At 35.4% G+C, this 67,500-nt stretch overlaps 4 protein-coding genes across 4 annotated transcripts in view; 2 read left to right on the forward strand and 2 right to left on the reverse strand.

Moving 5' to 3' along the window:
- LOC144438714 (adhesion G protein-coupled receptor L3-like) overlaps window positions 1-9,001 on the reverse strand; it is a 30,730-nt gene extending 21,729 nt beyond the window's left edge. The window contains exons 1-3 of the mRNA XM_078127859.1: window positions 8,954-9,001; window positions 3,404-3,619; window positions 824-895 (exon numbers count right to left, since the gene is read on the reverse strand). Of these exons, the coding sequence (XP_077983985.1) occupies window positions 824-895; window positions 3,404-3,619; window positions 8,954-9,001 (336 nt within the window). The remainder of the gene's footprint in view (window positions 1-823; window positions 896-3,403; window positions 3,620-8,953) is intronic.
- Window positions 9,002-37,885: 28,884 nt separating this feature from the next.
- On the reverse strand, window positions 37,886-41,538 carry LOC144438715 (uncharacterized). The gene is made up of 4 exons (XM_078127861.1): window positions 41,249-41,538; window positions 40,493-40,729; window positions 39,947-40,088; window positions 37,886-38,659 (listed from the first exon to the last, which is right to left on the reverse strand). The coding sequence occupies exons 1-4, from the start codon at window positions 41,536-41,538 to the stop codon at window positions 37,886-37,888; spliced, it is 1,443 nt and encodes a 480-aa protein (XP_077983987.1).
- A 2,003-nt stretch (window positions 41,539-43,541) lies between these two features.
- Window positions 43,542-57,312, forward strand: LOC144438716 (monocarboxylate transporter 13-like). The gene is made up of 4 exons (XM_078127862.1): window positions 43,542-43,713; window positions 54,243-54,386; window positions 54,509-55,291; window positions 57,128-57,312. The coding sequence occupies exons 1-4, from the start codon at window positions 43,602-43,604 to the stop codon at window positions 57,310-57,312; spliced, it is 1,224 nt and encodes a 407-aa protein (XP_077983988.1). The 5' UTR covers window positions 43,542-43,601.
- Window positions 57,313-59,992: 2,680 nt separating this feature from the next.
- Window positions 59,993-67,500, forward strand: part of LOC144439069 (monocarboxylate transporter 13-like) — a 10,067-nt gene continuing 2,559 nt past the window's right edge. Inside the window, exons 1-3 of the mRNA XM_078128321.1 lie at window positions 59,993-60,339; window positions 64,304-64,614; window positions 65,697-65,840. Coding sequence (XP_077984447.1) covers window positions 64,371-64,614; window positions 65,697-65,840 — 388 coding nt within the window. The 5' untranslated portion in view covers window positions 59,993-60,339; window positions 64,304-64,370. The remainder of the gene's footprint in view (window positions 60,340-64,303; window positions 64,615-65,696; window positions 65,841-67,500) is intronic.

A 67,500-nucleotide genomic window follows, 5' to 3' on the forward strand; every position in this document is an offset into this window, starting at 1 on the left:
ATCTGATAGGAAGAAATAAATAACACAGAGACCATATGGAAAACAATGGGAACTAGACACTCACACATGAAGAAAAAATATAATAAAATAAAATAAAACATCTACCTACCCCACCTATTCTAAAATTGAGCATAATTGGAACCACGCAATTTTTTTTATTACGCTAAATTTACGTCTTTCTGGGTTGTCATCAGAATGCTTTGCTTTAAACGCAGGAGGGTTGTTGAGGGTTACCGTATCACATGCGCAGAGAGAATTATCTTTCACTCCAAGGATTCGAGATATTTGTTGAGCACGAAGACAGCAAGGGATACCCATCCATTTTTACGATCGGATTAGTAAAGGGATAACTGGGTTTAGGAACCGATTTTTAGTACTAGCTACATACATAGAGATAACCCATTTGACAACACATCGCCAATAATAATTGGCATGTGTTACAAGGATGTTTTGATGGTGTGTTGTCAGTAGGGTCATGGTTTTATAGTTAGTGTATTCAATAAGCTATATTACGTTGAATACGTATCCCCCTTTTCTATCGTCCAGCATTTTACTGTCATTACGTTGTACTATTCCTGTCTTTGGTCATGGTACTAGGTAGCCGCATACACATGTAAATACATATGTGATTGAGTGTTAGATTTTCACGAAAAGATTGATCTAAAACATATAGGAATTGTACAAGACAGTTTAATCGCTTTTGAAAATTGGACCTCACTGCATATCGCGTCAAATGACAGGGCTCAAAAATCTCTCAAAAACGCTATTATGAATTGAAAGATGTAAGGGGGGGGGGGGTTGTCTGTTATTTATTAGTCTTTACCTCACTATTAGTATTCTTCCACACACTATGTGTAGCAGGGTCCAAACAGTTGCTTACACTTTCAGCAAAGCCCTGAAAATAATAACACAATATACGAAACATGTCGTAATAATGTAACTAGAAATAATGACAATGTATGAGACGTATTGTAATAATGTAATTAGAAATAATGACAGTGTATTAGACGTATTGTAATAATGTAACTAGAAATAATGACAGTGTATTAGACGTATTGTAATAATGTAACTAGAAATAATGACAGTGTATTAGACGTATTGTAATAATGTAACTAGAAATAATGACAGTGTATTAGACGTATTGTAATAATGTAACTAGAAATAATGACAGTGTATTAGACGTATTGTAATATTGTAACTAGAAATAATGAGTGTATTAGACGTATTGTAATAATGTAGCTAGAAGTAATGACAATATATAAGATGTATTGTAATAATGTAACTAGAAATAATGACAATATATTAGATGTATTGTAATAATGTAACTAAAATAATGACACAATATATTAGACGTATTGTAATAATGTAACTAGAAATAATGACAATATATATTAGATTTATTGTAATAATGTAACTAAAAATAATGACAAATTAGGTAGTAATGTAACTAAAAAAATGACAATAAATTAGTTGTATTGTAATAATGTAACTAGAAATAATGACAATATATAAGATGTATTGTAATAATGTAACTTGAAATAATGACAGTGTATTAGACGTATTGTAATTATGTAACTAGAAATAATGACAATGTATAAGATGTATTGTAATAATGTAACTAGAAATAATGACAATAAATTAGACATATTGTAATAATGTAACTAAAAATAATGAAAATAAATTAGACATTGTAATAATGTAACTAGAAATAATGACAATAAATTAGACATATTGTAATAATGTAACTAAAAATAATGAAAATAAATTAGACATATTGTAATAATGTAACTAGAAATAATGACAATAAATTAGACATATTGTAATAATGTAACTAAAATAATGAAAATAAATTAGACATATTGTAATAATGTAACTAGAAATAATGATAGTGTATTAGACGTATTGTAATAATGCAACTAGAAGTAATGACAATATATAAGATGTATTGTAATAATGTAACTAGAAATAATGACAATATATTAGATGTATTGTAATAATGTAACTAAAATAATGACACAATAAATTAGATGTATTGTAATAATGTAACTAGAAATAATGACAATATATTAGATGTATTGTAATAATGTAACAAGAAATAATGACAATATATTAGACGTATTGTAATAATGTAATTAGAACTAATGACAATATATAAGATGTATTGTAATAATGTAACTTGAAATAATGAGTGTATTAGACGTATTGTAATAATGTAACTAGAAGTAATTACAATATATTATATGTATTGTAATAATGTAATTAGAAATAATGACAGTGTATTAGACGTATTGTAGTAATGTAACTAGAAATAATGACAATGTATTAGACGTATTGTAATAATGTAACTAGAAATAATGACAATATATTAGATGTATTGTAATAATGTAACTAGAAATAATGACAATATATTAGACGTATTGTAATAATGTAATTAGAACTAATGACAATATATAAGATGTATTGTAATAATGTAATTAGAAATAATGACAGTGTATTAGACGTATTGTAGTAATGTAACTAGAAATAATGACAATGTATTAGACGTATTGTAATAATGTAACAAGAAATAATGACAATGTATTAGACGTCTTGTAATAATGTAACTAGACATAATGACAGTGTATTAGACGTATTGTAATAATGTAACTAGAAATAATGACACAATATATTAGACATATTGTAATAATGTAACAAGAAATAATGACAATGTATTAGACGTATTGTAATAATGTAACAAGAAATAATGACAATGTATTAGACGTATTGTAATAATGTAACAAGAAATAATGACAATGTATTAGACGTCTTGTAATAATGTAACTAGACATAATGACAATATATTAGACGTATTGTAATAATGTAACTAGAAATAATGACACAATATATTAGACATATTGTAATAATGTAACTAGAAATAATGACAATGTATTAGACGTCTTGTAATAATGTAACTAGAAATATTGACATAATATATTAGATGTATTGTAATAATGTAACTAGAAATAATGACAATATATTTGACGTATTGTGTGCTGTCGACTAAACATTTTTAACCCTTTAATACAGAAACGTCAAGAAATTGTTTTTCTTCTGGACCTTTACGTATGTCTATTTTAGTGATGTCTGTACATCAGACTATCACAGAAGTGGTATTCTGACCGATATTTAGTTTGGGTCCAAACAATATTTTTTAAAAATGAATGAAAAGGTAAAAATAATTGAAATAAATAAAATAAAATAAAATTCTGACCTACCTACGTACCTACCTACCTACCTACCTACCCTATTTTCAGAGGCCATGTTACCGAAAACACATAATTTTGTTCGCCTTAAGTTCAATGGTTTCATATAACTATGCAATGTGTGTATGTCAATGAACTAGTATATGCAAGGAAATTCAAACCTTTGACAAAGAGTCCACATCCATGTTGTCGATCCCCATGGCAACGAACGATGCTATTCTTTCAATCACGTCAACCGAAACCATCAAATCGCCAGGGTAGAGATTCGCATCACTGTCACTGCTCCCTCTAGTGGTCGTATAAGTGATGTTGTTCAGGATGTTGACAACTTCTAACAAATCTTCTGCACTTGTATTAGTTTGTGAAAGCTGTGCAACCTGTACGAGAGACAGGAAAAATCAACTTAAAGGTCTGACGATCAATTTCCTATAAATGACCGAATATTTTTTGTTGTATATTTACAATTATTATAATGCCAATGAAAGGTATGGAGACGATCGCTTCCAATGCAATATAAACTTTACACTATAACTTCTGTCATAGTTCCAATTGTTTTTATTCGGCAGTGTTGTACATGTGGTTTGTGGAAAACATACACAATTCATTCAATTCCATATTATCCCAACTAAACTCGTCCTATTCTATTCCGGGACATTGCATTTAATTTTATTCCACGACAATTTGTAAACAATTTTTTAACGCAAGGCAAGGCAAGGCAAGGCAAGACAACACTGCATAACACAACACAACACAACACAACACAACACAACACAACACAACACAACACAACACAACACAACACAATACAACACAACACAACTGCATAACACAACACAACACAACACAACACTGCATAAGACTACACAACACAACACAACACAACACAACACAACACAACACAACACAGCACAACATAACATAACACAACACAACACTGCATAACACAACACAACACAACACTGCACAACACAACACAACACAACACAACACAACACAACACAACACAACACAGCACAGCACAGCACAGCTCAACACAACACAACACAACACAACACAACACAACACAACACAACACAACACAACACAACATTTTAAGATACCTGGTAGTACAGAAAATAGTTTGTTACTAAGGCCAACAAAAAAGAAGAATTGCTTCTGGTCAGCGCGCGCATCACTAAAATACCCTCGCGTCGGTCTTATTTTGTTTTTGCGGCCCATTCAGTCTGCAGATCCGTGTGGAAACACAAAATAACCTTCCCTACGTCAGTGAAGACGCCTGCAGAGCCAATCATGAACAAGCAAATAACATTGTTTACCTTGTCTCTCAACAAAGCGAATTTCGGACTAACACAGCTCGAAAGGTCAGGATTATTCCATTTTGCGATCGGGGGTGTCCAACTTACAAGCGTGCAGAACCTAGTTGCTTCACCTGGGTAAAGAAAATGAACATTATTAGTCTTCTAATCTCCATATTAGAAAATGTTGCTATTGTTATGACTTGTATTGTGAAGACGGGCTCGTTACATGCATATGCATTGTATGTATGTATGTATGTATGTATGTATGTATGTATGTATGTATGTATGTATGTATGTATGTATGTATGTATGTATGGAGGTAAGTAGGTAGGTAGGTAGGTAGGTAGGTAGGTGTGTGTGTGTATGTGTGTGTGTGTGTGTGTGTGCGTGCGTGCGTGCGTGTGTGCGTGCGTGCGTGTGTGTGTGTGTGCGTGCGTGTGTGCGTGCGGTCTAACAACCCTTTAAACATATATATGTGTGGTCTAACATCCCATTTTCCGTTGGTTAGACTGTGTGTAGGAGCTTGTTTAGAATTCAAATCAGAAAATCGGCAAAACGTTCCATCGTCAATATGTCGCTGGTATTTAATGTGTAAAACGGGACCATTTGACGTACACTCATTCTTCGGAAAAGGGATAATCCCAAGGAAATCGCTCCTATTGAATCAGGAACTTGAATGAAAATTGACACAAGTACATTTTATTTTGAGATAGTGCTTCTCATAGATATTTCCATAAACTTGATTTCTAATATTAGTCTTTTTTAGCCCTATAAACTATCATCACAAACCCGCTGTAACAAAAGTGCACAGTCGGCAATCTTCTACGTTGTGGAGACTAACATGAAATCAACGTCGGTAATATCATAGTTGGTGGAGGGTCTATGGCAATATCATAGTTGGTGGAGGGTCTATGGTAATATCATAGTTGGTGGAGGGTCTATGGTAATATCATATATAGATGGTGGAGGGTCTATGGTAATATCATAGTTGGTGGAGGGTCTATGGTTATATCATAGTTGTTGGAGGGTCTAAGGTAATCATATAGTTGGTGGAGGGTCTATGGTAATATCATAGTTAGTGGAGGGTCTATGGTAATATCATAGTTGGTGGAGGGTCTATGGTAATATCATAGTTGGTGGAGGGTCTATGGTAATATCATAGTTGGTGGAGGGTCTATGGTAATATCATATATAGATGGTGGAGGGTCTATGGTAATATCATAGTTGGTGGAGGGTCTATGGTTATATCATAGTTGTTGGAGGGTCTATGGTAATCATATAGTTGGTGGAGGGTCTATGGTAATACCATAGTTGGCGGAGGGTCTATGGTAATATCATAGTTGGTGGAGGGTCTATGGTAATATCATAGTTGGTGGAGGGTCTATGGTAATATCATAGTTGGTGGAGGGTCTATGGTAATATCATATATAGATGGTGGAGGGTCTATGGTAATATCATAGTTGTTGGAGGGTCTATGGTAATCATATAGTTGGTGGAGGGTCTATGGTAATATCATAGTTGGTGGAGGGTCTATGGTAATATCATAGTTGGTGGAGGGTCTATGGTAATATCATAGTTGGTGGAGGGTCTATGGTAATATCATAGTTGGTGGAGGGTCTATGGTAATATCATAGTTGGTGGAGGGTCTATGGTAATATCATAGTTGGTGGAGGGTCTATGGTAATATCATAGTTGGTGGAGGGTCTATGGTAATATCATAGTTGGTGGAGGGTCTATGGTAATATCATATATAGATGGTGGAGGGTCTATGATAATATCATAGTTGGTGGAGGGTCTATGGTAATATCATAGTTGGTGGAGGGTCTATGGTAATATCATAGTTGGTGGAGGGTCTATGGTAATATCATAGTTGGTGGAGGGTCTATGGTAATATCATAGTTGGTGGAGGGTCTATGGTAATATCATAGTTGGTGGAGGGTCTATGGTAATATCATAGTTGGTGGAGGGTCTATGGTAATATCGTAGTTGGTGGAGGGTCTATGGTAATATCATAGTTGGTGGAGGGTCTATGGTAATCATATAGTTGGTGGAGGGTCTATGGTAATATCGTAGTTGGTGGAGGGTCTATGGTAATATCATAGTTGGTGGAGGGTCTATGGTAATATCATAGTTGGTGGAGGGTCTATGGTAATCATATAGTTGGTGGAGGGTCTATGGTAATATCGTAGTTGGTGGAGGGTCTATGGTAATATCATAGTTGGTGGAGGGTCTATGGTAATATCATATATAGATGGTGGAGGGTCTATGGTAATATCATAGTTGGTGGAGGGTCTATGGTTATATCATAGTTGTTGGAGGGTCTAAGGTAATCATATAGTTGGTGGAGGGTCTATGGTAATATCATAGTTAGTGGAGGGTCTATGGTAATATCATAGTTGGTGGAGGGTCTATGGTAATATCATAGTTGGTGGAGGGTCTATGGTAATATCATAGTTGGTGGAGGGTCTATGGTAATATCATATATAGATGGTGGAGGGTCTATGGTAATATCATAGTTGGTGGAGGGTCTATGGTTATATCATAGTTGTTGGAGGGTCTATGGTAATCATATAGTTGGTGGAGGGTCTATGGTAATATCATAGTTGGCGGAGGGTCTATGGTAATATCATAGTTGGTGGAGGGTCTATGGTAATATCATAGTTGGTGGAGGGTCTATGGTAATATCATAGTTGGTGGAGGGTCTATGGTAATATCATATATAGATGGTGGAGGGTCTATGGTAATATCATAGTTGTTGGAGGGTCTATGGTAATCATATAGTTGGTGGAGGGTCTATGGTAATATCATAGTTGGTGGAGGGTCTATGGTAATATCATAGTTGGTGGAGGGTCTATGGTAATATCATAGTTGGTGGAGGGTCTATGGTAATATCATAGTTGGTGGAGGGTCTATGGTAATATCATAGTTGGTGGAGGGTCTATGGTAATATCATAGTTGGTGGAGGGTCTATGGTAATATCATAGTTGGTGGAGGGTCTATGGTAATATCATAGTTGGTGGAGGGTCTATGGTAATATCATATATAGATGGTGGAGGGTCTATGATAATATCATAGTTGGTGGAGGGTCTATGGTAATATCATAGTTGGTGGAGGGTCTATGGTAATATCATAGTTGGTGGAGGGTCTATGGTAATATCATAGTTGGTGGAGGGTCTATGGTAATATCATAGTTGGTGGAGGGTCTATGGTAATATCATAGTTGGTGGAGGGTCTATGGTAATATCATAGTTGGTGGAGGGTCTATGGTAATATCGTAGTTGGTGGAGGGTCTATGGTAATATCATAGTTGGTGGAGGGTCTATGGTAATCATATAGTTGGTGGAGGGTCTATGGTAATATCGTAGTTGGTGGAGGGTCTATGGTAATATCATAGTTGGTGGAGGGTCTATGGTAATATCATAGTTGGTGGAGGGTCTATGGTAATCATATAGTTGGTGGAGGGTCTATGGTAATATCGTAGTTGGTGGAGGGTCTATGGTAATATCATAGTTGGTGGAGGGTCTATGGTAATAGCAACAGTTTAGGAAATCCCTACAATGTTGTTTTAGTAATCATAACTATCACCTTTTTAAAATTTTAATATATTCGACTTGATTTGTCACTTGCTTAAAATGAATAAATGGCTTTGATCGCAATATGAGGCAAAGACGGTGTCGTTATTGCAATATACACAATGTACATGTTTCCAGTGTCTTGGAGAGTGTTGTTGTCACGGTGAATGATGACCTACCCAGAATTCCAGGCGGGCATGGCTGGACATTTATGGTGTCGCCGTCCGTCTCATTCCAAAATATGCCGCTGCCTTCAATGAAGTCATACCCAGCTTGGCACATTGGAATATTGGATGCTACGAAAAATAGTGAAAATTATGATATTACAATATTACACATGAAAATTTAATTATTGTATTCCAACTGTACGTACGTACATACGTCATAGACCAGTAACGGGCGAGCACTGGTCTCCGAACACACGTCCGGGAAACTGACACTAAATAGCTAGAAAGCAACTTTAAAAAACGACCATAAAGAGAGATGAATCTGGTATTTCCTTTCATGAGAAAGAATGGCATCCACATAAACAGGGGAGGGGCGAAAAGATTCTGTTCACTTTCTGAGTATCCATTATCCAATGTTTACCAACGTTGACTGACTCGTGACATTCCTTGTGGGAAAATGCGACTTTGTGAGTCATAACCCATTACGGTGACAGAACAAACATTTCAATGTATTGGTTTTAATCCGCCTACTATCTATGCGATTGCTACCTTTGATTACGAATGGATCATAACATCATATAAGATATCGGCTGTTAAATTGCCAGCATATTTTGAACCTCAACATCTAGTATGTCATATGTTTATACAGAATTGTTACATGTATATAGACTTACGTGTTTGACATCGAGGTCCCTTGTAATCTTCTGTACATTGACACGCATAGTGGTTGATTTTATCATGGCATGTTCCGTCGTTATAACATGCAGGTGATTCTAGTTTGCATTCGTCGATATCTTAGGATAAAGCAATAAAGGAGCCATCAGTTTTTATGATCGGGGGTGGGCCGATGTATTTAACAATTGTGAAACCCCCTGCAATTCATTCAATCCCCCCCCCCTCTGGCAAATAAAAAAAATGAACCCCCATCTGTTGACAAGAACCATTCTTTTTGTTCTTGCAAAAGACACTCTATTCTCAAAGCATAATACCGTACACTACATAGTTAAATAATTTCATGTTAGATTTTCAGTAATTTTAAGTGTATCTGGTAACTTGCTAACCAAAATCCATTGCTTCACATGTATAAAGCTCTTTAGACAAGAACCCTATGAGAAGTATGATTCACTACACGAAAAGTCCATTTTACCAACCTTTACCCCATCTTTACCCTCTACCTGTGACCTGTGTGGAGGCACAGATTTTAGAGCCAGTAAATTTTAAGTTATTTCATTTCTTATGTGTTACATATACAGCTACACATGCAAATTTTTATACCACAAGATGACACAATGCAACTCATGGCATGCAAGATCGAGACGTCATGCTTAAAGGTGGCCATATAGTGCAGTGTTGTGACTCTATCGCTATATCATATGTATTGGATGTATTAAGAGATAAAGAGTTTGTGTTATATTTGAATGTATATTTATAGCTATTTGTTTATGGTTTATTTTATGCACATATATTTTTTGTTTAATAAGTGTATGGACAGGAGCGTGGTTCATGATTTTGTTTAGTTGTTGAAAACAAGGTGAACCCCCTTTTATTCACTTCTTAAAAATGATGATGCCCTCCTTTCTTTGAGTCCCAAATTGAGGTGACCCCTCTGATTTGATGCCCCTCCCCCACCCGTAAAAACTAATCGCTCCCTAATGTATATTAAACCTAACACGATGTTTGCAAAAGTGAGACTTAAAAAAATCTTTATGAAGGAATTCGAAACATAGTCAGTGCTGTTCAACACATGCGCAAAAGAGACAACATATCAAGTTGGAATATACAGGCTACAGGTTAGAGCCCCATCGCTACCATTTGTTTCTGCTGAGTGGCTAAAGTTCTTGGGTAAGATTGTGCCTCAGAGGTTATAATGTGAATGTTTTAATCCTATGCGCTCATAAAGGCTGCAATAGGTTGTATACTTCACAGGGAGTTGAGGAAGTATAAAGGGATGTTGTGCTGCTATAGATCCGTGCTAGGAGTAATGACTATTGTAAAGCACTATATAAAAACTAACAATATTATTATTATTATTATTATTATTATTATTATTATTATTATTATTATTATTACAAATGAAGGGGTTTAAATATTATATAATAATAAAGCATTGAGTGAGAGACAATTTAGAGGAATGGTGCCTTTTGGTCTTATTGTCAATAAAATGTATCCGTTTGAGCTTTTATTTGCTATACCGGCTTATATTTGCTATGCTGGCTGATGGTTGAGGGTGCCCTTTCACAAATTTATCTGTACATACTTAATTCTGCATTCAATTTGTGAGTCTAAAATATTATAAAAGTAATTTCAAAATTGCATGTCAGGAAAATAAAAAAAGTGAAGGCGTTTAATATTCTATAATAATGACAAAAAATATTATGATAAAGTTTATACGTCCCTGGTCGAACCTCGTAGCATATGAATTTAGAGCCATGTTTGCATGTAAACACACACTGTCTAGTGTTGTTGTCAACTTGTTGACCTACAGCACACTACCTTCTAACAAAATGGAACATTGTAATTCCCAAATATTGAATTCTAATCGAAAATGATCTGATATTTTCGTACTCGCGAACTTAGAGAGTTCGGGTGAGAAAGGGCTTCACGATAAGACAACACATGAGACAATTTAATAACATATGGGCGAGTCCACTGATCATAAGGATGGGCTTTTATGTGTACATGTATGTACTCCAAAATCTATGGTTTTCAAAGTCACTACAGCTCTTTGATTTACTTCTTTTAAGAAAAATACGGCAGTCTGATTTTAGATGGCCACGTCAGTATAACAAACGCTAGGTCCTCCTTTGATCTAGACGTATCATGTGTCGTCGCAGTACAGTCTATGATTACTCACAGTGTTATAGCAAAGTGGCTAGCTCAGCCTCACAGATAGCAAAATCGTCAGAAAATTTTGTCAGATTACTATCTCTGTTGAAAACTATGTACTCACTTATTTTTAATTATTTCATTTTCTATTGATTGGGTTCATTACCGTCCACACAGTGACATAAAGCAGTTTCGTCATCTTTCAAAAACAAACCCGTGCTTACAGTGTGCCATGGTGCCGTATATCTTCTACGACTATTTGTATCTTGTAAAATAAAATTTGAACATGCTGAAGAGAACTGTGGCTAGGCATGTCTTACAGTGCAAATTTGTGTTTGTTTGTTTGTTTGTTTATTTATTTATTTATTTATTTATTTATTTATTTAGTCATGTATTTATTTATTTATCTATCTATTTTGTTTTGATTTTTGACGTGGGAGCGTGACATATTCACTGTACTGTGCTGTGTCCTCATTAACCTGTGTTTTCCACGATGCATGTAATTTTCCAGGTAGACACAACAATACAATGACAACACTGAATTGAAACATCATTGTTGCATCTTTTTACATTATGCATGCATTAAAAATATGTGCAATGCCCCTTGCTGTTTTTAAGTCATCGATAATTTTAGCAACTTCATGTAAATTACTGATTTTTCCTAGTCGACAATAGGCTAGTGAGTTGGTTGCTATCATTGTCTATCTCACTTGTATATGATGTGTGTACCACATCGCTGCATACCGTCACACATAAACGCAGTGCATTTGATTCGCATGTGAAATCCCAGTACAAACAATAATATGGAGTCAACGATCATGTCAACTTGTACTCAAATGTATGTGTACACTTACTTTGAAGATTTTGTGATAAAAGACTGAACCTAGTTGTGTACATCGAATTCTCAAGGACTGCTGATATTTTAGGTATTTGTAATTTATTGTTGATTTTAAAGTTTTAGAATTGCTTAAGTTTGATACAGATAATTTCAAAAATCATGAAACTTTGTTACAACAGATATCACCAACTACTACATGCCAACAGCAATGATGTGTTTTCCTAAATTTGAATTTTTAAAAGTGTTTTATTTATGTCTAACTTTTCAAAAATTCACATAATATGGTTATTGTGGTTACCATGGCAACTGATGTTCATTGAATAACCACTTTTTTGAACTCAGCAGAACAACTAGTGGGGTCCAATGTGCAGAGAAAAGGATTTTTATCAGATTTATAATGTTATTTGTGAGGTGTATGTGTATATAACAGAAACATTATTTTCATGTCTACCACACGTTTCCATGGAAACAGCTATCCAATTTTATGCAATTTATATTACACCAGGTAGCACTAACTCATACATGTCTAAAACAAGGCCATTTTTTCACTGTATTATTTTTTTCAATGTTTTATGTCAAATGTTGGAAAAATGATTAACATATTATGGTGATTTTGGTTACCATGGCAACAGATGTTCATAAAATGGCCCCCTTTTTTGAACTTAGCATTTAAAACTACCCCAGGTAGGGTGGTTAATATTAAAATAAACTTGATTGTTATCAACATTTTTATTATTATATAAGATTTATTTAATCATTATAGAACAGTGTTCATTCAATGCAGACTATGGAAATCAGGGTTATACTTGGAAGTCAAACCCAGCTCCATCAATCTATATTACGTCAAATAATCTCATAATGAGATCTCACAATGTAATCTCATTCCTCATAGCTTGACAACAAATGTATCGTCGGTCAACTGTTGTATATGCTTAAATATATATGCTAAACAAATATGTTGACTTACCAAGTTCACAGTCGTTACCCCCATATCCCGGTTGACATACACAAGAGTATGTATTAATACCATCGACGCAGGTGGCCTGGTTTTGACATGGTGCAATTTCACATTCGTCAATGTTTATTTCACAGTGCCGACCGGCAAAGCCAGGTGTACAGGCACACGTGTAGTCCGTAAACACATTCGTACATACAGCCTCGTTCTGGCATGGCTCGTAGTCACACGGGAAAAACTCTTGCAGAACAGACATTTGAGAAAAAGAATAATGTATATAGATCATGATGCAGAAAGACACACGTATACTCACTCAGGTAGTTAGTTGAACACGATGACTGCATGTTATGACTTCACTCATTGCCATGCCACATATTACATACATGTTCTCGCAACACAGACTAACACATTAATCTCTAAATGTTCCGTATCAGATACTGAAACAGCTATATAAACGTTGACGAATAACCCTGTGCTCTAAATGTATGTTTTACTGTTACTTCGGGACCTTTTTTACGAATTTATTTTACTTGATAAATACGCATACTTGTATTATGCTGCTTCATCTTCAATATCGCTAATAATGTTATAAATACAGGAAACGATCGGATTATTAACACAATGTCAATGAAGAAAAGAAATGTTGAAATAGTTCATACCCAGTAAGACAAGTATGTGAACTTACCTGATGCTGAATATAGGAGTGTGAACCCCGTGTTGTTACCCTGTGTGTCTGTATCATTCGATTTGAAGGTCAAATAAAGCCACTGACCCTTAGAACTAAATGACACAACATCAGTACCACAGATTCGATTGATTGGATTTGTGGTGTCGTTACCTCCAAACGCCTGTAAATGTATGGTGAGATAATGTCTTTACCAAATGTATGGTGGGATAATGTCTTTATCAAATGTATGGTGACATAATGTCTTTATCAAATGTATGGTGAGATAATGTCTTTACCAAATGTATGGTGACATAATGTTTTTATCAAATGTATGGTGAGATAATGTCTTTACCAAATGTATGGTGGGATAATGTTTTTATCAAATGTATGGTGACATAATGTCTTTATCAAATGTATGGTGAGATAATGTCTTTATCAAATGTATGGTGACATAATGTCTTTATCAAATGTATGGTGACATAATGTCTTTATCAAATGTATGGTGACATAATGTCTTTATCAAATGTATGGTGACATAATGTCTTTATCAAATGTATGGTGACATAATGTCTTTATCAAATGTATGGTGACATAATGTCTTTATTAATAATATAAAGCTTTAGAACCTAAAGTTATCACAGATCTCAATGTTATTTACAACAACAATTGAAATATTCATAAAAAACAATTGAAAATAATGAATAAATAAAGAATACCTCCTTAAAAGTAATAAGTAATTCAATCAACACTGTACGAGTTGAATTATGTATAACCAGATTTAAACTGAATGCCTTCCGTAAGGGCAAAGTTTTGAGATTGTCGTTCCCACAGACAATTGTTGAAATACAACAGAACATATGCAATAAGTTATTTTTTCTCATTGATTGCTATTTGCCCATTGCTGTTAGTGATCTCATCGCCAACCACAACATGTAATGTGAAGCTTTATAGAACGTTGTAGCATAGCACTCACCATAGAAATAGTTTCAAAGGCCAAAAAAATTGTTTCTGGTCAGCGCCCATAACTTAAGTACCCCCCCCCCCCTTCCCGCGTTAATTGTTTATTCATGTTTGTCCAGCCAATTCAGTCTGCAGATGAAAGGGAAAACGCAAAGGTAACTCTCCCTACATTAATTGCCACCAGTGAAGACAACTGCAAAACTAATCATGAGCTAGCCTATGACATCTGCCCCACATACACACTTGCTGTAAAGTACTAAATAAAAAGAACAGTAACTGCAATGATAAGTAGATTGATTAACATTTGTTGAGAATGTAAAAAAAAATCGCATCGTCGCACCACTTTAGACAACATTTCCTGACGAGAAACTATTTTTCCCTTTTTAGTGGCCTACAAAAATATGCCAATAACTTATTAAAACTAAACGCCACATTACATTAGTAATATTTTCAGGACAGGTATCGCAAATGTATTACCCTATGGAACATGTGTACAAAATTTCGTTTGAATTTAGCCAGCCGTTTTGTAGAAAACGATGAGACAGACAGACAGACAGACAGACAGACAGACAGACAGACAGACAGACAGACACACACACACACACACACACACACACACACACACACACACACAGTACACAGCCTTTCACCCACTAAATACATCTCTTCCTTACGGATGAAAAAAATGACAAATTAAAGTTACTTTTTAATATTTGGTCATTGCCCATTTGCCTATATTTTATAGTACTAAATTTAATGAAACGAATCGTAGGGGCATACATATTCGTTCCTTTACGATGAAGGGACTATTGTTTAAAATTTACATTTTCATGCAGATCACGTTTACGTGTACTTACTATCTGTATTTCAAATACCACAAGACACATCAACATTTATCATTTCCACCAAATTGATGACAAATAGAAAATATATATTGGAAAGAATGTTCAGGAAAATCATGACAGCTGAACGGATATCAAAAACTAGATGATCTCACCTGCAGGAAGTCGTGTTGACAATGTGATGAATTGTGAATATCCATGGCAACAACCTGGACATCAACTTTGTTACCAAGTGTGGTGTACAATAACCAATCACAGTACACGTTAGATGGGTATCGGTTTGGGTAGTTAGGACTCTCAATTATTCCTTGTCTTGTGATGTTGGTTTCAATTAAGGTATTCTGTTCAGTTGTGTTAGTATCTTTAACTGCGCCCATAACTTCTACGGACATTCCACTACAAACACCTGTTTCATAACCAAAGAAACGCTAAGAAGGATATCCTGATCTTTATTTGTTACTGGCGTCGTAAACTATAGTACAGATAAATCTCCTAAGTTTTGCCAATTATGGAGACCAGTTTATAAATACTAACGCTACAAAATTGTATATTTTAGCTAATTTTGACAGTGAGAAATATTATTAGTAAATCATATTTCATTGTGATTTATTCCGTCGTCTACATCTATGATGTAGTTATCGACATTACTCAATGGTTGAAACTTCAGGTCAGGCACATTTCAAGGATTGACAAGCACCAAGTTTGTTCAAGTACCCTTCACGTCTGGTATATTTCAAGGCTTGACAGATTTCTGTCATTAATTAGAGTTCGCCTGAACTTAAAAAAACTCGTCGCTGAGGGCACTCTCTAAACCACCTGTCCTTACCATTAAAACCCTTGTGAAATATATTTACCGACTAGCCAACTTTGTAATAAGTAAATAAATCAGTGCAGAGTCAGAAATAAATAAATGTGTTAAATTCCATCATTGATTTATCAGAATATCATTAGTATCTACAGAATGCAGTGTATCATTGAGGGGCACAAATGTTAAGAAATATTATTCTAATGAGCTATTACATGAAGTCAGCTACTGTCTTTGTAAATGGTTTCCAATTATTTAAAACATATGTGAACATTTTGAATATTTTTGAAAGTATGAAAACTGTGCAACTAGGAAAACAGTAATGAACTAAAATTACTGATATAAAGTATTACTAAAGGCTACTACATTAGCTTAAAAAGTTTCGCCAAGGCTATTTCTCAGTCCGGCGTACCTTTAATAGTATGATGTGACAAGAGACAGAGATGAACCCGCATAGTTGGGAGTTGACTCAAGTTCATCCAAGCAACAGTGAAATATTGTAAGTTAATTTGAAATAGCACTAAGGAAATCTTGACCACTGTCACCCCTTTACAGTCTCATTCCAGAACATCTTGAATGTTCCACTACCAGTTCTATGACGTCACAACGTCAGTGATATACATGAAATTACTCACCTGTATACGCAAGACTGAAACCTCCTGCCGCAATGGACTGGTCAGAATGGAAAACTATAGTTAATGTGTTTGACGAAGATATGACGTACTCTGGAGCGCTTGTGTTACAATACTGGCCTAGTTGTGTTGATGTTTGATCTGGTCCATCGTAAATCTATGGAATTAATAGGTATTATTTGGTAAGCCTGACTTGCTGAGTGAGTCCGCATCTCTGTCCATTCACTCACTCACCCACTCACTCACTCACCCACCCACCCACCCACTCCCTGATCCAAATACCCATTCAAATACCCAACCACCCGCCCAACCACCCAATCAACTACCAGATTGATCAGCCAGTGTATTGTGTAATGTAGTCAATTAGTCAACCATTATTTACTAAAATTGTAAAATAAAGCCGACTTGCAATCAAAGACATTATTTCCACGCACACTCTTCGTATAAACGATACAACACATCGCCACTACAAAAAGACTACAACTTGTCTAAGCTATCGAAATTGTCACACACACACACACACACACACACACACACACACACACACACACACACATACACACACAGACACACACACACACATAGGCACACGCACGCACGCACACTCTCTCTCTCACACACACACAAACAAACACACGCATGCACACACACACGCACGCACGCATGCATGCACACACACATACACTTACACACACAAACACACACACACACACACGCACGCACGCACGCACGCACGCACGCTTATGGTTTCTATAATACAAATAAAATGATATTCATACCTCAAAGTAGTCATAACATTTGCCACCTTCGGGAGGTTCCAAACTAAATGTGAGCACAGTAAGAGAAACCACACTTCCTTTTGACACAATAATATTCCACATACAGTCTTGACCAGTTGGATAATGACCACTACCTAGATCTGGACTATGAATAAACCCACTCCAATCAATAACATTGCCATCCTCAGCATAGCAAGCACCGTCTGTAAATTAGATAAGTCGTTGATCTGTTTGAGTTTGTAGGCTCAATAAGACTACATACTAAGTTAATCACCGACATTAACATTGACTGGGATACGTTTTTTTCTATTTAAGGTAAAAGCTTATAAACTCAGCTTGTGCCACTTTAAGACCTAAACAAATAATTGTTTGGTTCCAGTTACCCGACTCCATCTAGTTTTTCACTGTCGACCCTAAACTTCTTTTTACGTATTCGAGAAAGAAAATAAGAAAATCGCGAAAATTGTGGAGTCTTGGGAGAAATAGTGGATGCGGAAACTGTGAAAAGCAATATAAAACTGTTCTTCCAAAGTTTTCTTCCAATCTGTAATGGCTGCACATCTGGTGAGAAGAAACCAATAACACAGAGACCATATGGAAAACAACGGAAAACATAACTACCTGAACTAGACACTCACATCTGAAGAAAAAAATATCAAAAAAATAAAATAAAAAATCTACCTACCTATTCTAACGTTGAGCGTAATCGAAACCACACAATTTTCTTTAGGCCTAACTAAATACATAGCAGACACTTTGGAAGCAATGATTGTAATATCTTTATTGTGTTGCGCGCGATGATCTTAAAAGTTTAGTGATATTTATATCTTGCGATCGCCTAATCGAAAATACGAGCTCTTACTAATGAAATTCTCTGTGTTATCCACAGGTTACACGATGAAATAAATTGTTTCTCTCCTGTTTTCATTTGCTTCGTTGTTATTTTTTCGCTCTTTCTTTAAATAAGCTTATATGAATAATCTCATCAGTACACTGTAAACACACACGTTGTGAACGTAACACATGTGTAGCAGAAATATACATATTAAAATAATAGACAAATACTTTAAATGTTCATTTTTTGGTAAATACTAACACTCATATAAAATTTAAAAATCTGAAAATCTGATAGACCGAAGTATTCGCTTAAGTACTGAAATAATGCTTTGAACTTACCAACAGGCTGGAAGGGGTAGAATATACAGATAACTGTGAAAAGAACCGATGTATACATGATCCTTAACACTATATAGGCCTGCCACCACTTCAGTCTCAGCCTTGTACACTATAGGCCTGCCACCACTTCAGTCTCAGCCTTGTACAGTATAGGCCTGCCACCACTTCAGTCTCAGCCTTGTACACTATAGGCCTGCCACTACTTGATTCACTCTGCTCCCTAACACTAGTTATTGAATTATCTGTTACATAAATACGAAAATAATGAATACATGGGTTGTTTTTAGATTCTTTTGTCGTAGCACATGTTTTATCACATTCATTAAACATTTATAAAGTGTTTAGTTTGGTGAAAAGATACAACGAGAGTGCCGGAAGAGGCCCATGCAGGTGATAGATTTAATATCGAAATATTTGCTACAACGATTATGTTCTGTTTTACATTATGGGATGACCATGCTGGTTATAGTACAATATAAATATAAAGTGAAAGTTATGATTACAAGAAACTAAAACAATGTGTTGAAAGGCAAACTTATGCGAATTGCGCTAACTTCGTTATGATGTATCGATGTATGGATAGCTAGATGTCTTTCGGTCGTTTCCCCTTAAAAAACAAATACCCATATGTAAAGATGAACACACATGTCGAATTAACACCATATGCAAACACAATTGATTTATTGTCATTCGAAATCTACTAAGTAAGGAAATTGCATTAATTATACATTGCATGATTGTTACAGTAGTAGACTTTCTTTATATAAACATGAAATATTTGAGCATTCAATCACTTGCCTTCTCGAATTTTCGAGCCAGTGCCTGAACCAGAAGAAGTTTGCAAATTACACATACAATTTTTAGAATTGTTTAAAATTGTTGGCAGAACTAATTGGTCGAAGTCATGTGATGACTTCAGAACTTGATAATTGTTCACACATTATTAGATACAAATAAATAAACCACCATAAAAGTATGACCACGTGTATAACCGTGTTGCCACGGTTCATACTTAAATATTTTCTACTGATACATATATCAGTGTGACTATAACTAAATCGTTAACTTACATTATGTAAGTCTTTCCTCTATTGCCTTTGCCTATGTTGAGCTGTATTTGCAGAAATATGACAAATCATGAAATACGATATATAACGGCGGAAAAAAATGTAATATCAACTTCTGGATTCCAGGCATGCATCGTCAAGTAAATAACAAAAATACACAAAGACATGAAAATAAAAAAAATGAAATAGTAGTGGTGGATCACTAGCTGAAAACCGACTTGATGCCATCTAAGTCTGTGGCTCCAAAGTCTTCTTCTCAAGGGCATATATTTTGTTTACATTTAGCTCAGCTTTTCAATTTTTTATCATAACAGACCACGAGATGTGATTGTGTTATGTACTTGTAACTTGGACAATGGACAGTACGAGGACAAGATGTGATTGTGTTATGTACTTGTAACTTGGACAATGGACAGTACGAGGACAAGATGTGATTGTGTTATGTTCTTGTAACTTGGACAATGGACAGTACGAGGACAAGATGTGATTGTGTTATGTACTTGTAACTTGGACAATGGACAGTACGAGGACAAGATGTGATTGTGTTATGTACTTGTAACTTGGACAATGGACAGTACGAGGACAAGATGTGATTGTGTTATGTACTTGTAACTTGGACAATGGACAGTACGAGGACAAGATGTGATTGTGTTATGTACTTGTAACTTGGACAATGGACAGTACGAGGACAAGATGTGATTGTGTTATGTACTTGTAACTTGGACAATGGACAGTACGAGGACAAGATGTGATTGTGTTATGTACTTGTAACTTGGACAATGGACAGTACGAGGACAAGATGTGATTGTGTTATGTACTTGTAACTTGGACAATGGACAGTACGAGGACAAGATGTGATTGTGTTATGTACTTGTAACTTGGACAATGGACAGTACGAGGACAAGATGTGATCTACACAAATCGAAATCTGGAAATGTGTTGTACAAATGATAACATGAAATGTTGGTAAACATTGAATTCTAAACCTTGATTACGAATACTAGTATACCAAATTGGTACAGTCACATACTTCAACCATGGTTTTAATACAAATGCCACAAAAATAATCGATATCTTACCTGGACTTTCTCTGAAGACGAAAACTAGTAATAGACAGCGTGATACATGAGTCGTTTTGTATCACAAATTCTATTAACACTGCGCACATAGGAAAGTGTTGTGGGGTTGAAATAATGAAAGTCAGAATTTTAGTCAATCTGTAGTGAGGAGGAAATAACCATACGACCGGAAATGTTTTCCTGGTGCACCTGCTCAGGCCTTATGAATATTAATGAATGCATTATTGCCATAGTACTACACTACCGAGAATTAATTAAATCTGAATAGAGTTTATCCATCATTTAGATTATTAATTTTCGAACACTTGAATCATGCCCTCAACGACAAGACTATGAAATAGACATTCGTACAGAATTGAAATTGACTTACAGTGTTATGAAAGATACATGTTATATTATTCACCTCACTGAATATTTTCAGACATTGGCTACCCGCAGAACTACCAATTCTCATAGAGAAATAATGTAGAAATAAAATAGGAATGTGTTCACGACGTATTTGTAATGAGTTGAATAATTTTTTACTCTTAATAGGCAATTTTGAGACTATTAAGACACTTTCAGGCAATAATTTCCAAGCTTTACAAGACAGCACCAACATGTAAACAGCAACTTTAGATACAAATGTAGGGTTGACATAATTTTTCAAATTAGGTTTGATAGCATCATGACAATAAGAGATAGGGGAAAGATCTTAAGATTGGGATATGTCCACCTCTTGCGTGCGTGCGTGCGTGTGTGTGTGGGGGGGGGGGGGGTCCTGGACGGTTTTTTTACTCTTAAAGCCAATTTTAGGCTATTCAGACACTTTCAGGCATTAATTTCCAAGATGTATAATAAAGTTGAATAGCATCTTGACAATAAGAGTTAGGGGAAAGAGTTTGAGACTGGGATAAATTATGTCCACCTGTTGTGTGTGTGTGTGTGTGTGTGTGTGGGGGGGGGGTTCTAGGTGGTCTCCCCCTAGAAGTTCTAAAGGTTATTTTAGTCTTGAAGCCCCATTTTTAAGGGTGTGTGTGCGTGTCTTGTTTTTTTTTTTATGTTTCTATTAAGCTAAGTTTTAAATTACTCATAGCCTTTGAGGTAATATTTCCAAGCTTCGAAAAGCTAAAGTAAATGTAAGATATAAACGAGTTTCCCTTGTAACATAAAAATGGGGCCGTATCATTGGTATAGGGGCATAACTATTGCATGTATAGTAAAATCACTGGTATGTTAGAGAACTTTAGGTGGTCATACCTAGTGTATAATAGCCAGCTGGAATCTGATGAGATGTGGTGATTTGTAGTGTCGATACATGTAGTGTCAGAAATAGAGAAATAGAAAGTGTACTAATCCCTTCTGACAAGTTCATACTGAAGAGTAGAACAATTTAGATTAACCTCGTTATAACTATCTACCATTACGAAACTTTCAAGTTCACTTTTGCCTCAAAGTGCAATATAAGTGAAGAATTGATTGTGAAACAGCCAAGTATTTACATGCCATGTTCTGTAACTAGTGTGATAGAAAGGTAATACATGTATATCATATGTATATGTATAGTTATGTTTGAACTCCTGCATGAAGTAATATTAAAGAATTTATGTAAGACAGTAACAAGAACAAATATTTACATGTACCACATTTCAGACAAGGATATATGCCATTGTTGAGAAGGATTTTTCTCCTAACAATCGAAAACACAATGATGCCCCCCCCTTAATCCACAGTTTTCAAAAAAGCATGACCCTACTACCAATTTCAAAAACAGGGTGAACTCCCCTACCAATCCCCCCCCCCGCCGAAGAAACTGACCGGTCCCTAAGGCATATGACACGCCCGTGTGAAAAAACGACACACATAAGGCAAATGATACAAATCTCAAAATAAATGACACACATAAGGCAAATAATGCATGTATGGAAGTAAATGACACACACATAAGGCAAATGATGCATGAATGGAAGTAAATTACACACATATAAGACAAATGATGCACGTATGGAAGTAAATGACACACACATAAGGCAAATAATGCATGTATGGAAGTAAATGACACACACATAAGGCAAATAATGCATGTATGGAAGTAAATGACACACACATAAGGCAAATGATGCATGTATGGAAGTAAATGACACACATAAGGCAAATGATGCATGTATGGAAGTAAATGACACACATAAGGCAAATGATGCATGTATGGAAGTAAATTACACACATATAAGACAAATGATGCACGTATGGAAGTAAATTACACACACATAAGAGAAATTATGCATGTATGGAAGTAAATTACACACACATAAGGCATATAATGCATGTATGGAAGTCAATTACACACACATAAGAGAAATTATGCATGTATGGAAGTAAATTACACACACATAACGCAAATAATGCATGTATGGAAGTAAATTACACACACATAAGGCAAATAAAGCATGTATGGAAGTAAATGACACACACATAAGGCAAATGATGCATGTATGGAAGTAAATTACACACACATAAGAGAAATTATGCATGTATGGAAGTAAATTACACACACATAAGGCATATAATGCATGTATGGAAGTCAATTACACACACATAAGAGAAATTATGCATGTATGGAAGTAAATGACACACACATAAGGCAAATAATGCATGTATGGAAGTAAATGACACACATATAAGGCAAATTATGCATGTATGGAAGTAAATGACACACACATATGGCAAATAATGCACGTATGGAAGTAAATTACACACATATAAGGCAAATTGAAATGATGCGTGTATGGAAGTAAATTACACACACAAAAGACAAATGATGCCAGGGCCGTAGCCTGCGAAAATGCTAATTTGCATAAATTTGCATGCAATTTACATAATATCTATTTTAGTATACGCAATTAAATATCATATGTAAGGTCAGAAAAAATGAAAAATGCTGGTCAACGGGTAACCTAACCCATCACATTTGGGTAAGTAGGTCGATTTCATTTTTTCACAATGCTTGACAAGGATAAAACAAACCATATATAATGATAGCAACATATTTCAGGTCGAGTTTAGATAGAACTTATTCAGTCATCTTGATACTATCTCATGCAATTTGTCTGCAAACAAATGTTGTAGTTCCTCTCACCCTCTCTTCTCAAAAAATGTTAAGCCCCGCCAATTGAATCTCGAGCATTATTTTAGCCACCCCTTCTGTCACCTACACTACAATGGAGATATCAAATCATATGGTACAATGATGCATTGGAAGGAGACAACTCAAAAGGTGAAAAAAAATGAAAATAAGACAGTGTAGGAGGCCATTTAGAGGCATAGAATATCAAACCATAGACATACTAAAATACCAGAATTGAAACAATTATGCTATGCATTACGTATTATCTGGAAGTGTATTTTGTGGCAAAGCTGAAAGATATTATGAGGATGTGCACATGGTAAATGACTTCTCCTGAAGTTTAATTTGGTTCCAAAAAATCCCGAATAAAGAGCAAAACATTTCAAGACTTTCAGACTGTTGATGGCCCAATGGTCGTAAACTTTTGTTCAATTCTTTTTAGTGCATATTGGATATTTAATCTCAATTCATGCTTGTATGCAACATCAGAGCCAAGTAAACCACTGTATAAGATATTATATTATTTAGAATAGACTCAAATGTTTATTGTTACATGTACTATTCAGAAAATATAAAGAAATGTCCTTAATTTATTTTGAAAAACATGTGAAGCCCGGATATATTGCCCATCACCAGACAAAATATATATGCGTAGGTTGAACAGCTTTTTCACTTTTTCTGGCCTAATGTCGTATCTTTCAAAGTAGTTGCCGAAAAGATGTCACATTCAAAGTAAAAAAACGGATGGTGCTTTCTCAAATAAGTAACACAACAAAATAATCATCATTTCCTTTACCCAAACTTTTATGGCCACGTTTATGTCGGAACCCGGGGTGAACTCAGTGAATTCTCCTTGTTACCATCATTATATAATGGAAATGGAAGTTTGGATTTTGATGTCGAAGGTACAGCTTTGTTTACAAATTCAGGGCCATTCTTTCCATAGCAAACTGTCTCTTCAAAATTAATTGCGGAATAACGGTAGTGTCAGTGTGCAATGAGATAATTATATCAAACATTTTTACCAAAGACAACGTCGAACACAATTATTGAAAGCGGATCTTCAAAGAGTGGATCTTAAACTGCGTACCTAGTTTAATAGCTTTTCAGGGCCACCAAATATTCCAAAAAGAGATCTGCCGTTTTATCAGTATGAAATGTTTTAATATAAGATCGAGCGCATCTTCGGAGTTACTGCATGCAGCATTGCAGGCGACCTCACGTTGAACGACTTTTTCCGTCTTTTTTTTATGAGTTTCGCTTGCTGCCATTATAATTGCGACTTGCTATCTTCAAATGAAGGAGACTTTCAAGACTACTGTTACTCGAGGAAAATGCGCAGTGCACGTGCGCACTACTTTTAATTGCTGCAAAAAGTACCAATTTTTAAGTGTACACATTTTTATTCAAAGTTAGGCCAGCGTACTATAGGGATATAAGATACATATTAGCCAGGAGTCAGTGTACAGTCAATAGTGAACCATCAATTTAAATCGCGCATGCTAGGAATCGTCACGTAAATAACGATTTTAATGACATCGCTGTGTATTCAAAAAGTAGCTTTTTTTCTTCTTGATTCCAAAATCTCAGGCTACGGTACTGGATGCACGTATGGAAGTACATTTTACACACAAAAGACAAATGATGAATGTATGGAAGTAAATTACACACACATAATGCATGTATGAAAGTAAATTACACATACATAAGGCAAATAATGCATGTATGGAAGTAAATTACACACACATAAGACAAATAATGCATGTATGGAAGTAAATTACACACAAATAAGGCAAATGATGCATGTTGTTACTGTTGTAGCTTTCGCAACGTTTGGATTGGACACAACATGTCAACAAGTAATGATAAAAGAGTATCATGACGTTTGGAATCGTATCTAGTGTTTGGCCCTCAACCCCTCGTTTTGGACCATTCAAAATGTTCTACTACCCATCACAGTCAGTATCAATCACACCTTTGTCATCCATATTATATTCCACCCTAACTGAAAAAACAATGTGACTGCCTTCATTCATACCTCATACATATCTGCCTATCACGTGCTATCTTTAGAGTGGTTACACATTTCATTACGCGATACCCAGCAGCACTTTAATTGATTATATGTGCAAAAGTTTTAGTTACGGTCTTGTGACTATAATATACTATTGCAATTAATACATATAATTCATTGATTCGCCTCTGTTTCTCTATTTCTCTTAGTTCTGGTTCTGAAATGTCGGCTTCATGATGAATTTCTCACATCGGAATTTTCTACAAAACTAGTCACCAATGAACATCCATATGCATCAGGGCCTGCATCAGCCTTCCTACCATTTATTAGCTCCCTAGCCTCTGGGACATCCCCCTTGGAGTAATGAGATTCATCTCCACATGCATAGACTCGTCTCTGGTAGGCATCAAACTTGCAACAATATCATCATCATCATCATCATCATCTATCACAAAGTTTCATACCTTTGTACAGCTTCGCAGGTACATGACTTGGGTAACTCATCAAAAGTGGTACCATTCCACCTCGTATCATTGCAACAACATTTCCAAAACCAGCTTCAACTTTTTCAAGCAGACCTGAAATTCTTTCAATAATTCCTTGCATAACATCATCAACGTTTGCTGCAGTAGCGAATACAGTCTGACGGTTAGCAGGAACTTCAGAATCTTCCGGTTCGGTCACATATACAGGGCATATGTAGTCATTGTCTTTCTGCCTCTTTGGTAAAAGTAATAGAGTTCTGCATAATTCCTGGAAATCTAGGAATCTTTTAGAGAAATTAATGTTCAAACCAACATCAACCATTAAGGCAGTACCGATAAGACAGACAGACATACATCGAATTTTCAACGACAAAAGCAGGATATGGAAACTTTTTACCAGCAATCTGAAATTGAAGGTCTATTTTTCAAGTACGTCCAAATTCTCACCTAGTATTTTAACTCGAACCATTGGAGTTGGACGAATTCATTTCTCTTTAAGGTTTGTTGACAGTTGCCTTAGTCGGTTACTAATTAATGTCACTCTGGATCCGGAATCAGTCAATATCTTCAATTCTTTATTTTCTACTTTGCCTATAATATATAATACTATAACTATGAGATAATTCATCTACTGCATATACTTCTTCTCTATCTTACTACAAACATCATCTAAAGATTTGGGGACATAAGTTTCATTTCTACCTGCCACCTGGTTTTCCCCTGCTCCTTTGGCAGTTGTTAGTTTGCCGTATTGTCATGTCGAAATGGGTTCATTGAGTTGGTGAACCGCTGAGTTTGCTCCACATTTGTTTGATTAAACTATTGTTGTGGAGATGGTCCGTATGATTGCCACATATACGTTATTAAAATGTTTGCGTTTGCTGTAATTACATAATTTCTTCGAACTTCGTGATTCATATTTAATCAACCGGCACTGGGGTCAATATGCAAGATTACTAATAGCAGACGTGTGTCTTAGATCAGAATGTGTGATATGTCAAACTATTACATAACGTTACATTAGCGTTTCCCAGTATGAACCATTCTACACATCAATAAGTTTTATGACACAAGTCACCGGTACCCTGGTATCATGAATGTATGTATCAAATTATATAGCACTTGAATCTTACACTCTTCTCAACAAGCTTTTCAGTACATGTGCCCTTTGTTTTGGTTTGAAGAATGTGCCATGATATATTCAATTTATATATATATATATATATATATATACATATAATTTCATTCTTCTTTCGCCAAGTAGAGTGCTCGATCACCTTGGAGAGCTATCATACATAAAAATGAAAGAAGACGAGTCTGATATTACATAGTGGAATTACACTACGGACCGTTTCACCCGAAGGATCGTCAGGTGTAATAGTGTGGTTTAATAGTATTCGTTAGTTATACATCCTGCTTAATGTACATAACTTATGTGTGTTCACTGACGGCTGTGTGTACACAAAAAGATTGACAACAAAGGTTACGTATTATTAAGTAAGAACTTGTTAGCGTGCCGGCATTTACTGATTAATTCAGTTCTGCTGTTCAAGTTCGTTGATTTGTCGGCAGTTATAATAAAATATTTTTCCCAGAGGCATAGTTGACATCGTTTGGTAACGTTAGAGTATGAGGAAGCCTGCTTGAGAACTGACCAGTGTACGTCGTAATTATGTTGCTGTCTTTTAGGTGCCAAATGTATTTACTGAGTGCAGTGTCTTTCTTCTTGTGATCAAGTTTAAATGAAGACTTGTGGTTGTTAAACCTGCTTTTGAATTCTGTGTCACTAACGCCTATGTATGATTTGTGATCTTGGTTAGTGGTGACTGTTGCTTTGTAAACAACGCTTTTTATGAGGCATTTTCCTGCGAGAGGGCACTCCTTTGGTTTTCTGCAGTTACAGGTATTTTGTTGTGTTTGCTTAGCTTTTGAAAGTATGGCTTTATTATGACCGCTGATTAATTTACCCATGTTGTCCATGCAACTATAGCTCACTTTAGTATTATTACGGTTGAAGATTTTATGCAGTACACTGGATATGGGGAAATGCTTGTCGATGAGGTTGAGAAATTTTCTACCGATGTTTGTTGAAACGTGTTTACTGTAAGGTGGGTTGAACCAAGTTATATTACGGCTGCGATTCCGCTTGCGTTGAGTGTGTCTTGTTTGGTCAAATTTGAGGGTGTGATTATATCCTGCTTCATTGAGTGCATCTTGGTAGGATGATGTAGTGGCGTCGAATAGTTGTTCATCACTGGAAATGTTGGATAGTCGTTGGTTTACCGAGCTGGGTATGGTCTTAATTATGGCTTTAGGATGGTTTGATTTCTTGTTGACGTAGTGGGTGGTGTTATTTGGTTTTGTGTACGGTCGGTATGACTCGTCACGCAAGTTGAAAGTGACATCAAGGAAGTTGACAATTTTGATACCTTGGTCGGTGGTGATTCGAAGGCCGAGTTTCTTAAATTCTGAAGTTAGCTGCTTGGCTACTTTGTTGGCTTTCGATGGTGAATGGTTACGGAGTACAGCTAGGCCATCATCCCTGTATAATCCTACCTCATTATCAAACATATGTTTGACTTTACTAAGTAAGTAGGTGCCTATAAGTTCGCAAGTTTCTGCTCCGTCATAGCAGCCCATAGTAATATCAAATAGGTAGGGCGGGTTAGACTTGTGCCATGGTGAATCATCGTGGAAAAGTAGGGTTTTCTTTGTATGCATAATTATTTCCTTTTCTTCGTTCTTGATATCTGTAAAATTTGATGCGAAGTCAAGTGCTTCATCTAGAAGTTTCTGGGTGATTGATGGGTAGAATTCAACTACATCAAACGTGAGGAAAGAGCATGATTGCTTATTGGTAATAGATGTGAACCATTCAATGACAGAATTAGTGTTTTTCCATTGATGGGTATTAGTGGCCTTGATAATGTCCTTGTTAATGCGGTCGAGTATGGTTTTACTTACAATTCCGATTTCACTTTTTGCGGGGTTGATTAGTCTACATTGAACGTGGTTGGGAAAGTTATCTTTGTGGTCCTTGATTGTAATGAATGCTGGTTTCTGCGCAAGTGTCTCAATTCTGTCATCCAGTTGAAGTTTCTCTGCGATACATTTTGCTTCGGCATTGATTTGTCCGGTTTGTGAAGTGGAAGTCCTCCTGTATTTCGCTGTGGTATTGTCTTTTAACAGTTTTTCGTATTCTTCCTTCTGTAACTTGTAATGATTGTTAGTTTTGTCGGCTGGGATAAACATGTTTTCAGACTGTTTGATACATTTAGCAAGTTGAAAGTGACATCAAGGAAGTTGACAATTTTGATACCTTGGTCGGTGGTGATTCGAAGGCCGAGTTTCTTAAATTCTGAAGTTAGCTGCTTGGCTACTTTGTTGGCTTTCGATGGTACCATTCACCATCGAAAGCCAACAAAGTAGCCAAGCAGCTAACTTCAGAATTTAAGAAACTCGGCCTTCGAATCACCACCGACCAAGGTATCAAAATTGTCAACTTCCTTGATGTCACTTTCAACTTGCGTGACGAGTCATACCGACCGTACACAAAACCAAATAACACCACCCACTACGTCAACAAGAAATCAAACCATCCTAAAGCCATAATTAAGACCATACCCAGCTCGGTAAACCAACGACTATCCAACATTTCCAGTGATGAACAACTATTCGACGCCACTACATCATCCTACCAAGATGCACTCAATGAAGCAGGATATAATCACACCCTCAAATTTGACCAAACAAGACACACTCAACGCAAGCGGAATCGCAGCCGTAATATAACTTGGTTCAACCCACCTTACAGTAAACACGTTTCAACAAACATCGGTAGAAAATTTCTCAACCTCATCGACAAGCATTTCCCCATATCCAGTGTACTGCATAAAATCTTCAACCGTAATAATACTAAAGTGAGCTATAGTTGCATGGACAACATGGGTAAATTAATCAGCGGTCATAATAAAGCCATACTTTCAAAAGCTAAGCAAACACAACAAAATACCTGTAACTGCAGAAAACCAAAGGAGTGCCCTCTCGCAGGAAAATGCCTCATAAAAAGCGTTGTTTACAAAGCAACAGTCACCACTAACCAAGATCACAAATCATACATAGGCGTTAGTGACACAGAATTCAAAAGCAGGTTTAACAACCACAAGTCTTCATTTAAACTTGATCACAAGAAGAAAGACACTGCACTCAGTAAATACATTTGGCACCTAAAAGACAGCAACATTAATTACGACGTACACTGGTCAGTTCTCAAGCAGGCTTCCTCATACTCTAACGTTACCAAACGATGTCAACTATGCCTCTGGGAAAAATATTTTATTATAACTGCCGACAAATCAACGAACTTGAACAGCAGAACTGAATTAATCAGTAAATGCCGGCACGCTAACAAGTTCTTACTTAATAATACGTAACCTTTGTTGTCAATCTTTTTGTGTACACACAGCCGTCAGTGAACACACATAAGTTATGTACATTAAGCAGGATGTATAACTAACGAATACTATTAAACCACACTATTACACCTGACGATCCTTCGGGTGAAACGGTCCGTAGTGTAATTCCACTATGTAATATCAGACTCGTCTTCTTTCATTTTTATGTATATATATATATATATATATATATATATATATATATATATATATACGACGTATCTTACAGTCTACATCTCCTGACGAGTGATTTACTCACGAAACAGGCTTGTAGAGACGAAAAACCCGACTTGATTTTCTTCTACCCTCAACATATATATATATATATATATATATATATATATATATATATATATATATATATATATATATATATATATATATATATATATATATATATATATATATATATATATATATATATATATATATATATATATATATATATATGTTGATACGATGTCAACTATGCCTCTGGGAAAAATATTTTATTATAACTGCCGACAAATCAACGAACTTGAACAGCAGAACTGAATTAATCAGTAAATGCCGGCACGCTAACAAGTTCTTACTTAATAATACGTAACCTTTGTTGTCAATCTTTTTGTGTACACACAGCCGTCAGTGAACACACATAAGTTATGTACATAATGCAGGATGTATACTATTAAACCACACTATTACACCTGACGATCCTTCGGGTGAAACGGTCCGTAGTGTAATTCCACTATGTAATATCAGACTCGTCTTCTTTCATTTTTATGTATATATATATATATATATATATATATATATATATATATATATATATATATATATATATATATATATATATATATAACTCGGTGAGTATCAATCTGCTAAGACAGTGCTCTATACCGCAGTGGCAGAGCGTAATGGTTTTGCCAAAACCATTACACTCTGCCACTGCGGTATAGAGCACTGTCTTAGCAGATTGATACTCACCGAGTTACATACGCTCCTCCTCCAAGTCGAGCACTCTACTCAACCAGCTACCAGAACCAGAATGGAACAGCCACGAAAGGTAAACCTGAACTACTCTCTAAAGAACATTCCCCTCCCACCTTCGAACACTTACACAAAAAAACTAACCAAAACTATATATATATATATATATATATATATATATATATATATATATATATATATATATATATATATATATATATATATATATATATATATAATGCAATTTGTTATCATCAATTTATGTACCAAATGTTGTCATTACTTAACTTGATAAGCTCACAGCTACATCAATCAACCGTAATTAGTTGATGCGAACTTTGCACCTTGATATTACAAAATACGTTTGTCGTCGACAGCTCAGCATGTGGCATTTGCTCGATGGTAAGGGTGGTTTCAACAGTGGATCATTGAGTTATTTGACCCGGGTAAGTTAAAAGACTATTAAATATATAATTAGCAATGAGTCTTAAGAACATATACAGGTATATCAGATTCCATCATTATTTGAGAATTGCAATATAAATGAACACTATCAAATGTTGTAGTACGAGTAGCACACCTGCAATGGTGTAGAATCTTGTCACGATGTTGTATTCATAAACAAGTTCTATATAAAAGATCATGGTCCAACATCGGTTATTTGTTGATAGGCTGGAGTCAGCACCTACGAGGGGGGGGGGGGCTGGGGAGAATTTTTTTTGCTCAAAAACATTTTCGCAGCCCCACCCCCTCCCCTTCGTGCTCTCACAAATGTCACCCCCTCTCGAAATGAACCCACGAATTTTTACGGTAGCCCCCTTCCAGCTACACATATTTTAATGTATAATGATAGAGTACCCCCCCCCCCCCCGCTCCACTTCAGAGTTGTATAGTATGGTGCACTACATTAAACTAACAGTGGGACTTCAGCATCCATACATAACAATGAGAGATTTCTTTACAAATATATGTAGACTTTGTGAAAAAGGTCTCGCGTTGTGCTGTACTTTGAGATACTTAGTCAGCAGGGTTTTATCTTCTCAGTTTTGATTCTGGGCAGAGAAAACATCCCCATGATAGCTAGTGGCCATGGGTGGGGAGGATGTGGGAGGGGATTCCCACGGTGAGCACTTAAAAAATAAAGTCATGTAGGAGGCCATATAATGGCAATGATAATTTCAAACCATACATATTACTAAAGTATCGAAAGCCGTAGAGTAATTGTCTTCAATACCCTAATTTTACTCGAGTCAATGCATTACTATACAACTGTATGGCTATATAATATTACCTACACTTTAACGTACCTATTCAGAGATATTTTGGCAGACACACATTTTTTTTTGTAAATGAAGAGTACAATTTTGCAAAGTACAAGATAAACGACTTTTCCTGAGGTTTGAATGTTCAAAAAATCTCCAGAGGGGGAGAGAGAGAGAGAGAGAGAGAGAGAGAGAGAGAGAGAGAGAGAGAGAGAGAGAGAGAGAGAGAGAGAGAGAGAGAGAGAGAGAGAGACAGACAGACAGACAGACAGACAGACAGACAGACAGACAGACAGACAGAGATAGACAGAGACTGAGACTAGAGACATGTACAGCCAGACAGACAGACAGACAGACAGACATACAGACAGACAGACAGACAGACAGACAGACAGACAGACAGAGGAAGACATACACATTCGGACTATCAGAATTTTCATGCCTCCCCCCTTTGAACCGTCCATTTCTTTCATGGACCCCCAATTTCCCACCTCCCCCCCCCGCCGTAATTTCTGATTTCAGCCTTACGGGAGTGGGGAGGGGGTAAATGGATTGGTAGTCTGTAAGATACAGATATTTGTGCCATGCTATGAGTCAGCACTCGTCGTCTGTACTATTCTATGGGAGTATGACTGCTATAGATCAAAGGATTTCGGCCACTCCTTGAACTTGTGATTAAAAGCAGAGGTCATTATGTATAAACCACCATTGACAGGCTAGCATCATCAGTTTGGCACCTACTAGAACATAACCATATTTTATGATTGGCTGCAACCCAGTCAGGTTGCTGATGTGGGAAGTGGGGTATATTAGTATAGAAGCCTGATGGGGCTGAACCCGGGTTGAAACACCACGACTGATCTATCTATTTGTATATCTCATCATCAATTGGTTTACTCATGAAAATATACTGTCAATGTCATCAGTGGTCATAGTTCTGTCTTACTCTGCAGAAATGATCAAATTGCTGTAATAAAATCAAGCTACACTATATTTAATTTATGAAATCTAAAATCGGGGGTGGATTATCCGATTTCCTACTCTAACTATATTTCCATCATCTGATTCAGGATTATTCTATTAAAATCTCTGAATCTTTCTGGTTTCTCCAAAAAAGTCTTCCACTTGTTGTTGTCACAATATTCTCTGTGTTGTCAGTTGTCGACTTTGTCACATCAGGTGTTGGTGTTGTTGTCGTGGTTGGATTTTCGTTTTATCCCATTTCAGTATATTATCTCGCATTCGTCACTATGTCCCTAGATCTACACTAATTCTTCTTTATAATGCAACAATTCTACCTCATCTTAGCTACTGTATAGAGATCTCTGGCAACACCTATACTTCTCACCTTGAACCTATCCTTAGATTACAAAAGAGAATTGTTCGCCTCATTACCTTCTCCGATTTCTGCGCTCACTCTAATCCACTTTTCCACCAACTAAAAATTCTTGACATAAATAAACTATGTAAATTTTTAACTTGTACATTCGTCTTTGACCTAAAACATAATCGTTACTCCCATGACATCACAAAATTTTTCCAACCGCTTCTGCATGATTATCCCACCCGTCAAGTCCTTGCAGGAAATGTTTGTATCCCAAAACATAATCTCACACTCACACAGAACCAAATTACATTTGCTGCTGCAAAGCACTGGAACTCACTCCCCTCCTCAATCAAACAGATAACATCAAGACAAGTATTTAAAAAGGAGTTAAAACAAAACCTCCTCAATTCTATGGCTGATTGATTGATTTAGTTTTTCTACCTTTGTATTTTGCCAATTTTCATTTTGTTCAATAGGTATTCCAGTTATAAGTGTTGTACTGTTTTTTTGTTGTTGTTTTTTTTTTGTTTGTTTGTTTGGTTTTGTTTTTTTGTTTTTTTGTTTTTTTTGTTTTTTTAACTCTTCCCCATTCCTAGATTATTGTTTTCTTTGTTGCTTTGTTTTCCTATCAAATTGTATTTTTTTGGAGTTATTTCTTTATGTATGAGGTAATAGAGTATGCACTTATTTTGTTCTACATGTATATCATTTTTGCAACTCTACATATCTTCATTGTATAAAATGATTTATTTCATATAATTTGTTTGGGCCATGAAGGAAGATTAGTTCTGCTGAACTATATTTCATGGTCCCCACCAATTATACTTAGTTAGATTTATGAAATGTAAATACTTATTATTATGGTGAAAATAAATTATTATTATTATATTATTATTATAGTAGTTGTTGTTGATGGAGTATTTGGTGATATTATAGATTAGTCTTCAGTATCTGTTGTTATTATAGATTAGTCTCCAGTATCTGGTGATATTATAGATTAGTCTTCAGTATCTGTTGTTATTATAGATTAGTCTCCAGTATCTGGTGATATTATAGATTAGTCTCCAGTATCTGGTGATATTATAGATTAGTCTTCAGTATCTGTTGTTATTTCTGATGGTGGCCATTTTTCACGTTGATATCTATTAACTATTCACTACTTTTGGTGAATTACGAACATATTTCATTCAGAAATCAGAACTTCTGACACCATGTTATATTCAGTAATGCTCAGGACGTGTTATTCATGGTTCCACTCCTGTCAATCAAACAGAACTCTTAGCCAATCACAACTCAGCAAAGTCACGCCTGCTTACAGCCGCCATTTTGTCCCACATTGATCGACACTACATGTACTAGTGAATGTACGACACGTACGTGATTGAGCTGCAGTATTGCCATTCCAGATTGTAACCGTGTTTTTGCGACAGTTCAAACGAAAATGGTGAAACGATGTGCTTGGGGTACGTGCAAATCAGATGAGCGGTATCTGGGTACCAAACCTACTATCCACTTTGTACCATTCCCCAAACCAAAAACGCAACTAGAAAAATGTCTACGGTGGATAAAGGCGTGTGGCAGACCACACTACCAACTAAATACCGACAAAATCAATAAACACAAGTATGTCTGTTCTAAGGTGAGAATTATATATCTATACAAATTTATAAATGGTTAAAATTAACTGTTACAGTGTTCTAATTTTGCATTTTTCGCCTCGTGCAAGATTGTTTGTACTGAACTTCTGAAGCTGAGCGATCGTTTGCAAAAATCGAACCATGGCCTCGATCCAAAGGGCAATGTTGTCTGCTTGAACTATTCTTCTTTTTGGTTAACATTTAAGTTCCTGGTTCAAATTTATACTAACCCAGGGGTGTTTTCAGTAATTTAGACCCCTCAATCGACAGGTTACTCTAAAATTACTTGTCAAGATGTATGCGATGTGCCGTATTTATGGATTAATTAGAGAATATACTTCGTTCGTTGAATTAGATTCATCTTCATATTCAACTTACAGCTGTTTTTGTTTATTTTTAAAAACAGCACTTTCCGGGTTCTGATGGCCCAACTGATGTGTGTCCTGACCCGCTGCCAGCAGATGGCAGTTCATATACACCAACAAGACCACCACCGAAGCGAAAGGACAAGTGTGATGGTGATTTATCTATTGTGCAGCCGTCAAAGAGAAAATGTCTAGCGCACATATTCGACAATGATCCTGTGTAAGTGAATGTTTAAATTTTCGTTTAGTAGACAAGGTTTATGATGGTTCTGTTCAAGTCATTTGTAGTATATGTTTGTTTAAATGTTTCAATAAAAATAAATTACCAGTGTATTAATATTCAGTACAATACAAACAATATAGATGAGTGAGCTTGTATTTTCCAATGTAGAGAAAACATACATTGTAATTTGTACATCGTCATTCATTGACTTTGTGTCATTTTATGTATAATGGACAATATATCTGATCTCTTCACTCCCCCCTCCCCATTCAATATGAATGCATATATGTAATATATACTATAAATCTTTTTTTTTTCATAGTGCATCCATACATCCGCCATTGGTTAGCAGCAGTGGCCTTGTTACAGAGAGAAATGTAGGAACTCAGACAGAATGTGCTTGTAAGTACCAATGTTATTAGTCTAGTTCAAGTATAGTATACAACAGAGTTGTGATTACTACGATCATCTCCACTCACTACGTAATAGTCAAAGGTACCAACAAACCTGTTATCTGGCTAACCCGCCTGCTGGGCCAAGAGTAAACAGTGCATGTCAGTAGTAATCCATCACAAACAGACAGGCAGTTGTAATTAGTTACTTCCTTTAGACAATTGCTAATATCTACTGTGGAACTCTTCATAACGTTGTCATGTTTATATCAATACTGTTGGGGTAGCACAGATTTCTTTGCTAGAGTAATGACCTCTATACATAGTGAGTGGAGATGATTGTGGTAATCGTAAATATATTGTATAGGAACTAGCCTTACAATGTTATTATATTGTGTATCAAACTGTACAATTTATAGCTCTCTTCTAAAAAAAACCATGGAGTTGAGCAGGTGTCCTCTTATGTCAAATCTATTTCAAATTTCTGTACCACCATACATTGACAAAAAAACTTGTGTCATAAGATTTCTACCCAACCGTAAAATGTGTCAAAAGATAAACAGTACTTTCTTTACTGACACAAGTAGCATTCTAGACATCTATCCACACACATCATTTTTGTAAACTTATTAATCAGAAACAATCACAATCAGTTTTATTATTCATATATTTTATTGGAGCTGCATACAAGTATGCCTGGGACACATTACTGTTGTGAAAGTCACACTATTACATACTATTATTACATATTACTTTTTGCAAAGGTATGGTTTTGCATACTTTTGGAAAAATGCACAGAGCTTCTTCAACATCTCCTGCATGTACTCAACATCTGGCAATATTCGTTGAATAAAAACATCTATCTGTGTAAATACAACAAAATCACAAAATTCTGCTCCTGTTACCATCAACTGGCCCTGTACTTGAGCAAAATATGGATGGGTTCTTTTGAGCACTATTTCACCATCAGGTCCTCGATGCAACATGAAATTTGGCACTTCATTCACTGCCTGGTCGATGGTAAGGTTTCTTGCACAGTATGGGCACTTACATTCCATAATTCCACACTTTCCATGGTCGCATACTTTTCCATCTGGGGTCCCACCTAAAAAGCTAAATTCTGTATTTACAACAAGACCACAGTCATGGATATGTCTGCATGTGTGTACTTCAAGGTATTTTGATTTTGCTTTTGGCTCATTGCGTTTTCCATATTCTAATGAAGCAGCTGTGATCGATTTATGTTGGAACAAACTATTCAGAAACTTTTCAGATGGAGCAGATTTCCTGTTTAAAATTCTACCAAAATTTGATGCTGTTAAACGACATGCTCGTGATTTAATCCAAGTTTCGTTGTTTGCTTGTCCCCTTGTCTCTATTTCAAGTGTCTCTGGGTCAATTTGAGAATGTTCTTTATTCAAGGTACGATACTCCTCTGGTAGCTTTATTGGTGCTGTTTTTGGGAGAGTTATTGGTCCACAACCCATACCATCAGATACTTTAGAGGTTTTCATGTTGTTCATCTGAAAGAAAGGGCAATGACAAGTTCATTATAGATTACAAAATTAAATATTTGTGTGTTTTTATCTTACAGGGACATCACCTCTTGACCTACTTGTGCAAACTGCTGAAATGTCGAGATTAGAAAACAAACTGAAAGAAAAGGATGCCACCATAAAAAAACTTCAATCTGAGATAACAGAAAGGGACCTAAAAATCAAGAAACTTCAGCAGGATGTCACAAATAATTGTAAATTTGGTGTTGATTGTGTACTGAGAAATCAAAAGAAACTTAAGGGCCTTTTTAAATACTATACTGGAATTAGTTATGTTAGATTTTTAGCCTTGTTATCATTTCTTTTACCAAATGATACTGTGTTATCTTACAAGAAAGTTAGGACAGATATAAAAAACCTACCAGGTAAAGATTGTCTCTTGTTATGTTTGTGTCGTTTACGGCATAATTTTGGACTGCGAGACTTAGCAGTAAGGTTTGGTTTAGGACTACAGTCAGCTGGGGATGTCTTTAATACATGGATTGACCACATGTATTGGAAGTTAGGTCAAATTAGTATTTGGCCTCACAGGAGTATTATTATGAATAAAATGCCTGCAGATTTTAAAAGGGACTTTCCAAGAACTGTCATACTGATAGACTGTACTGAATTAAAGACACAACAACCCAGTGCGTTGGCCCTTAAAAGTCAGTTGTATAGTGATTATAAGTCAAGTACGACACTTAAGAGTTTAATAGGATGTGATCCGTGTGGATCATTACTATTTGTGTCTGAGTTATTTACAGGGAATATATCAGATGTACAAATATCTGAACAGAGTGGATTTTTAAAATTGTTGAAACAATTCCTAGATAATGGATATCTTAACCCAGGTGATGCTATCATGTCTGATAAAGGATTCACAATTCATAAAGAAATATCTGAACTTGGCTTGCAACTAAATATTCCTCCTTTTATATCATCGTCTTCTCAGATGTCAGTGGCAGATACACAGATTACAGAAAAAATAGCAAAACACAGAATCCATATTGAACGCCTCATTGCTAAGATAAAGACTTTTAAAATTGTTTCAGACATTATACAAGCCACTCTTTTTGAGAAGATCAACAGTATTTGGTCAGTGTGTTGTTATCTGACTCTATTTCAAGATGTCTTTGTGAAAGAGAAAACACAATAAACAAATAACTGGCAGGACTACTATATACACTCTGTTAATTTGTGGTGTCTTTTATTTACATATCACATCACATATTAAAATATATCCATCAAAGAGTTGTTGATTATTTCACATACCTGATAGGATAACATAGATCCCAGCTGCACTTCCCCAAAAGATGTATCTGTTGTTGGTACATCATCTGATAGAGTATATGCCAAGGGTGTTCCTTTCAGATTCTGTAATATGCCTATGTCAGTTGAAGTTACTTTTGGTAACCTGAAACATTTGCAAAACACAATTATAAGAGTTAATTACCTGAGTATTTAATCTGATAATACACATCCTCTTGAAGAAACCCACAAAATGTTTCTGTGTACTTGGCATCAAATTATGTATTTGCTGCACAAGTGTGTGGTGTGATTCAACTAGTATTTGCTGTGTTTAAACCAGACTGATACTATAGCATATTGTAAGACTTGTGGCTAGCAAAATGGCTATGACACACACATATATATGACAAATTTTAATAAATCATCCAATATTGACATATCCTTTCTAAAGAGATGCCCTCAGAAATGAAATCAAAACATTTTAACTTTTCCCAAGTATACAAAAGTTTGCAACATGAAAATGTAATGACAAAATCAAACCATAAATCATGATGGTGTACTGTTTCTTACTTCTTATTACTGTCAACCTGACAGACTATTGGTCTTCTCTTTCTTGTTTCAATGGTTGGTCTTGCAACTACAACATGATTTATTGGGACTGGTTTTATCTTTGGTCCCCTTGGAACATGCCACTGTTGTGGAATGCTGGTACAGCTCAGCTGTGCTGGTACATTAGTGAAGTTGTGTAGCTTCAATCCTTGTAGTGACTTTATCAAACCGATGACATGTGAACAGTGGCCACTTAACCTGAAATGAAAATAAACAGCAGTCAGTGTTCAGTTGTTAACAAAATGTATAGACAGTATACAACGCAACGACAAGGATCGTGCACGTACAGGATCTAAGTACGGTGGCAGGATGTTTCGGATACGGGTAGACATGCAGTATGGTCGAGGTACCAGTACTTACACATACAGTCTGACCCTCCATGAAAATATTGACTTCAACATACCGGAGTAATAATAAAATAATATCATGAAAAGTTTCCAACCAAAATCAACTCCTTTCATTAGTAGTTAGCGGAAACTAACTAACTATGATTCATGAATATGTCAGGCCAGGGCAAGATGAAAGTGATACGGAAGTTGCGTCTACGCAGTGTTTACACAACAGGCAAACACAAAGTTCAAAGTTGAAGTACGTTTGTTCATATACTTTCCTACGTACCGTAGAGGCTTACGTAGTTCTTTTATGATAACAGCTACAAATAATACAATTTTAGCAATACTGGTGAATTGTTTAAACATTTAAAAAAATTAAACTTACCCTGCCTTACAAGAACAGTTGGCATTCGTCACTTTCCTCAGTACTCGTGAAATGTCAACTTCAATTTTGTGCGGTGACTCGGACTTCCTCATTGATCGCCAGCAACGCGCCAACACTTTCAAATCATTACTAGCGTTATTTATCTTAATGTCATGAACATAACCTTGAGTAAAATAATTGAGTCCTTTATCCTGTGCCTTTGTGGAAAGACTTGAAACTCCAGGGAGGTAGGCAATTGAGATATCGTCGGGTACGCTCTGCAGACGATCTCCATACGAATTTGCCGCCATGTTTTATTATCAGAACAATGTCCCACAAACTCAAAGCTTGTGGGGCGTAGCAACAGTAACCATGGTGGGCGGGGCTTATTACGTAATGTGGAACCATGATATCAACTATATTAACTTTATTTACCAACTGTTGACATATGCATAATGATGGTAATGATGTCATCGTCATAGTGATCTCGTGTATTATTGGTTCGATATTACTGAATAGATCATAACACCCTTCAAGAGATTAAGGCATACACAAACACATTCTCACGGCAGTCGATATTAAATATATGCAAAGCAGCAAGAAATTTTGCAAATCTACTTGGTGAACTTCTAATCCTGGGGTGAAGGTTCCAATCATGACCAAAATATTCCGCCGCCCCCCCCCCCCAACCACTTTTAAGCTTAAGGCACCCATCGCATTGGCAATTTTTGTGTGTGCTCCCAATCCATTACACTGTACAGTAATATACGCTTATGATTTACTGAACTTCGCTCGACCAATATAACCAATATCCAATTTGATCAATAATACCAATACATTACGATATATAGTCTCACTCAAAAAAGGAGAGTTGTAATGATATGATCTATACATTAACATCTAATGAATAGTACATGAGATCATTCTGACAATGACGTCATCACCATATGCATATATCAACATTGGGTAAATAAAGCTATAGTACAACACGACGTCCTGCGCCTCACTCAATATAACAAAGGGTATTGAAGACAGAATGGAAGTATTCTATGGTTTTCAATTATGTGTATAGTGAAATTGTATACCTCTAAATGGCTTCCAACATGTCTTCATGTCCAAAACTAATACTCAACGGTACCCTACCCACTAGCAATCATGGTGATGCTGTTTCTCCTCCAAATCAAATTGAAATGGAAAGCCCTGCTGGCTAAGTATCTCCGGGTTAATGTTAATACAGCCTAATGTGAGATATCGTCCTTGCAAAGCTCAGTTGTAAAGAAATGTTATTACATATGGACACAGAAATTGTATATCACCAGAATATGAGACAGACAGACAGACAGACAGACAGACAGACAGACAGACAGACAGACAGACAGACATACATACATACATACATACATACATACATACATACATACATACATGCATACATACATACATACATACATACATACATACATACATACATACATACATACATACAGACAGACAGACAGACAGACAGACAGACAGTCACGCTACACTACCTATATCACCAATTAACATCATAATAGTTCGGCTGTCCAAAAAGCACGTTCACCGTGACGTCAATAATTTAAAAACAGATAACATAGTGTATCATGGGTACCATGGAACAATAAAGCTGAGATTATGGATATGTATGATCGAATAACAAAAACATGAATAAAGAAATAAAAAACATTACTACTGTACTGTATGTGACACAATTATTGAAGTGTTCGATGTATTATTACGTACATGCGTACTCGTAAACCACAGGCACACAATCACATCGCTGATTGGTCAGTGATCTCCCACATGACTCACCCGCTCGTGCGTAGGTGCATGAGCTACACAGACGACAACTTCCACAGGCTAGTCATCGACGTGATTGTGTGACTTGACTTGAGAAGTTAAGGGTGAAATGTCACCAACCGTGTTTCGTTCGTTTTCTATGACAGCCGTACGGAAAAAGTCTCCAAAATTGGGTAAATATTTTTTCTTGAAGTCACACATATGCATTACTCATAAATCTGCCACTACAATAAGAAAAAAATGTGTTTTTCAAAATATTATTGACATTTTTGATATTTTAGATATTCACAATCTTAGCTTTATTGTGCCATATTTCCCATGAGTGTATCAAAGTAAACAATAACATTTTATCTTTCATTTTACACACAGATTATTTAGTATAAAATAACATACCAGTTGATATCTGATACGTGTACAACTTTGAGGCTTTCAAACAATGGATGCTAAATCAAAAGCCGACGACACTATCTCATCTGTCCGAAACGACGCTCCAGATGGTGGTTGGGGCTGGTTCATCGTTCTAAGTGCTCATATTAGTGAAGCTTTTGTCGATGGTATGATTGCATCGACTGCTGTCTTACTGGTCAGAATGAAGACGTATTTCAATGAAGGAGCAGGGAGGATATCACTTATAGCATCGATTGGATTGTTTGTTTTCCACTGTTCGGGTAAAATACATATCTGTTTAAATAAGCTTAAATGTAAGCAATCATGTGGCATCATTACTCCGATAAAACTTAACTCTACACTAGCAGTCCTCCCTTGATATGGATGGTCCGTTATTTCGTGAGATACCCTTGGAATATTTGATATTGTTATATGCCTTCTTGCAAAATGGTGTCCAATCACGTCGTCTTAATTAATTCGTCCCAATTAAAACTTAAAATTAATGTCAGCTTGCCTAAAAACAGTCTCTTCATGATTGAGCAGTACTATAATAATGTTTCAATATGGTGTGTTCTCGACTTGGCTTTGTGTATTATGCCTTTAGTAAACACCAGCTACAAGTAGCGCCGCAAACTGTAGGAATATATGTCGGTCGGTCGTGGACATAAAGTTATCTAGACGATTGTACACCATCATCTGAAAGCAGACATTCACTTGCGATCAAACGTGTATGGTGATGACATTAAAGATTAGGTCACTCCTATCATTTATACGCAAAACTCCAATTCCCGGACTTTGGAGTGATACATTCTGTAACCGAATCTCAAGGTTTTTTGACAGGCATCAATTTACAAAACGTACATCAACAACATACACTATAATCTATGTAAATCAAGACTGTCTGATAGGGTGGTCAAATTATGCTGAAAGAGTGGTTTATTTGTTTACTAATATATTACAAATATATACTATTAAAACGTTATTTGATATCGTATAGAAATAGTTGAACGCTCTGTTAAATAGTTCCTTGCCAATGATCAACAAATTTTTGTTGTTGGAATAATAATAGAAATAAGAATGATCTGAAATAAAGAAAAGACTATAAGTAACCTATCATTCAAGAACTTTGGAAAAAAGTTCTGGAAAGGAATGATGTCTAGATACAATCATGTACTGTAAGTATAGCTTCTCGTACTTTATTGACATCTAACAAAACTCCTACAGATCACACAGAATTAACGGTTTATATAGATATTTCTAAAATTCCATACATATTGGTGCGAATTCGATATTGACCTTCATATGACTGGTTAATTAGGAAGAGATAGGATTGGTTAGTAGAGATAATTTGCACTTGAGATTAACTAATTTGACATAACTTGATTGGTTATGTAGATTGCAGTCAAGCTCCGAGATTTGACTCAAGCTCAGAGTATATTTCATTCCCGATAATATTTAATGTGTCAGTAAATGGAATTAGTTTAGATTGTGTCAGTAAATGGGATTAGTTTAGATTGTGTCAGTAAATGGAATTAGTTTAGATTGTGTCAGTAAATGGGATTAGTTTAGATTGTGTCAGTAAATGGAATTAGTTTAGATTATGTCAGTAAATGGGATTAGTTTAGATTGTGTCAGTAAATGGGATTAGTTTAGATTGTGTCAGTAAATGGGATTAGTTTAGATTGTGTCAGTAAATGGGATTAGTATAGATTGTGTCAGTAAATGGAATTAGTTTAGATTGTGTCAGTAAATGGGATTAGTTTAGATTATGTCAGTAAATGGGATTAGTTTAGATTGTGTCAGTAAATGGGATTAGTTTAGATTGTGTCAGTAAATGGGATTAGTTTAGATTGTGTCAGTAAATGGGATTAGTTTAGATTGTGTCAGTAAATGGGATTAGTTTAGATTGTGTCAGTAAATGGGATTAGTTTAGATTGTGTCAGTAAATGGAATTAGTTTAGATTGTGTCAGTAAATGGGATTAGTATAGATTGTGTCAGTAAATGGAATTAGTTTAGATTGTGTCAGTAAATGGGATTAGTTTAGATTGTGTCAGTAAATGGAATTAGTTTAGATTGTGTCAGTAAATGGAATTAGTTTAGATTGTGTCAGTAAATGGGATTAGTTTAGATTGTGTCAGTAAATGGAATTAGTTTAGATTGTGTCAGTAAATGGGATTAGTTTAGATTGTGTCAGTAAATGGAATTAGTTTAGATTGTGTCAGTAAATGGGATTAGTTTAGACTGTGTCAGTAAATGGGATTAGTTTAGATTGTGTCAGTAAATGGAATTAGTTTAGATTGTGTCAGTAAATGGGATTAGTTTAGATTGTGTCAGTAAATGGAATTAGTTTAGATTGTGTCAGTAAATGGGATTAGTATAGATTGTGTCAGTAAATGGAATTAGTTTAGATTGTGTCAGTAAATGGGATTAGTTTAGATTGTGTCAGTAAATGGAATTAGTTTAGATTGTGTCAGTAAATGGAATTAGTTTAGATTGTGTCAGTAAATGGGATTAGTTTAGATTGTGTCAGTAAATGGAATTAGTTTAGATTGTGTCAGTAAATGGGATTAGTTTAGATTGTGTCAGTAAATGGAATTAGTTTAGATTGTGTCAGTAAATGGGATTAGTTTAGACTGTGTCAGTAAATGGGATTAGTTTAGATTGTGTCAGTAAATGGAATTAGTTTAGATTGTGTCAGTAAATGGGATTAGTTTAGATTGTGTCAGTAAATGGAATTAGTTTAGATTGTGTCAGTAAATGGGATTAGTTTAGATTGTGTCAGTAAATGGAATTAGTTTAGATTGTGTCAGTAAATTGGATTAGTTTAGATTGTGTCAGTAAATGGAATTAGTTTAGATTGTGTCAGTAAATGGGATTAGTTTAGATTGTGTCAGTAAATGGAATTAGTATAGATTGTGTCAGTAAATGGGATTAGTTTAGATTGTGTCAGTAAATGGGATTAGCTTAGACAATGTCAGTAACTGGGATTAGTTTAGATTGTGTCAGTAAATGGGATTAGTTTAGATTGTGTCAGTAAATGGAATTAGTTTAGATTGTGTAAGTAAATGGAATTAGTTTAGATTGTGTTAGTAAATGGGATTAGTTTAGATTGTGTCAGTAAATGGAATTAGTTTAGATTGTGTCAGTAAATGGGATTAGTTTAGATTGTGTCAGTAAATGGGATTATTTTAGATTGTGTCAGTAAATGGGATTAGTTTAGATTGTGTCAGTAAATGGGATTAGCTTAGACAATGTCAGTAACTGGGATTAGTTTAGATAATGTCAGTAAATGGGATTAGTTTAGATTGTGTCAGTAAATGGGATTAGTATAGATTGTGTCAGTAAATGGGATTAGTTTAGATTGTGTTAGTAAATGGAATTAGTTTAGATTGTGTCAGTAAATGGAATTAGCTTAGATTGTGTCAGTAAATGGGATTAGTTTAGATTGTGTCAGTAAATGGGATTAGTTTAGATTGTGTCAGTTAATGGAATTAGTTTAGATTGTGTTAGTAAATGGAATTAGTTTAGATTGTGTCAGTAAATGGAAGTAGTTTAGATTGTGTCAGTAAATGGGATTAGTTTAGATTGTGTCAGTAAATGGGATTAGTTTAGATTGTGTCAGTAAATGGAATTAGTTTAGATTATGTCAGTAAATGGGATTAGTATAGATTGTGTAAGTAAATGGGATTAGTTTAGATAATGTCAGTAAATGGGATTAGTTTAGATTGTGTCAGTAAATGGAATTAATTTAGATTGTGTCAGTAAATGGAATTAGTTTAGATTGTGTAAGTAAATGGAATTAGTTTAGATTGTGTCAGTAAATGGGATTAGTATAGATTGTGTCAGTAAATGGGATTAGTTTAGATTATGTCAGTAAATGGGATTAGTTTAGATTGTGTAAGTAAATGGAATTAGTTTAGATTGTGTCAGTAAATGGAATTAGTTTAGATTGTGTTAGTAAATGGGATTAGTTTAGATTGTGTCAGTAAATGGGTTTAGTTTAGATTGTGTCAGTAAATGGGATTAGTTTAGATAATGTCAGTAAATGGGATTAGTTTAGATTGTGTCAGTAAATGGGATTAGTTTAGATTGTGTCAGTAAATGGAATTAGTTTAGATTATGTAAGTAAATGGGATTAGTTTAGATTGTGTCAGTAAATGGAATTAGTTTAGATTATGTAAGTAAATGGGATTAGTTTAGATTGTGTCAGTAAATGGAATTAGTTTAGATTGTGTCAGTAAATGGGATTAGTATAGATTGTGTCAGTAAATGGGATTAGTTTAGATTGTGTCAGTAAATGGAATTAGTTTAGATTGTGTCAGTAAATGGGATTAGTTTAGATTGTGTTAGTAAATGGGATTAGTATAGATTATGTCAGTAAATGGGATTAGTTTAGATTGTGTCAGTAAATTGGATTAGTTTAGATTGTGTCAGTAAATGAAATTAGTTTAGATTGTGTTAGTAAATGGGATTAGTATAGATTATGTCAGTAAATGGGATTAGTTTAGATTGTGTCAGTAAATGGGATTAGTTTAGATTGTGTCAGTAAATGGGATTAGTTTAGATTGTGTCAGTAAATGGAATTAGTATAGATTGTGTCAGTAAATGGGATTAGTTTAGATTGTGTCAGTAAATGGGATTAGTTTAGATTGTGTCAGTAAATGGAATTAGTTTAGATTGTGTCAGTAAATGGGATTAGTTTAGATTGTGTCAGTAAATGGAATTAGTATAGATTGTGTCAGTAAATGGGATTAGTTTAGATTGTGTCAGTAAATGGGATTAGCTTAGACAATGTCAGTAACTGGGATTAGTTTAGATTGTGTCAGTAAATGGGATTAGTTTAGATTGTGTCAGTAAATGGAATTAGTTTAGATTGTGTAAGTAAATGGAATTAGTTTAGATTGTGTTAGTAAATGGGATTAGTTTAGATTGTGTCAGTAAATGGAATTAGTTTAGATTGTGTCAGTAAATGGGATTAGTTTAGATTGTGTCAGTAAATGGGATTATTTTAGATTGTGTCAGTAAATGGGATTAGTTTAGATTGTGTCAGTAAATGGGATTAGCTTAGACAATGTCAGTAACTGGGATTAGTTTAGATAATGTCAGTAAATGGGATTAGTTTAGATTGTGTCAGTAAATGGGATTAGTATAGATTGTGTCAGTAAATGGGATTAGTTTAGATTGTGTTAGTAAATGGAATTAGCTTAGATTGTGTCAGTAAATGGGATTAGTTTAGATTGTGTCAGTAAATGGGATTAGTTTAGATTGTGTCAGTTAATGGAATTAGTTTAGATTGTGTTAGTAAATGGAATTAGTTTAGATTGTGTCAGTAAATGGAAGTAGTTTAGATTGTGTCAGTAAATGGGATTAGTTTAGATTGTGTCAGTAAATGGGATTAGTTTAGATTGTGTCAGTAAATGGAATTAGTTTAGATTATGTCAGTAAATGGGATTAGTATAGATTGTGTAAGTAAATGGGATTAGTTTAGATAATGTCAGTAAATGGGATTAGTTTAGATTGTGTCAGTAAATGGAATTAATTTAGATTGTGTCAGTAAATGGAATTAGTTTAGATTGTGTAAGTAAATGGAATTAGTTTAGATTGTGTCAGTAAATGGGATTAGTATAGATTGTGTCAGTAAATGGGATTAGTTTAGATTATGTCAGTAAATGGGATTAGTTTAGATTGTGTAAGTAAATGGAATTAGTTTAGATTGTGTCAGTAAATGGAATTAGTTTAGATTGTGTTAGTAAATGGGATTAGTTTAGATTGTGTCAGTAAATGGGTTTAGTTTAGATTGTGTCAGTAAATGGGATTAGTTTAGATAATGTCAGTAAATGGGATTAGTTTAGATTGTGTCAGTAAATGGGATTAGTTTAGATTGTGTCAGTAAATGGAATTAGTTTAGATTATGTAAGTAAATGGGATTAGTTTAGATTGTGTCAGTAAATGGAATTAGTTTAGATTATGTAAGTAAATGGGATTAGTTTAGATGTGTCAGTAAATGGAATTAGTTTAGATTGTGTCAGTAAATGGGATTAGTATAGATTGTGTCAGTAAATGGGATTAGTTTAGATTGTGTCAGTAAATGGAATTAGTTTAGATTGTGTCAGTAAATGGGATTAGTTTAGATTGTGTTAGTAAATGGGATTAGTATAGATTATGTCAGTAAATGGGATTAGTTTAGATTGTGTCAGTAAATGGGATTAGTTTAGATTGTGTCAGTAAATGGAATTAGTTTAGATTGTGTTAGTAAATGGGATTAGTATAGATTATGTCAGTAAATGGGATTAGTTTAGATTGTGTCAGTAAATGGGATTAGTTTAGATTGTGTCAGTAAATGGGATTAGTTTAGATTGTGTCAGTAAATGGAATTAGTATAGATTGTGTCAGTAAATGGGATTAGTTTAGATTGTGTCAGTAAATGGGATTAGTTTAGATTGTGTCAGTAAATGGAATTAGTTTAGATTGTGTCAGTAAATGGGATTAGTATAGATTGTGTCAGTAAATGGAATTAGTATAGATTGTGTCAGTAAATGGAATTAGTTTAGATTGTGTCAGTAAATGGAATTAGTTTAGATTGTGTCAGTAAATGGGATTAGTTTAGATTGTGTCAGTAAATGGAATTAGTTTAGATTGTGTCAGTAAATTGGATTAGTTTAGATTGTGTCAGTAAATGGGATTAGTTTAGATTGTGTCAGTAAATGGAATTAGTTTAGATTATGTCAGTAAATGGAATTAGTTTAGATTGTGTCAGTAAATGGAATTAGTTTAGATTGTGTCAGTAAATGGAATTAGTTTAGATTGTGTCAGTAAATGGAATTAGTTTAGATTATGTCAGTAAATGGAATTAGTTTAGATTGTGTTAGTAAATGGAATTAGTTTAGATTGTGTCAGTAAATGGGATTAGTATAGATTGTGTCAGTAAATGGGATTAGCTTAGACAATGTCAGTAAATGGGATTAGTTTAGATAATGTCGGTAAATGGGATTAGTTTAGATTGTGTCAGTAAATGGAATTAGTTTAGATTGTGTCAGTAAATGGAATTAGTTTAGATTGTGTCAGTAAATGGGATTAGTTTAGATTATGTCAGTAAATGGAATTAGTTTAGATTGTGTCAGTAAATGGAATTAGTTTTGATTGTGTCAGTAAATGGGATTAGTATAGATTGTGTCAGTAAATGGGATTAGCTTAGACAATGTCAGTAAATGGGATTAGTGTAGATTGTGTCAGTAAATGGGATTAGTTTAGATTGTGTCAGTAAATGGGATTAGTATAGATTGTGTCAGTAAATGGGATTAGTATAGATTATGACAGTAAATGGGATTAGTATAGATTGTGTCAGTAAATGGGATTAGTTTAGATTGTGTCAGTAAATGGGATTAGTTTAGATTATGTCAGTAAATGGAATTAGTTTAGATTGTGTTAGTAAATGGGATTAGTTTAGATTGTGTAAGTAAATGGGATTAGTTTAGATTGTGTCAGTAAATGGAATTAGTTTAGATTGTGTCAGTAAATGGAATTAGTTTAGATTGTGTCAGTAAATGGGATTAGTTTAGATTTTGTTAGTAAATAGGATTAGTTTAGATTATGTCAGTAAATGGGATTAGTTTAGATTGTGTCAGTAAATGGAATTAGTTTAGATTATGTCAGTAAATGGAATTAGTTTAGATTGTGTCAGTAAATGGAATTAGTTTAGATTGTGTCAGTAAATGGAATTAGTTTAGATTGTGTCAGTAAATGGGATTAGTATAGATTGTGTCAGTAAATGGGATTAGTTTACATTGTGTCAGTAAATGGAATTAGTTTAGATTGTGTCAGTAAATGGAATTAGTTTAGATTGTGTCAGTAAATGGAATTAGTTTAGATTGTGTCAGTAAATGGGATTAGTTTAGATTGTGTCAGTAAATGGGATTAGTTTAGATTGTGTCAGTAAATGGGATTAGTATAGACTGTGTCAGTAAATGGGATTAGTTTAGATTGTGTCAATAAATAGGATTAGTATAGATTGTGTCAGTAAATGGAATTAGCTTAGATTGTGTAAGTAAATGGAATTAGTTTAGATTGTGTCAGTAAATGGGATTAGTATAGATTGTGTCAGTAAATGGGATTAGTTTAGATTGTGTCAGTAAATGGGATTAGTATAGATTGTGTCAGTAAATGGGATTAGTTTAGATTGTGTTAGTAAATAGGATTAGTATAGAATGTGTCAGTAAATGGAATTAGTTTAGATTGTGTAAGTAAATGGGATTAGTTTAGATTGTGTCAGTAAATGGGATTAGCTTAGATTGTGTAAGTAAATGGGATTAGTTTAGATTATGTCAGTAAATGGAATTAGTTTAGATTGTGTCAGTAAATGGAATTAGTTTAGATTGTGTCAGTAAATGGGATTAGTATAGATTGTGTCAGTAAATAGGATTAGTATAGAATGTGTCAGTAAATGGAATTAGTTTAGATTGTGTCAGTAAATGGAATTAGTTTAGATTGTGTCAGTAAATGGAATTAGTTTAGATTGTGTCAGTAAATGAGATTAGTTTAGATTGTGTCAGTAAATGGGATTAGTTTAGATTGTGTCAGTAAATGGGATTAGTTTAGATTGTGTAAGTAAATGGGATTAGTTTAGATTGTGTCAGTAAATGGGATTAGTTTAGATTGTGTAAGTAAATGGGATTAGTTTAGATTATGTCAGTAAATGGAATTAGTTTAGATTGTGTCAGTAAATGGGATTAGTTTAGATTGTGTCAGTAAATGGGATTAGTTTAGATTGTGTCAGTAAATGGGATTAGTTTAGATTGTGTCAGTAAATGGGATTAGTATAGATTGTGTCAGTAAATGGGATTAGTTTTGATTGTGTCAGTAAATGGGATTAGTTTAGATTGTGTCAGTAAATGGGATTAGTATAGATTGTGTCAGTAAATGGGATTAGTTTAGATTGTGTCAGTAAATAGGATTAGTATAGATTGTGTCAGTAAATGGGATTAGTATAGATTGTGTCAGTAAATGGGATTAGTTTAGATTGTGTCAGTAAATGGGATTAGTTTAGATTTAAAAGTCTAAAGATATGGAAGAGTTGAAATGAAATTGATTGTGAATCTGTGTTTTCTGTTATTTGAAGTCCTATCAAAATAGCAGTTTAAAATCAATCTCATAAAAATGACAACCAAAGTGTCCGTTTGACCTCCGGCAAGGGAAGGTAATGTTATACTCGTGTCTGTCTGTTTGCCTTAGTTTATGTGGGCCTGATATCTCAAAAACCACAATATCGATTCTAATGAAACTACACATCTCCCCTATGGTAACGACTCATCATTTGCATAATTAATGTTATTTTTAGTAATTATCTAGGCTATATCTTATACCAGTATATTGATGGTACAAATTGAGAGATCTGAGTGGTCAAGACAACAAACTAATTACACATTTAAAATAGTGATAATGAACAGATAGCGTGACTCTAAGTGGTCCTGAATGAGAATAGTATACTCATGCTTTGATCGCTGCCGTCTGCATCCATCATGGCCGTCGAATCCGTACCGTCGATCACCTGCAAAACAATCCCGGTCGTGGCAGTCCATGCTTGTTAGCAAAATTTCAAATGTACCTCTTTTCCCGGTATACTTCAGTTAAAAACACCCCCTTTTTCGTGAATCTGGGAGAAAATCACTACAAAAACACCTCCTTATTTCCGAAATTCGGGAGGTTTTACCTTCAAGGACACTTAATCCATACACTTCGCTATTCTCCTATTCTCGAAGGGTGATCTAAAGTAGTCCTTTTTTACGATTCCATGGACGTAGATGGCCGACGAAAAACATCCCCTTTCCCGTGAAATTTCTAACAAGCAGGCGTACCCGTTTCGTCTTGGACTGCCACAACTGGGACAACAATAAGTCTTCCATGCCAAACGCTAATATTTACCATAGCTGGGGGTGGGTGAATATGATATATATATCCAAAGCCCTAGAATTGTCCGATGTTTCCTCAAAACCAACACCTTAGAGCAGCTCAGCATAAGCCTACAGCGTCGTTCGTGGCCCTATCTGAAATGCAGACACAGTGAGGCAAACCCAGGGACAGATCATGTACATAAATCCATCACAAAACAAATCTAACCTCAGCCCATTCACAAATGAACTTACCACTGTACAAACTAAGCAAAACTACTTATATAGGCTGCATAGTGTTAAACATTTTCTGACGCTCATGCGTATATATATCGTCAACTGGTCCAAACCTCGGGGTATATCATACCCAAGGGGTGGTTTAATGCATTCTTCAAGTTCGGTACAATTGGTACCAAAGTGTATACGGACTTTACAGTTTGCTGATGTAGCCTATAGTGCAATGAGTAATTTGCATAATTAATGAATTTCTGATTAGATTTATATCCATTCATAAGAATGCAAAGTTTAAATTTCATATGATATGGTATATACATCAACCATTGATCAACGTGCTTGATGTTGTTTGTTATATACCTTTATTTTTTCATTCTGATTTATAATTGGATTTATGATTAGGCGATATCTTTAGAATGTAAGCTTTTAATATCAGATAGTTCAGTACGTGCATTTCAGATAGTTTAGTACGTGCATTAAGTACACATGTCCTTTAAAACTTGGTGATGTAGTTTGTAGTCTAAATGGTTCATTTGTATAATTAATGATTTTTTTTAGATAATTAGGCAATATGTTCAATATGCAGGCTTCAAATTTCGTACAGTTTCATACAATTAATTTTCCAATTATGGGGTACATGTATGATATCTTTAGTTCTGAAATTTGCATTCCAATATTTCTGTTTTTGCAGCACCGATAGCAGTGTTTCTAAGTACAAAATATGGTGCAAGATGTATAGCTATGATTGGTGGTATTCTGTGTGCTGTTGGACTATTTCTTAGTGGATTTGTTAACAACTTCACTGTCTTGTGTCTAACGATGGCAGTTTTGACAAGTAAGTCCATGGCTATTTTGTATATTGTGTATTTAGGTAGATTGTGCCATAATCTTCATATGCTCTCTTTGGGTCGCTCATACCAACCACTAATTTATCACATTTGTTTATTTTTATGCTAGATTTTGGTTTATCGCTGTCTTTCACTTCGACAATTGCTTTGCTAGGCCAATATTTCCACAAACGACATGGATTGGCCAATGGACTAGCAGTGGCTGGCTATGGTATAGGTGTCATGGGTTTACCACCATTAACTCAGTTACTTATCTACAAGTACGGATGGCAGGGAGCTTGTATCGTTTTATCAGGTCTTATTGCTCATCTCTGCGTTGCAGCAACTTTACTCCGTCCACTAAACACAGCTACAAAAGATAACCAAATGTCTAAACAAGGAAACAATCAGTGTGTACGCATGTGCAAACGTATTTGCATGTTGTTTGGATTTCATCTGTTATGGGTTCAGCCACGCGTCATCGGATTTTTAGTATGTGTTCTTTTCATGTCTGCATCAAACGGGACTTTCCTTACATTTCTACTACAACGGACAGGAGACGCCGGAATTGACCCAACCGATGGAGCTTTACTTATGACAGTCATTGGAGCAAGTTCATGTCTAACGAGGCTAACACATGGCTGGTTTATCGATCTTAGACTTGTACCACCTATATGCATTTTGGCTGGCAGCCTTTCTGTCTGGGGAATACTAAACAGTACCTTTCCACTAATCTACGATTATACTGTCATGGTAATCTATTGTGTTTTATTTGGCATAACAAGTGCAGTATACAATTCATTGCCCTATGTTGTCCTGAAGGAGTTTGTGCAGATGAAGTTTTACCCAAGCATTGTTGGCTTGTATCTATTTTCGTTTGGTATTGGTAACTTTATTGCTATTCCGATATCAGGTAAGAAACACAACATTCCTCATCTAATATGAAGATGACAGAATTGAGTTTATATTTGGTCATTCATATAATTAGTGCAGAAGACAAAGATGACTTAATAATACACATTGACAATTATTTTCTATCAACCCTGATATTTTGTTATTAATTGTTATAGTACATTGTTGTTGGTCACGTAGCTAGTTAAGCCATCGTGTAGTTAGCATGAACCCATACATGTAGCCACTGTAAATAATTATTTAGTTATTTATACTACGGCTAGTCAATGAGAGGCCTTGATTTCGGTTGGTTATATGGAGCCATTACCCACTCTTTCTTGAGTGACCTATATATCCGTTTGAGTCAATCACCCCGTAGTATAAGTAAGATAGACAACTCGTTCGGTATGGTTATGTGCCAAAACCTCGGGGTCTACGCCCCCTCGTCTATTGGCACAAACCCTCCCGAACTCGTAGACTATATATTACTTATAACTGAACTGATACGGTTCAGTAGTGCTATAGCCATCGAGTGGTGTCTGTCTGTCTGTCTGTCTGTCTGTCTGCCTACTCGTGCGCGTGCATGTGTGGACGATTTAAACTCAAAATCCGCTGGACCGATTGATTTGGTATTTGGTGGGCCATTTCTTGTGGTGTCTTGTCGGGAAATTGTTGAAGGGAAAATAATCGCCTCACATGTGATTTAGGTAACAATGTGTTATTTGATAAAAAATCTTAAACTCAAAAGCTACTGGGCAGGTCGATCTGAAATTTTGTGGGAACCTTCTTAGAGGTGTTAATATATTAACAATTGTTCATGACATGATGATCCGATCAGTGATATGCAAATCAGGTATAAAAATGTGACAGTTTGGCCACAATTCTTTAATTCCAAAAGTACTTGGCTGGTTTAGCTGAAATTTCATAGAGATGTTTCTGGGAATGTACAGATCAAGGGTTATTGATCACATGTTGATCCTATAAGTAATTTGCAAATTAGGGCTAAAAATGCGATATCTTTTGTCCGATTTCTTTCAAGAATATTTAGTCAGATAGGGTTGTACGGGAAATATTATTGTTTTATTGATCTAATTAAATCTTCAAAAATGTATGATACTTAACATAATGTAACAAGTGCATGTTAGTGGCACCTTGAATAATCCCTCCTTGAGGTTGCTTGGAAATATTCCCTAAGTTCTAGCACAAATGGAACCAATGGTTTATGCTAAAGTGTGTTGTCTGTCTGTCTGTCTTGTGGATGATGCAAGTGATTTTGGTATTGAACTTTACCTCTCAAACTACTGGGAATGAAAATGATTATGATTCTAAAAGTGTTAGTCTGTAAATCGTGAGTGTGTCATAATTACATATGTGGTCCTAGCAACCATGACCACGCCCTTAGCAACAGTCAATGGTCGGGTTTATTGTAAATATAACAACAGGGATGGGTAGGCAATTGAATAAACATTTTTTTAAATATGTAATGCCTCAACAGTTGTGCTACAACGCCATTGGCGCTTTTATCTTTGTGTTTTAGAATCTTTAAACACTTATTGAAAGTAAAGTTTGTGTGAAAGATTCTGCATGAGATAAGCGCCAGTTCATTATATTTTGGTGGAGATCCGCTTCCCGGTATGGATTTTAGTGAACATGTTATTCAAGTCAATGTATTACTAGCATTTAATATTGAGTGTCAAACCATGAATTTAAGGCGCCCTTCTTTCAATTCGTTTTTGAACAGTATGACTGGCTTATTTGGAGAACGGTTCAGTGTTGGTGGAGGTATCATTGTAATAAGTTCCATAAATGTCAATGTCTAAAATATCTCTATTTAAGCAAAATATATGTTTCATTCCAGGTGCATTGTATGATCTGTATGGGACGGCCAATGTAACGTTTTACGTCATAGCGATATGTGGATTTATTTCCTCATTATCGTTATTTATAACATACTGTATTCAAAGGAAGTGTGGAAATTCAAACAACGTTAAGGAGTTTCAAACACAGGGTGAAAGTGAAGATAATGAACTGAGAATGCTATGACCAAGATTAATTTAAGGACACAATGAATAAACCCTGGTGTGATAAAAACCCAGCAGACCATCATCAGTGAACTGCAAGAGGTGGTACCCTAATTGAAGCGGACTGTGATATTTTTTATATGTGGGCAATTATTTATTAACATGATGAAAAGTCTGCAAACAAAATTATGCCAATAACATTATCCAAAAGAATTTTCAAATTTTTGGTGAAGAGGATGCTGATTATTACTTATTATGGTCTTATCTTTGCTCAAAACTTGTTTTTCGTACAACTTGACAAGGCTAGTCTTCTGTACACCAATGATTTTACTTCAGATGTTAACAATTCTACAACGCCTGTTTTTGTTTTGTACATTCAGATTATCAAACCAGCAAATTATAGAAAAACTTAAAATAATCTCAATGAATAATCTATAACAGAGATTTGACATCTTTTTATTCGACTTTGAAGAAACACAAATAGGTGCTGTTGACCTCTACGTAAAATCCTATCAGTGTTATTTTCCCATCTCAATTTGTTATCTAACAATGAACCCAAATATTTATACTCCACTGCACTACTACTTCCACTTCTTTACATTTTATGACTGTTGCCTTAGGTTGTGGTGCATCTCCCCTGAAATCTATGCACATGTCTTTGGTCTTATCAATGTTCAGTTCGAGAAAAGAAGTATTACACCAATTAACAAAATCATTAACTACGTACAAGCCCATGATAATCTTGGAACAAACTAACAATGGTGGAATCATCTGCGAACTTGATTATATGTCTATCATTTCATAAATGAAGAATTACATACACTTGCTCCCGCTTATTAAGTGTCGAACAAAACTCGGAAACAATTTCTCCCGCTTATTAAGTGTTGAACAAAACTTGGAAACTATTTCTCCCGCTTATTAAGTATCGAACAAAACTCGGAAACTATTTCTCCCGCTTATTAAGTGTCTAACAAAACTCGGAAAATATTGTCCCCGCTTATTAAGTGTCTAACAAAACTTGGAAACAATTTCTCCCGCTTATTAAGTGTCGAATAAAACTTGGAAACTATTTCTCCCGCTTATTAAGTGTCGAACAAAAATATTTCTGGGCAAACTGTTCGCGTTCTCTAAAAATAACTAACGCGTTATCTAATAATCATTATTTTACAGGTGTAACATACGTAAAGGGAAACACGCCACATTCAATAAACGTTAGAAAAAGACAAGAACAAGACTAGTGATAAAAGTTGAGATGATGAAAATTATATGTGACAAGATTGATTATTCGTTGATGATCTGAAGATGATCTATGTATAGCTGTTTAGAATAGCTTCTACATGTTGTATTTCTGATAGTGGCAGCGTATTTTACTATGAATCGGCCTGTTTGTACATGTGTTTGATTCTCCGTATTGATAAATCTTTCCAATCAGTTTGGCATGTACCATTATAATTATGAGTGGTCGATGAGACCAAATAAAAAATAATGTTTCCGACTCACCCGAACGACCCTAGTTTAAGCCGCCGACACTAAACGTTGTTTACATGGAAAAAGATAAATTTATGAGAATTTACTTGTATGTCCCTGTTGATGTGCTTGCCAAAGTATCTTTGCTAACTTTTTTTGATATCACATTCCACAGAGAATCTATGTCATTTCAAGGTATAACAGCATAGTTTGCATATTACGTATTTGTCTACTCCATGAATCACATATCGTTGTCTTCATCATTTACTTCTTCTACGCAGTCCTCATCAAATATTACCGTGAGTATTGTGACTAAAGAGTATCTTGTCTTTGGGTCCAAGTAATTAAAAAAAAAACTCGTAAAGTAAAATAAAAATCCCGACTTACTTACCATATTTTCTGAAGTCATGTTTTCGAAAACAAAGTTTTATTTTGATTTGATTTGTGCCTAATCAATAATAATGAACGATAATCTCCCATAGGATAATTTGGTAGGTAAATTGTGAATGAAGTTCATACCTTGGTAATTATAAGGTGTAAAGTGTTTTCATTTAAAGGGAATTGAATAGAAGAAAGGACATCCTGTCTTTATTCAGTCAAAACGCATAATAGAGAGAGTGAATATTGTCTTGGAAAATACTAGTCAGGCCAAGAAAGCTTGGCAAAATCGGTGTTATTAAACCACAAATCAAATCAAATCAAATCATCTCTAACATTTTCGCTTCCCCCTGTGATTTATTACCATCATTTTTCAGACCACTGATATAGACAGTGAGGGAAAGATTTCGCCAATGCCGGGGACACGCGAATGGTCAATAAGGGCGCCATCAACGACGGCTCGTTCTGACTACTGTACTAGTGTTTCAAGACACACGCCATGCCTAATCGATTTTTGGGTACATTACAAAGAAAAATCGATGATCACGAATCCGACATTGTACTACGTGATATACCCTTCCGAGACATAAACTCTTCAGACCATACTCATACGATCTCATCTACATAGTGTACATATAGTCTTCCATATTGTGTTCCTTACAAATTACGTAGGTATATATCCTTGGCAACCACTGACATAAATTATTAGATCTGTCTACCTACCCAGCATATTCAATACTATATTCAGCCATACACAATTTGCATACAACAGCTGCGCACTATTCGGCTTTATACTCGCTAAAGTTTAGATACCTGCTTAATTTAGGTATTCTCGCATGCTGAAACCCACAGCAGTACATGCTGTTGATTTATTAATATATATCGGGAACTACGGTTATTTTAGATGTACATGTGTTGCGATTAGTTTGCATCTGTAGATTATTCTAGATACACGATGTATGTTGAACCTTGACCAACAATCTCTACATGACGTACGTCACGCTTGAACCCTGTGTTTGTCGGAGGTGGTTTGTCGAAGCAGCTCTCTCTATATATATACAGGTGATTACACAATCCTTCCGACAACGGAGTAAGCTCCATCGACTCGCAACATAACTCGGTCTCCGGCAACATCGTCAATGTACTCTAAATGACACGTCGTGTTGTTGACGATAGCCTACAACATATGAGTACACTCAGGAAGGTAAGTTCTATTATAGTGCTCAGTACGGTACATCAGCTGTTGTTTGGGGGATCAAGGGGTCACGTGAAGCAGCGGGAGGCAGCGACAGGGCTTTTGTGTATTGCAAACATTACAAGAAGCCTTTTGTTAATATTACACTCGTTTGAATCTCAGACCACTACTGTAACAGTTCTTTTAGTTTGAATCATACAACGTGTAGGGTCTAGGGTACAGTGGCGTAATTCTACCGATATCGGCACAAAACCCAAACCAGAATTTAATTCATCTTACAATCCAAATAGCACTGCACACGAAACAGGCTACTTAATTGGCTCGAAAATGTCGTTGAAACCAGTCCAATCTTGTTTTCTGTTCTCGCCTTTCGTTGAGAATTGCAAGAGAGCGTAAAATCTGCCCATGACTGGACTCGAGGCAATATCCAAATAAATCCACTACTTTATGCATAGATCAGATTATTTAGGTAGAAGGACTGATTCTATAGTCATGATCCATCATTGGGATGCTTGTATTGCCCCTGTCATCAGTTATCAGCTTCAGTAGATTTTTAGCACCGTGACAGCTGATCTGATGTTCAGTAGTGCTATCTGGTAAAGTGTCTTCTGTGTATATGTGTGTGTGTGTGTGTGTGTGTCTTTCTCTATCCCTGCCTCTCTCTCTCTCTCTCTCTCTCTCTCTCTCTCTCTCTCTCTCTCTCTCTCTCTCTCTCTCTCTCTCTCTCTCTCTCTCTCTCTCTCTCTCTCTCTCTCTCTCTCTCTCTCTCTCTCTCTCTGTCCGTTCGTCCGTCCGTTAACGCCAAAAAACGGCAAGACTGGGATTGCCTTGGTATTTGGTTGGGACTTCAATGCAAATGACAAATTGTTCGAATGAAATGATTGCGTCATAGATGTGCGTTTCGGTTATAAAATATGTGATTTTATTTTATTTTTTAAATCCAAAACTACCGGGTAGATTAATTTGAAATTTGGTGATGTTCATAGCGATGTGAAGCTAAAGAATTCTTCATGACATGGTGAGCCCATCATCTGATGTGCAGATTAAGTCTAAAAATGTAACTGTTTAATTCCTAGAGTAGTAAGCAGATTGACTTGAAATCAAGTTGGGATATTCCTTAGAGATGTGTCACGGATAAAGACGTATTCAGGACATGATGATTACATTATTGATATGCAAATTAGTATAAAAATGTGTGTTTTTAGTCAAGCAGTTACATTTTAAACCTAATCTGCATATAGCTGAAGGAATGTAATTGCCTAACAACTAAGACCACAGAAACAACCGCCAATCAAACGGTAACCCTTTAAAAAATGTATCAGCACGCATTATGCTACAACACCACTGGCGCTATTTCGAACAAATTATTCATCACAGCGACTAAAATTGTCGTTGGAATTTAGAATGGAAAACGAAGTATGGCTGGTGAGTGAAGAATACCAGAATGTGATCATATTTTTTGTCTTGACAGTTTCTACAATTATAATAACTGTGGAGACGTAGTACACGTAATTCAAATGTCTACCCCGGAATACAGCTTTAAATTATGATATATTGCAAATGAAAACTGGATGATAATAAAACTCAATTCAAAGGGTTTCAAAAGTTCTGTCTAGCTTTCGCCCTGTTAAAATAAAATAGCGAAAATATAATAGTATGATACTATATATACACTATTTCATTGTTACATATCAAAGAAAGATCTGCTCAACCAAGAGACTTGGCTATTACTTAATTTACTTTGCCGTGTTCTGGTGAACGACATTGTCAAGTCTTGACAGTCAAGTCTTTGGGCCATCATTTCAATGACCAATAGCTAATATGAGGTTACTACTCGATATCACCTCTTCGGTTGAGCAAAGATTACTTTTTACAATTGTTTTATACTACCCCACTTTGACTACTGTTCTAACATTTGGGGTCATTGTTCAAACACGCTTTTATTCCGCATTGAAAGACTTCAGAAAGCTGTTGCAAGAGTGCTTTTTGACACTAATTTTAATACACCTAGTACTGTTTTATTTGAATATCTTCAATGGCTTCCTTTCAGAAAACGTATCATTTACAATGAAGCTGTTTTAATGTACAAAGTCCAGAATAGCCTGGCTCCAAATTATCTGAATGATTTTAGAGGCATTCGAGAAGTGCACACTCGTAACACACGTGCAGCAGACAGAGATGAACTTTACATCCCAAAACATAGAACACAGTTTTTTAGGAAGAGTTTTTTATATAATGGTGTTAAAACCTGGAATGATTTAAGTATTGATATCAAATCATGTTCCACTCTTCAGTCTTTTAAACGTAAATGTAAATGTCATCTCTTAGAAAACAGTTAGTTTAGTAGTCGCCTGGCTGTTCTTCTGGCTTTTGCCATTTTACTCACCCTTGTATTTGTTTTAATGGTTTAGTATTTTTAATGTATATATTGTATATTTTTATCTCGACACTGTGTGAGAAGAGCCTTTGGCTCAACAGTCTATCGAGATTAAATAAAGTCTAATAATAATAATAATAATCGCCAGTCCCGTGAGTGGTGTTTCTGCATAGCGAGTCGTAAAACGATTGTTTCTTTGTGGAAATGGCTGGAACGTTTCCCCCTTTTCAAAGAAGAAAACAGAAACTGTATGAAAGTATGAGGTGACAAACATTGATAATGATTCACGGTATGGTGATTTTCAATGCTGTGACGTCATTCAATCGTGAACAGTCAGAGACTAGACTTCACTAGAACCACAGACAAGTTTCTTACTTGTCTGTGCTAGAACTGTAGCTGTGTACACGAGTACCTGAATCACGGAATTCACTGAGAGTAGAAGGCTACTAATTTGAATAAAAGAACGTGAGCACAAACCTTTTGAATAAAAGAAGTGTTTACCTAAGGTGCTATCCATTGTAAGACAGATTATCTAAAATTGGATAGTGGCTCTCATGGAAACATTAAATACGCTTACAAATGCCATGTTTTAGTTTTAAAAAATACATCTGACATACACCTACAAACGAATGGGTTTGCTATTAAAAAAATACCTAATATTTTGTTACTCTATAAGTCCAAATAAAATATGCAACTAGTGACAAGCTGAGTGGTCGTAATAGCTTAACATGACATGTATGTCAGAAGATCTGTGCCGATTACAGGGTGGTCTAATTACCATCCCAAATTTTGAAGGGCTGGGCCCAACTACATCACCACAACATGTCACGCACAAGGAGGGGGCTACATAGTACATGTGTATGTGAAGAAAATTACAGGCCTTCGCTAGTTTTCTGTTAAATATTACATGTAAAAGCTTGCACCCGTTAGCAATAATGACAGCATAACACAGATATAACAATATACTGTGTGAAATCCCTAACTTTGCCATGGCTGCAATACTAGGGTCATATTTTGCAAAAGCCAAGGCCCAATTTTCCCTCGCCCCCCCCCCTTCTAATTACTGTTGGCTCCCTAATACCACTGGACCATGCCTGGAATGAAAGATATTAGGATATATTGCATCAATGTTGTTGCAATATCTACAATAAAGTGTTGTGTCAAACTAGTATGCATAGTTTACACTATTTTATGTGTGTTGAAAACTAGTCTTGAATCGTTCACTATAGAGCTCTTTGCAAACTAATATCGTGTTTCTTCAACAGTCGCCGAAGAATTCATCTCATTTCTCTGCTTTCATGTTTCACAAGTGTTAGATTCATGATAAAGCGATACCAATGCATCTAAAAATTGTTTTCGTTTATTTAAAAGTTTGTTCAAACATGTGCGCAATACATAATTTAGGCTGCATTTACAAATCAAGATAGGGAGAGAAGAGTTAAACCATCAAAATTAAAAATGATTTGTAAACTCATCGGCGATTTAATTCTTGCCACTCTTTTTAACAGAGCAGTGTCTTCAAATATTCCTTATACTCATTGAATATTTGTAGATTTCAAAATCGGAGTTAATTTTATATTTCATTTAAACACACAGATCATGCCTATGTAACAAAACACTTCAGGATTTTCCAAAGAGTGTGAAGTATAAAAGATTTCCCCCAATGACAAATGCGCAAGAAGCTATCATAGGGTCAGATGACACTATCTCATCTGTCCAACGTGAGGCTCCTGAGGGAGGATGGGGCTGGTTCATCGTTTTCAGTGCTAACGTAAATGTAGCTTTCTTCGATGGTATGATTGCATCGACTGCTGTCTTACTGGTCAGAATGAAGACGTATTTTAATGAAGGAGCAGGGAGGATATCACTTATAGCATCGATTGGAATGTTTGTTGTCCATAGTTCAGGTAAACGTGACACTTTTGAGTATCACACATATCTAGATAAACTGACAGCTTGGTAGTTATTTAAAGTCCACATTTCAGTCACCTACTAAATTAAATTTTTACATTTTACTAGTATCTAGATGACTTTTGACAAGCTTTGTTTTACTTCGCTGTCTTACACATATCACACTGTCTTCAAATATTCTCTCTGTCTGTCTGTCTGTCTGTCTGTCTGTCTGTCTCTGTCTGTCTGTCTGTCTGTCTGTCTGTCTGTCTGTCTGTCTGTCTGTCTGTCTGTCTGTCTGTCTCTCTCTCTCTCTCTCTCTCTCTCTCTCTCTCTCTCTCTCTCTCTCTCTCTCTCTCTCTCTCTCTCTCTCTCTCTCTCTCTCTCTCTCTCTCTCTCTCTCTCTCTCTCTCTCTCTCTCTCTCTCCCAGAGCTTTTTAAATCAATCATTTCAAGTGATGCTGATATTTTGATCTTGTCTTTGATTTTACCATGTGAGGCATATGCACGTCACTCAATTTTGCGACCTTGACCTGAATAGCAAAGTGGAATTCATATGTTTGTGATAAACAGTACATTTTGCCAGTTATCTCCAAACGTTTGATACATATGGACACCATTCAAGTGGTTACCCTCATATTATCAATGCTGAGCTATCCAATTAGACGTTGACCTTTGACCTTGACAAACATTTTCGAAGTGAAATTACCAAACTGTTTCTTCCTGGTAACTCAAGAAGTTGAATAAATAAATACTCCATTTAAATATCTATACTCCAAACGTTAGCTTTCTTTTTAATATCTTGACATTTGCCTTTGATCTCTATATTCAAGGTTAAATAGCAAATTGCTCAATTAATTATAAAGTTTTGTACCTAGAGACACCATTCACATTTACACAATAACTTTGCTCCAAAACACACCGGTTGGGGACGATGTCTTCGACAGAAGCTTTTGTTTTTTGTATGTAAATGCAGTCGTTTGCAAATATGGAGAAACCAAAGAAAACGAATTTATCTTCACCTTCTATGATATAAATTATGTTGTGTATGTAATCTTTAACTTATTTAACTTGTAACTGCCTTTTGTTTCTCCTACAGCACCGATAGCAGTGTTTCTAAGTAAGAAATACGGTGCAAGATGTATAGCTATGATTGGTGGTATTCTGTGTGCTGTTGGACTATTTCTTAGTGGATTTGTGAACAACTTTACTGTATTGTGTCTAACGTTGGCAGTTTTGACAAGTAAGCCTAATGATATCCTTAATGAATGTGATTATACCTGGGTGAGGGCTCACACCAATTTGGATCTGCAAAGACAGACGTGTGTGTGTGTGTGTGTGTGTGTGTGTGTGTGTGTGTGTGTGTGTGTGTGTGTGTGTGCGTGCGTGCGTGCGTTTGGGTCAGACCAGCTCGTACCCCTCAATATCTCACACAGGGAGCCGAGGAACTGTGTTACAAACAGACAGACAAATATCTACTTTAGTACTGAGGTGACATGGGATAAATGTTCAAACTCAGACCATCATCAGACCACCAAACAAGTTGTATTGTGGACTGAGGTTCAAATAATTTCGCAACAATAGAAGGTGACATATCTAAAACAACTGAACTACAATGTACAAGGTTCAGTCGTGATGTAAGCATGGTAAAGTGTCTGCCCATCTGTCTGTCTGTCTGTCTGTCTGTCTGTCTGTCTGTCTGTCTGTCTGTCTGTCTGTCTGTCTGTCCGTCTGTCTGTCTGTCTGTCTGTCTGTCTGTCTGCCCATCTGTCTGTCTGTCTGTCTGCCCATCTGTCTGTCTGTCTGTCTGTCTGTCTGTGTCTGTCTGTCTGTCTGTCTGTCTGTCTGTCTCATTTTCGTCCCAGTATGCTTGTTTCTATGTGTATCATTCTACGACAACCCAGGGTTGATTACTTTCATATTAAGTGGGTGTATTTTAGAAAAAAATGTTCAAGGCAAAGTGATCAGATCGTTAATATGTAAATTAGGTCTTTAAAAATAAAATCTTAAAGTCAAGAATTACTGAGTACATTGTTTGAAATTTGGTAGGGATGTTTCTAAGAATGTCTTCATTAAGAATTACTCAAAACAAGAGGACTCCATCTGGGATATGCACATTAGGTTTACGAAATTAAATTATACTGATTTAAATTGCAAATAACAATTTACCCAGCGGATTGTTTTGACCACTTCGTTGGAGATGCAATTTACATTTAAATTACATTCTCCAAATAGGTGATTTTGATCAAAAAGCTATACTTAAAAACGACCACACATAACAATTTTAGATTTGTTGCAGATGTTTCTATAGGTGTGGCAATTGGATAAACCATAACATGAATGTATTGTTAGTAACAAGACCACAGCTATAACAAAAGCCAAAAGATGGTATATATTGCAAAGATAACAACAGGGGATGACTAGGCAAGGGGATAGACATTTAAAAAAAATGGAAACAAATATATACCTAGCAACAAGCCCTTGTCCTTATCAACAGTGAAAGTAACAATAGGGATAGGTAGGTAAGTAGATAAGCATTCATAAAACAAAGACATACATGCCTAGCAACAACAACACCACACCCATAGCAACAGCTAAATGATTGTGTACGTTGCAAACATAACATCTAGGATAGTTACGGAAGTGACACACGGGCTTAGCAATTAAAACTACACCCATGGCAACAGTGAAATGCATGGTGGTATAATCGGCATAGATAACAGCAATTGATTGTCAAGTTGTTACACATTTTTAATCTTGACACATATTTGCCCAGCAACATAGACCATGTCCACAGCAACTACCAAAATAGTGGCCTTTGCCAACGATAACAATGACCGGTAGCCAACTACTAGTATTAACATACATATGTACGTACATAGCTACCGTGAGCAAACACATAG

Source organism: Glandiceps talaboti, chromosome 8 (assembly GCF_964340395.1).
Source record: "Glandiceps talaboti chromosome 8, keGlaTala1.1, whole genome shotgun sequence".
Taxonomy (NCBI): Eukaryota; Metazoa; Hemichordata; class Enteropneusta; family Spengelidae; genus Glandiceps; species Glandiceps talaboti.

What these genes read in the sequence shown, in the direction of transcription:
- LOC144438715 (XM_078127861.1), bottom strand. Translation starts at nt 41,538, where the DNA reads ATGGCGGCAAATTCGTATGGAGATCGTCTGCAGAGCGTACCCGACGAT. An exon ending in AACTGTTCTTGTAAGGCAGG is followed by an intron (nt 40,730 to 41,248) that starts GTAAGTTTAATT and finishes TTTTCATTTCAG; the next exon opens with GTTAAGTGGCCACTGTTCAC. An exon ending in GATCTATGTTATCCTATCAG is followed by an intron (nt 38,660 to 39,946) that starts GTATGTGAAATA and finishes CCTTTCTTTCAG; the next exon opens with ATGAACAACATGAAAACCTC.
- LOC144438716 (XM_078127862.1), top strand. Translation starts at nt 43,602, where the DNA reads ATGATTGCATCGACTGCTGTCTTACTGGTCAGAATGAAGACGTATTTC. An exon ending in GTTTGTTTTCCACTGTTCGG is followed by an intron (nt 43,714 to 54,242) that starts GTAAAATACATA and finishes CTGTTTTTGCAG; the next exon opens with CACCGATAGCAGTGTTTCTA. An exon ending in TATTGCTATTCCGATATCAG is followed by an intron (nt 55,292 to 57,127) that starts GTAAGAAACACA and finishes GTTTCATTCCAG; the next exon opens with GTGCATTGTATGATCTGTAT.